We start from the raw sequence: 72,089 nt of genomic DNA on the forward strand, positions 1-72,089 counted from the left end.
TATATATATATAAAGCATAGATAGATCATATATATGATCTATCTATGTTCTGTTTCTCTGGAGAACGCTGGTTAACACAGCACTATTGCATATTAGAAATGGAAAGCAGAGTGGACTTAGCAATAGCTCCCAAGAACAGCGCGATGATGTACCATTTTTTATATTTGAATTTTTGTTTTTCTCAGAAGAGTGTAAGCTGTCCCTCCCTTTAGGACGGTGTGCAGACATGATTGCAAACAAACACAGTGCTAACCCACGAAGGGTTGGAGGTTTTACTGTCTCAACAGTGTACATGGAATGAGTGCTCAGGGAGTTGTTATTATGTTCTGATCTGGGGATTAAGTCCTCCCTAGGCATGCAGTGAGGAAGCAGAGAAGAATTAAACCACACCTTTGAGGATGAATTTGGGCTCTTTTAAACACTTCAGCCAGTTCTATGCTCTTCTTTGTAATCGTAACAATAAGAAATGCATTTGAGAAAAGTCCTTAACCTTCATGATTCCTTCTTCTCAGGGGAACTTATCAGCAAGATTGCGTAAAGCTAGAGAAGAAAACAGGGGCTTGATTAAAATCCACGAGGATCAAATTGTGTTTGTTAACATGATAACAGATATTGGTTTGGCTTTTTGCGTATGATGAAATCAAATGCATTTAATTATGTGTGCTTTTATTTATTTATAAGAGCACTGTATGTAAAGATGCAGAATGAGACCAAATAATCTCTCTTAATGCTTATTTACATAACCTGTGGAAAAATTCTCTCTGGTGTCCCTGAATTTACACTATGCCCACACTGCTATCTTTGAAGCTGTAATGAAATCTGGCATATAGATTGAAGCTATGCGTATGCAGAACAACTTGCATAGCATTTGAGGTCTAAGAAGAGAATGGCCATGGAATACTTAAAACACAGAATCGAAGGCCTATTTACAATGGCTTTTAATTATGTTAATCAGAAAGAGATTATTTAAGTTCATCTTTTATTTCATAGAATATTCTGCCATTGATCTAAAATCAAAATATTCTTTCTCTTGGTATGACATCAAAATATATTCAACTACGGGGTATGTTCCAATGATTAAGGGGAATTTTTTAAATAGTTGCTAATTAGAATAAATGCCAAAAGAACTTTCTTTTAAGTATGGGAGAAAACTTTTAGAGGTGATGGATATACTTATGGCTACATTGTGATAATAGTTTCACAACTGTATGCTTATCTCCAAACTCATGAAATTCTGTTCGTTTCATAGGTACAGCATTTTGTATTTCAGTCATACCTCAATAGGGCAGTATAAAAAAAAAAGAACTTTCTTGTATAACATAAAATAGCTTCTCTTTTGTTTGATTATAAAAATAGTAAAGGTTCATTGCAAAGAACTTGGAAAACACAGTAATTGATATAGAAAAATACAAAAAAACCTATTAACATACTACTCACAGGTGATTTTCAGCATTGTGATGCATCATCTGTACTCCTTTAATATGCATACATATATTTTTCCGTGTTAGAGAATCATGTGTATATTGCATCAAAACTGAAAAAATCTTATCTAAATAATTTTATTTCCTAATTAACTAGCTTTTAATAAAATTATGTTTAGGATAAAATTCTAAATGATAAAAAGTAAAAGTCCCTCATCACTCCAACTTCAACCTCTATTTTCTTGAGGTAATGTTGGTGACTGTGTTTTTTTTTTTTTTTGTATGTTTGTTCCAAATTGATCAAGAGATGTTACAATTGTATCATCCCACAGAAATCTTCTTTGAAATGCTTTATTTATTTATTTTGAAAGAGAAAGAGTGTGAATGGGGGAGGGGCAGAGTCAGAGGAGAGAGAATCTCAAGCAGGCCTCATGCTCAGCACAGAGTCCAGTGGGAGGCTCGATCCCACAATCCTGAGATCATGACCTGAGCAGAAATCAAGAGTTGTATGCTCAGCCAACTGAGCCATCCAGGTGCCCCATCATGGAGTATCTTAAAAATCAGAAATGAGCAAGCTTTATAACACATAATCGAATACAATGAAGTTCCCCCTTCTTGTAAGGCATCCTGGTATGTAACTTTTATTTTAAATCGGTTACAACAATCCACTTTTCCAAGTTTGTATTCTAAGTCTGTTTTTATATCCTGACGACTTTCCACCTACCATGTTGAATCAATCACCTCGAAAGCCATTTTCTTCCACACAGCCTTGCTCCAGTATAGCCCTACTGTCCTCCCACCTCTGAAGAGCTGATGAACCTTCCTCCAGAGACCAAGGCCACTTTGCCTTAGGCCCTCACAAGCTCTTCTCCTCCTCACAGCCTCTTCTCCTCTCTCTCTCTCTGTGTAGTGATTCCCTGCTTCTCTCTGTTCATCTTGCTGGGCTTTAAAAATTTCCTCTATGCTTAAGCTGGTCATTGATAACATGGAGTTCCTTAATATTCTAAGTAATGGAAAATTTTCATCTTCTCAGATTCCTGTTGTCAATTCCCTGCTCCCATCTTAAATATCCAACATTAGAAGGGAGACAACTAGTTACTCCATCCTAATATCATTGCTTTGATTGAAATAACTGTCAGGTGCTTCCAAAAAAATAACATTCCTTATATATGCTGTAATTTTATGGCTGGGGATTCCCTTGTGCATTCAGCTTCCTAATAAGGACACTCATTTCTCTTAACATTAAATCTCAGTGCAAGTTGATTCAAAGAAATTTTTGGCTGATTAAAAAATATATATCATTTAATTTAACTCCCTGCTACCTGTGCATCTATGATGTGCTTGATCATGAACATTTTCCATGGGTATGTATCTTCAACTAGTGATGTGTCTGTTTTGAGAAGTTTTGTTCCTCTCTCTTAAAGTGTTTTGTATTCTGCCAGAAGGATTCTTAGTAAATGCTTGTGATAATAAGCTGAAATCTGAAATGGAATGCAACTATGTATAGAGACAGATGTATTATCAACTTCCTTTGGTAGCTGGGAATGGGACTTTATATCACCTGCCCACTATCATATATAATTATTCTGGGAATGCCTAAAATTCCTGAAATTTATTTTACCATCTTTGTTATATCCTCATTTTTTGCCCCTTACCTCATTTTGTGATACATAGCATATGTGTTATAGATACATTATGCAGTTTCATAGTTTTTTAAAAATTCTCAATTATTCCAGTCAAGTATTTCAACTGATAAAAAAAAGGTTTAAGCCAGAGACCTAATGGTCTGTGGTCATAAGTGGTATACAAAAATAAAAGCCTAATTCTATAACTTAAATATCCCCAAATAAAGAGAAAACAAAACAAAACAAAACCCTCCAGGAGTAGTAAGATTTGTACAAATTTAACCATGACCCAAAGTGACTTTAAAAACTGTATGCCATACTACAAAAGACTTATAATCATTACTAATTCAATTAGTGTATTGTTAAAAATAATAGATTCAATTAATATATTTAAAAACTAATAAAATTGAAAAATTACTCAAAATCATCCACAGGCCAAAAAACTTCATATGAATCATAGTAGAAGCAAGATCAATCATATTTTCTTGTTCTGGAGGAGGACAACATAAATGTTCACACTGGACCATGTTATTTTTTAGAATTTCCACAAGTTAGAGCCCAAATTAGGCCTGGATTGACTTCATAAATAGAAATGGAAACAACCCATGGGTTTCCCTTGATTTTTTGTTTTGTTTTGTTTTGTTTTGTGTTTTGTTTGGTTGGTATTTTTGAGAGAGAGAGTGAGAGAAAGAGAGAGAGAGTGAGAGAGAGGGAGGGAGGGAGAGGGAGAGCGAGAGAGGAAGAGAGGATCCTAGGCAGGCTCCATGCCCAGAAAAGAACCTGACGAGGGCCTCCATCACTTGACGGTAAGATTGTGACTGCAAGATCATGACCCTGACATCATGACCCTAGCCAAAACCAAGTGTCTGACACTTAACCAGTTAAGGTTAAGGGGCATGTCCCCTGATGTCTTTAGTGATATAAACATTTAGGTGGCTGTGCACTTTGAAAATGTTGCTCTAATGGGAGATCTATCCCCTTCCAAATCTACTGGCATCTTGACCTATCTTGGCCTCAACCAAGTCTAATTTTTTTCTACTCCCTCTTTTCTTCTCTACCTATCACAAGAAGCCATGCCCAGAGGAAACGTGTACTTGGACCAGCACAAAATTCTGAGCTAGTGGAATTTGTTTTGTCCCTGTTTCCTCTTGTTAACATCCTCCTTCTTAATCCTTCCTGCTCAAGCTGCCATGAACAGTGAAAACTTGCTCTGATGGAGGTCTGCCTTATATATTGCCTCTGCATAAAAGAATGGAAGCAATTTAAACTATCACCTATTCCAGAGGCATTTGTACTGAGTAACTGGAGTAACTTCAGGATTTGCAAATTATTTCGTATTCATAGACTTTGAGAAATTCTCACAGTCCCTTGAGACAGGTCTTCATAACCTCATTACACAAATGAGTTCAAGCATTTACAGTTCAGTGCACTGTCCGCAGTCACAGGGCTAATAGGTACAGAGCCTGGGTTTGAGTAAATCTTTTGCTAAAATTAATGGTTGGAATGTGGGTGTCTTTAAAAAGGACTTAAAACTTTGCCTAAATAGAACAATCCTGATTTGAGAGAACTTCAGGCAGATCAGATTTGGTGAAAAGGGAAAGGCAAACCTTTTGGGAATCTATCTGACTTAGGTCCATTGTATTTAATTGAATGTTATAAATGTATCTTTATAAATATATACATGTAATTATCTGATACTAAGGTAATGAACTCCATTTGATGGATAGGAGGGATTCTGTGGAATGTCTGCTGGAAAGGACTCTTCAAGTCTGAGTTTTTAGCTAGCAAGTCATATTGTATGTCTTAATGTGCAAATAAGCTCTCTCCTAACTTTGTTTTCCTCTCCATTTCTTAGTGCTACTTTCTGTCTCCATATCTACCCTGATTTTATTTGCATAAATCCTCATGCCTAGCATTTCAAGGAAATGATGGATGGATCCCTAGCTTGATCATTTTACTCTTCTGTAGCCCAAAAGCTGCTATAGAAATAAATCAGAGCAAACTGACTTTTCAGCATATGGGATAATAAGTGAATGTCCGTGTCCCTCCAAAATGCATATGCCAAGCCCTAATTCTTAATGTGATGGTTTTTGCAAGTCTTTGGGAGGTAGTGGGTTTAGATGGTCATGAGGCTGGGGCATTCATGATGGGATTAGTGTTCTCAGAAGAGAAGCCAGAACTTGCTCACACACACACACACACACACACACACACACACACACACTGTCTCTTCTCTTTTTCTCTCTACCATGTGAGGACACAGAAGGTGGCTCTCTGCAGGTCAGGAAGAGTCCTCCCCAGGAATCATATTTTCTAGCACTTTGATGTTAGACTTCCACCCTCTAGAACTATGAGAAATGAGGGTCTGTTGTTTAAGCCACCCAGTCTATGGTATCCTGTTACAGCAGCACAAACCTCTAACACAGTATAGTTTGCAGTTTGGTCTGTGTGATGTCCCACCTTTTCATAAATTACTCTATAAAATGTATATGCATATTCTGTGTCTACATCCTTACGGTGTTCAGTTCATCTTGGCTAAGTTTGCAGTGGCACTTTGGGCACTGTAGTACTTATTTCATGTACTAATATAGTGTTTATTAGATTATTCCAGTAATAACATTACTACGGAATTATTGAAGCATTCGTATGCCTTCCAATGCATACTGACTGTATCAAATACTCTGTATACATCATTTTATTTAAATGCCTTTGATAATCCTTTGAGATCGATACTGTTAATATCTTGATTTTATATATGATAAAACAGATTTGGAAGGGTAAGTTTCTTACCTGAAATTTCATGTGGTAGATGCAGGGTTTGAACCCTTACAAGTTGACTCCACTGTGCAGTTTGTTAGAATTCACGGCTTACTTAGGGATAACCAGTGGTGTGAAACATAGCAACTTGCACATAGTAAATAACCTCAAGAATTAACTTATTACCATGAGAAATCCTAGCGTCCAGCCTGAAGTATGCAGTATTTCTTGAAGCCTGTGCAACTTTTTTTTTAAAAAATTTTTTTTTAACGTTTATTTATTTTTGAGACAGGACAGACAGAGCATGAACGGGGGAGGGTCAGAGAGAGGGAGACACAGAATCTGAAACAAAGCCTGTGCCACTTTTACAGGATACCATAGACTTGGTGGCTAATACATTCAGTCTAAATACATTTGCACTGTATTTTATTTTATTTTTTTAATTTTTTTATTTTTTTTAACGTTTTATTTTTATTTTTGAGACAGAGAGAGACAGAGCATGAACGGGGGAGGGGCAGAGAGAGAGGGAGACACAGAATCGGAAGCAGGCTCCAGGCTCTGAGCCATCAGCCCAGAGCCCGACGCAGGGCTTGAACTCACGGACCATGAGATCGTGACCTGAGCCAAAGTCGGACGCTTAACCGACTGAGCCAACCAGGCACCCCTGCACTGTATTTTAATTATGTTTTCTACCAAGTTGTCACCAGCATGATTCTGACAGCTGAATAATTTATTTTGTGCCCTGAAATTGGGACGAAGCTTAGTGATACCCTCAGTGATAATTATAGGAATAGGGACATTTGTGGTAGCAAATCCAGAACCATCATGCAGGCCCACGAGCTGTGGTTTGACCTGCTTGCTTGCAGTTCTCACACTAGAAAAGGAAGTCCTACTTGCTCATGCATTTGGCAGAAAGCCCAATGAAACTGCTTTTGTTTTGGTGAGAGCAACTGATCTGTGGGGAATGCTTACATACAGAGGAGATAAATAGGACAATTTCCAAGGTCCAGGTAACTGTAGAAACCTGTAAGGGCTGCATTTTTGGAATAGGTATGCAGGACCTCAGGGTGCAGGAGCTATGTGGTAGATGCCTAGGGGAGGTGACTGAAGTTTAACCCATAGACTCCTGCAGGTTCTATATGGAGTCATTTAATAGTATTTTTTAAGATGGGGATAAAATAATAAATATATGACCCAAACTCTGTTTATCAATCTTCTATTTCTTTGTGTTGTCTCTAATGCTGCAAGATTAAAATAGAATAGTAAGAAAAATAATAACAGCTTCTATGAAATGAACCTCTGTAATGGATCAGGCACTGATTTAGGGCTTCAATGTTTTATCTGATGAGCCTTATAGAACCCCACAGATTTCAGGCTTGTTTTATATATGTAAGAAGAAACATGGGCTCAGAGAGGATAATTTCTACTCGCAGAGCTGTAAATCATGGAATTGAGATTTAAACCTGTATGTGTTTACTTAGAAACCAATACAAGAACGGAAACATTTGACAACAATTAGTAGCTAATATGTTGTATTCTCTATTCCCATATAGAGTTCAACCCCTATAGCCATAATAATTTTCTCAAAAGACCAGTTAACTTGTTTCCATTAGGTAAGTTTTCGTATTTGTTTTGGGTCGTAGGAGTAAACTAGGGGTTATTTTTACCACCTGTCATAATAAAGTATGCCAACTCACTACCTTTTTCGCCGTGATCCTGGTAGACCACACATCTCCCTTATTCAAGCTAGAACGATTACACTGTTCTCATTTGCAAGACAGAATTTATGTTTATTATCAATCAAAATGTCTATTAGATTGGAAGTATGTAGATGAATAATTTTAGAAATGTGTTGGGGTGCCTGGGTGGCTCAGTTGGTTAAGCGTCCGACTTCGGCTCAGGTCATGATCTCATGGTTTGTGAGTTTGAGCCCCCGTCAGGCTCTGTGCTGACAGCTCAGAGCCTGGAGCCTGCTTCGGATTCTGTGTCTCCTTCTCTCTCTGCCCCTCCCCAACTTGTGCTCTGTCTCTTTATGTCTCTCAAAAAATAAATAAATTAAAAAAAAAAAAAAAGAAATGTGTTTATATTCCATATGTTCCTTTAGGCTAAGGTTCTGTGTTTGGTGGTTGAGAGATAATTACATATTTTTAGAACATCTCAAAGATATAACAAATTTATCTTTATTTCTTGAACTCTTTAAGTCATATTTGATAAAAACTTTTATATTTCATGTTTAATATCCAGTTTCATTTATATACAATTTGACATTGCTTCAAAATCACATAAAGATATAAACGTTGAGATGAAACCACTGGTATTTATGAAAATTGCTTTGCTGGATTAGCCTTTTCAAAATCCCTCAACCTAGAGAGATAGAATTTCACTCTAAATAGGTTAGCTTCACTCAATTTATGAGTTCCAAATCCTCATTTTTGGCACAGTTCCTTTGGATAGGAACTCAATCCTGAGCTCTGTCCATAAGCCAGACAAATGAGCCTTCTGTTCGGAACATAACATATATCCAAAACAATGGTTCTTAAACATTTTCATCTTTTGGGTTGTGGTCCATTTTGTGGTTTTTACTAAAAATATTTCCATTAAACCTTGAGTAGCAGACATGAGAATGTCTTTCTATTCTTCTGTGGATGAAAGGCAGTTTTACCTTATGATGAAAGACACGGCAATGTTCTAATCAATTGAAGGGGAAGATAGAATGATATCTCCTGCTTTATTTGATGAATTCTGGAATCAAATTTTAGATTTTCCTTCATAGCACCAAGTTAAAGAAACTAGGGATGATGATATTAAATGAAGAATATTTAAGAGAAAGTGACTTACTTTCTTTTTTTTTTAATTGAGGTAAAATTGGTATATGACAATATATAAGTTTTAGATATACAACATTATAATTTAATATTCATATATACCACAAAGTGATCACCCCAATAAATCTAGTTACCATTTATCCCTATACAAATGAGCTCTTTTTTACCCTTTTTGCCCACCCATCAACCCCCTTCTCCTCAGGTAACCACCAATCTGTTCTCTGTATCTATGAGTTTGTTTTTGTTTTCTTTGTTTTTCGTTTGTTTGTTTTTCTTTTTTTTTTTTAGATTTTACATGTAAGTAAAATCATATAGTATTTGTCTATCTCTGTTTGACTTATTTCACTTAGCAGAATACACTTGAGCTCCATCTGTGTTGTTGCAAATAGAAAGATTTCCCTTTTTATGACCGAGTGACATTCCATGATATGTATACATATACATACCACACACATACATACATACCACTTCTTTATCCATTCATCCATTGTTGAACACTTAGGTGGTTTCCATATCTTGACTCTCGTAAGTAATGCTGCAATGAGCACAGGGATACACATACACATTTTTTTGAATTAGTGTTTTTTGTATTCTTTGGATACATACCCAGAAGTGAATTTCTGGATCTTATAGTAGTTTTGTTTTTAATTTTTTGGGGAGAATTTCCAAACAGTTTTCCATAATGGTTGCACTAAAATTTATATACCCACTAACAAAAGTTCCCTTTTATCTGTCTACACTCCAACACTTGTTATTTCTTTTTGTTAACAGCCATTCAAAAGAGTGTGAGGTGATAGCTCATTATGGTTTGATTTATATTTCGCTGATAGTAATGTTGAACATCTTTCCATGTGCCTATTGGCCATCTGTACGTCTTCTTTGTCTGTTTTCTTTATCTGTTTGTCTTCTTCATGCTTATTCAGTTCCTGTGCCCATTTTTAATTGGGTTGAATTATTGCTGTTGTTCAGCTGTATGAGTTCTTTATATATTTTAGATATTAACCTTTTATTGGATATATGGTTTGCAAACATCTTCTCCCATTCAGAAGATTGACTTTTCACTTTGTTGGTCTCCTTTGCTGTGAAGAACTTCTTAGGTTGTAAACTATCAGACACTGATAAAAGAAATAGAAGAAGATACAAATAAATGGAAAGATAATCTGTGCTCATGGATTAGAAGAATCAACATTGTTAAAACTGTCCAAACTACCCAAAGAAATCTACAATTTAATGCATTCTCTATCAAAATCCCAATGACATTTTTAACAGAACTAGAATAAAGAATTAAAACGTTTTTATGGAACCATAGAAGACACCAACTAGCCAAAATAATATTGAGAGGTATCATGCTTCCAAATTTTAAACTAAACCACAAAGGTATAATAATGAAAACAGTACTTATTGGCATAAAAACAGACCCACATATCAATTAAATACAATAGAGGGCCCAAAATTAAACTCATGTTTATATGGTAAATTAATTTTTGACAAAGGGGCCAAGGATGTAGAATGGGAAAAGGACAATCTCTTCAATGAATGGTATTTAAAAAATGGACAGCTACATGCAAAAAAATGAAACTGGACTACTTTCTTACACCATATACAAAAATTAATTTAAAATGGATGAGAGACCTGAAACCATAAAACTCCCAGAAGAAAACATAGCTGGTAAGCTCTTTGACATTTACCTTAGCAATAATGTTTTAAGTCTGATTCCAAAGGCAAAGGAAACAAAAATAAATAAATAAAACGGACATATACTACTTTATAATAATCCATTTTTGCTACTTTTTCTTGAGAATCAGTATCTGAGGGAGTAGCAATAACTAGTTACTTGTGATGAAAACCCTTGGCTAGACCTGCCCATAAGGAGGCATCAATCTCTATAAGGAGATTACCCAGTGTTGGCATGGCAAACATTTCAAGTCTTGGAGCCTGATTGCTTTATCAGTTATTTCTGGATATTGATATGCCCAGGGTATAACAGAAAGTAGTACTGTAATCATCTTATCTTGTGGGTATTTCCCTCTATCCAGACTGCCAAGATCGGCAGCTTTGGATTTGTTCCTGTAGGAACAGAAAGGAAGTAATGGGGCTCATGACCACTCACTTACATCTTTGCTCTGTATAAATTCTTCGCACTTGTTATTAGCTACTTTTGGAGTAAATAAGTACGTAAGTAAAAGCAACACTGAACTGAGTCCAAGTCATCATTCTTGCCCATCACCAAAACATGAGCTAACAAATATCTTGAAGCCAAATTAATTTGATTTTTAGTAAAAAAGTAAATTCCTAAATATGATGCCACAAAAAGAAATAAACAGGTATTCCTTAGGTAAGAAACAAAATGTTTGCTCCCCAAATCTGAAACTCAGATATTCTAAATTACACACCACTTCCATTTTTCCAATTTTATGATGTATGTAGTGTGGGCAAGTATAGGAAAAAGATTTTAAAGCATGGATTTTACATGAAAAACATTACATGAATGTAAGCAATAAATATAAAAGCTGTGGGCAAACACAATTCAAATTTAGGAGGATTTTTTTTTTTTACCCATAGAAAATTACTTGAGAAGTATACATGTAGCTTTTAAAAGGTGGAAAGTGTGTGGAAAAACATTTTTAACAATAACAAAATCTTTGTTATTATGAAGCTTTGAGGTTGCCAAGGCACTGAAAAAAAAGAGTTTCCAAAAATGTCTTGGTTATTCTTTAGTCCCAACTGCTATCCAATGTACAGTTTAACTATAAAAACATTATCCACTAAAGCAGGCTTTTCTAATGCCTTATTAAGAATATATTTTTTGGGACACCTGGGTGGCTCAGTCGGGTAAGTGTCTGACTCTTGATTTCAGCTCAGGTCATGATCTCATGGTTTGTGAGTTCGAGTCCCATGTCAGGCTCTGCACTGGCAGAGCTGAGCCTGCTTGGGATTCTCTCTCTCTGTCTCTCTCTCTGACCCTCCCTTCCTCTCTCTATCTCTTAAAATAAATATATAAACTATAATAAAATTATAAACAAGAATGTATTTTTCATTTGCTTGTGGTTTCAATATCATGTTTGTATTATCGTATTATTCCAGACCCTCATGGTTGCAGGAGATAGTGATGCAATTCAAATTGTCCTAAGTCAAAAGGTATATGTATTTGGCTTTTTGTTTTTAATTTTTTTAACGTTTATTTATTTTTGAGACAGAGAGAGACAGAGCATGAACAGGGGAGGGGCAGAAAGAGAAGGAGACACAGAATCTGAAACAGGCTGCAGGCTCTGAGCTGTCAGCACAGAGCCCGACGCGGGGCTCAAACTCACGGACCATGAGATCATGACCTGAGCCAAAGTCAGACGCTTAACTGACTGAGCCACCCAGGCGCCCCTCAAAAGGTATATGTATTTGAAGCCAAATAAGTATTTGAAGAGTCAATAGCTCCAACTGTTCAAAACATTCATGTTTTTGGACTCCATGTCAGAAAAGGGTGAGAGATATGTTTTTTACTGGCTAATATTTGTGTTGTAGAATGGATTTAGAGTCAAGCAGACACTAGTTCAAATCCTAATTCTATTACTTTCTAGCTTTGTGATGGTGGGGCATGCCTAAACTACTCTGAGCTTCTGTTTTTCTCATGTGTGATATTGGTTAGCAGGAAAATTCTGTGAGAGGAGAGAAGAAGCACTACCACAATTTCTTTTGGGGACCTCATAAACCTCTGGAAAGGGTCGGATCAGATGGAAGAGTGTGTGTGGGCAACTAGTCACGCACTGTACTGGGTAAGACACTGAGTTGATCCAGAACATCTTGCTCTGTGGGTTGGGATCTCTTCAGATAACATGGTGACATAGATAGAGCTGGAGAGAAAAATGTAGAAATGGGAGATAAGGACATAAATAGGAATAATTCTATTCCCATGTGCTAAATGAAGAGTAGCATCGCTTCTACTCAATGACATCACCATGAGTTGTGCTCTCTCTTAATCAATAAATATTTCAGTGGTAAAATAGTCCTACATCACAAGTGCCATGAATATATACTAATGTAAATATTAGGGAACTTTTTAGATTTCAGTTGAGTTTTGTTTTATTCTGATACATATTTTCAAGTTTTGTGAATTACTGAAAGACAGTATTGAGTTAAAAAGAAGACACATGAATTATACAGTAAACATGGGCCACAGATTCAGATCTGTATCAAGGAAATAAGACATGTAGAGATTATTTAGAAACTCTTAAAGTTGAAGCAGAAATATGTACAAGGGCCAGGTCTACAGGAAATAAAGGAACAAAGAGCATTCTTGAGTATGATCACATACCAAGGAAATTTCTTAGCCTAACTTCTCAGTACATGATCTTACTCAGGGTCACTCAAGAAGAAAATTGCATATATAAATGGCATTTTTCCTCTCTAGTGAAAATCTGAAAGCAATTTACCTCTCACAGTATGCAAAGGCAATAATTGAGTATATTTTCAAAGAAAAGGTTATGTTGCTTCAGGGAAGTATAGCTCCTGAGACATAGCCAAAAAATTTTTTTTAAATAATTTAAAGCTGTTTTGTTCCCTAATAGTCCAGTGGATCAAAATCTATTATTAAACTGATTTTCATATTAAATCTTTAACCTAAAATTTTTCTCTTTTGCAAACTCAGGTCAAGATTAATTAATAAAATAATAATCAACAAAACTGTGGGTTAATGGTGACACATTAAAGTTCTTCAAATTCTTAGGAAATAATGGACCCATGACTTGTTTTGGGTTTTGTCATTTATGTCATTTATTTGTCTTTGGTCTTCTTGAATCAACTCATTGTAATGACTCAGCAGTATGTACATGAAAGGGAAGAATAGAATATTTTTCAGAGATGCTACTTACATATTTCAGTCATCTGTTGCTCTGTAAAAAAAAAAAGGTATCACCAAACTTAGTGACTGAAAACAATAACAACCATATTTTTCTGTTAGTTTTGTTTGAAGTCTCTACTGCAGCTGCAGTAAGATAGCAACTAAGCCTAGAATGGCTAAATGGCTCACTCACATGTCTAATGAATGCAGGGCCATCTGGCTGGCTAGGAGCTTTTTCTCCACATGGTCTTTCCCCATGACAAAATTGGGCCTCTTTGCATGATAGTCAGGTGTGTCACAATCTAGCCCATACTCCAGAGGAGGTGATGTCAATTCTGTATCTCGATGGGAAGAATGTAAACAATTTGTGGTCATCACGCCTAGCTTTAAATGTTATTAGTGGCAATGATGACTCTTCCCTCTGTTTTTCTCTTCCTACCCCCCTCCTCCTTTCTCCTTATTCTCAAGCCTTGTCATTTGTAGTCTGTCTCCAAAGAATGCAGAGATTTCATAGAGAGTTGCCTCTTTCCTTGTACTGTGCCAGAACTTTGGCATTTCTGGAAGGCCTCCTAGAGGCCAGGAACATGATTTCAACCCTGGGCTGCGTATCAACAAATAAGGGTCAGTTCATTGATGATGGTCAAGCCTGTGAGATTGCTTGAAAGCTCAGAGCAAGATTCCTTTTGGGCCAGGATCCAGCTTGAGTCCTGCATTTGTCACTAGATGGCTGAGCCCTGCCAAGTCCAAGATGAAAATACCCAATAAACAGACACACTACTGCTGACTCTGCTTACCAGGACAAGGCAACTCTGTTTTTCCCTTTCCACACCCACAGCATAGCACATCCCTGGATAATGACAGGTTTTACCTTTGTTAAGTAAATCACATTGGTGTTACAGCACTTCCATAAACTCCTTGACCTTGCCAAATTTGCAAAAAACAAAGCATTATGAGTATTTCGCCATGAAGTTTAAACCAGTTGCTTAGGGTGTTTTCTTAAATGACCATATGTATAGATATACCGTAATCTTAACTATTGCATAATAAATAATGTGAATCTTTATCAAAGAGCAGCATTGATTTCTTTTTCTTTGAGGTAGACATGTGATAATGCTTTCTTCTTCTTCTCCTTTTTTTTTTTTTTTTTCTGAGAAGCAAGGCAAATAAAGGAATTATGGAAATCTCAGGTCCAATCAGTCTTCCTAGATATAAAGGCCACATTTTTTATAAAACTTTTGACATCAGTCACTACCAACCCAATAATGAGTTTCTGAATTTTGGAGTGGCCTTAATAACAAAATGCATATCGAACTTTTCAGTCATTGTTGTAACAGGTTTTAGCCCGAATAGCATAAATGAAACCATTTTCAGTAAAAAGTAGTCAGTAAAAATTCTTGTGAGGGTTATGAGGATCATTCCATATTCAGTTGGTTAAGTGAATGAACATGGCTTGAAAGTTTTACTGATTATTCAAAGGGGAAGAGGCATATGAAATGGGAGAAATGGATTCCTTTCCTGGCAATGGAGACAGTCAGGTCTGACAAAAACAGCTTGGACAAAATCATATCCAAATCCGTGTCCAATGGTGAACTTAAGGGCAGAGTTTTGGTTGCATAATGTTATTGAATGTTCTATGATACTGGAATGATAAGTGCCAAAATGAGTAGTAAGTTTTGATGAGAGTCCCTAAACAAAAGGTGAGTAGATGGTAAAGAGGATAGATAAGTATCTTATTAGAAAAAAACAAAAAAACAAAAAAACAAAAAACACCGCCCAGGGGCCTCTGAATAGCTCAGTTAGTTAAGCATATGACTGCTGATTTCAGCTCAGGTCACAGTCCCAGGGATCATGGGATCAAGCCCCATATTGGGCTCCATGTAGAGTAGGAGCCTGCTTAAGAGTCTCTCTCTCTCTCTCTCTCTCTCTCTTATCCTCTCTGTCTCCATCTCCCTCTCCTTCTCCTCCACCCATCTGCTCCTATCCCCTGTTCACTCTCTCTATATATAAAAATATAAAAATAGGGGTACCTGGGTGGCTTAGTCGGTTAAGCATCTGACTTTGGCTCAGGTCATCATCTCGTGGTTCATGAGTTCGAGCCCTGCATTGGGCTCTGTGGAGCATAGAAACTGCTTGGGATCCTCTGTCTCCCTCTCTCTCAGCCCCTTCCCTGCTCTCTCTCTCTCTCTCTCAAATAAATAAACATTAAAAATAAAATAAAATAAAATAAAATAATAACTCCCATTCTTTCTTTATCTCATCAGAATGTCTTTGTGACTTCACAATGGAAAGATATTGTATTTAGGGATAGACAACAGGGCTTCATGCAGAAGTAGAAATCAGAAATTCAATAGAAGATAAAACTATTTTCTAAAGAAGACCCTTATAGGCCTTCTTTGATTTTAGTCCTCTTAATGATGCTGGTATCTTCTTTCTTTATTCTGCTTGGTGTCTTAGTATTCTCTCTCACTTGTAATTATGTACATGTATTTATGCTGATCCTTAGTCCTTTCTCTGACTGTGTACTGAGCACTTGAAGAGCACCAAAATCGTCTTGTGTTCCCATTGTCATTTTTTCTGGCCTAACCCAGTGTTCTGGGTTCTTTGTGAGTTAGTACAAACTCTTGATTGATAAGGGCATATTGCCATATTCTAAATTAATACTAAGAGTGTGAATGTGTTCACTAGTCCATGATGACCATTGAGAGAAGATAATTACTTACATCTTTTGTGCCGCAATTTGCATATGTAATGGTTGAGCAGGAAACAGATCTGCCTTGTCCAGGTTTCATTGGAACTAACTATAGGCAGCCTACATAATGTTGTAGGCCTCGGTATTGTCACCAATCAGAACAGGGATAATAATAGTATATATCTCATTATATGGTTAAAAGAATTAACTGAAATAATATATGCAAAGTATTTAAAGTGTCTGGATATAGTTGGACTCAGTAAGTATTAGCTGTGTTCATTATCCTCATTATCATCATCATTGTACTGTGCTTATCCTTTTTATGTGCTCCAGTCTTTGAAATTTACAATACCTAGTGATGTTGACCCATTTAAAAAAAACAAAAAACAACAACAACTTCTGCTAGAATGATCCTGGGTCAAGTAAATGTGTAGTTAAAAGTATCTCTTTATTCTCAACATCAATCATCATCAGGGAAATACAAATCAAACCACAATGAGATACCACCTTACACCTGTCAGAATGGCTAACAGTAACAATTCAGGCAACAACAGTTGTTGGTGAGGATGCGGAAGAGGATCTCTTTTGCACTGGTGGTGGGAGTGCAAGCTGGTACAGCCACTCTGGAAAACAGTATGGAGGTTCCTCGAAAAATTAAAAGTAGAACTACCCTATGACCCAGCAATTGCACTACTGGGCAAGGGATACAGGTGTGCTGTTTCGAAGGGACACAGGCACTTCCAAGTTTATAGCAGGACTATCAAAAATAGCCAAAGTATGGAAAGAGCCCAAATTTCCCTCAAAGGATGAATGGATAAAGAAGAAGTGGTATGTATATATATATATATATATATGTATATATATATATATATATATACACACACACACACACATACAATGGAGTATTACTCAGCAATCAAAAAGAAAGAAATCTTACCATTTGCAACTATGTGGATGGAACTGGAGGGTGTTATGCTAAGTGAAATTAGTCAGTCAGAGAAAGACAAAAATCATATGACTTCACTGATATGAGGACTTTAAGAGACAAAACACATGAACATAAGGGAAGGGAAACAAAAATAATATAAAAACAGGGAGGGGGATAAAACAGAAGAGACTCATAAATATGGAGAACAAACTGAGGGTTACTAGAGAGGTTGTGGGAGGGGAGATGGGCTAAATGGGTAAGGGACATTAAGGAATCTACTCCTGAAATCATTGTTTCACTATGCTAATTTGGATGTAAATTTTAAAAAATAAAAAAATAAAATAAAAAGTATCTATTTTGAAAAATTCTGTCATTTTATACTCATTGCTATGAAGGCTTTTATGAAACTTAAAATCATATGATTTAACATATCACCATTTTAAGACACCAACTTTTACAAATTCCAATTTATAAATAACTGTTTTAGTCTCTCCATTGCACTTTGTCACAGTACCTGCTTAGAATTTTATCTTACTGGGTGACATTTCTATGGCCCATTGTCCTTTTTAGGATCGTTATTAACCATGCATGCCTAATCCTCAGGGCCATTTGGTGGTGACATGTTATAAATAACATTATTACCATAATTAAAAGGTTGGATCAGAGTGGCTTGGGAGGGAAATGTCCTCACCTTTGGCTTGCAATCAAGTGTGGGTCACCGGGGTCATTAACACTATTTACTGTAAGCGATCAAATGCTCTTCTTTGGATAAGGTGATAATTTTCACAATAGACATGCCTGATACTTGACTGTTGTGTTTTGATCTTATTCCAGGTAAATTGTAAAATCAAAAATATTCACTGACAGCTTACTGGGCCTTTTTATTTTGCTTTTATGCATATTCTTCAAACTTTATAAGAATCTATCAAAACTATATAGATCTCAAAATCTAACCTTGTCAATATATAAAATAAAATGTTTATGTGTTAGAGAAACAACAAAATCTGATCATAATGAAATATATTGTTTAATTGCTTGGCAACACATTATCTTGTACATTAAGTGAGTAATATGGTGACCATTAATCTGAATTTGTTTCCAGCATCTCTGTCTCCTGCCTCAGTAGCAGCTAAGTTGCCACTGTGAAGGATAGAATAATCAGGGCCAGAATATTCTGGGGTTTGGGTATGTATACTAATCTCTGTAATTTTACAAAATCCTCCAGGGAAGTCTGCTACTCTACTATTTCCTTCCTTGCTACCTTTGGCAACTACAGAGGAGCTCTGTCGCTGTCTTTCTCCTATTTACTCCCCTTCTTTGTTAGTCGTGTATCATTTCCATAGTATTAGAAGTCATCACATGGAAAAAAATAGGAAGATTAAAATACAAAGTGCTCTTTCAGTCTTATAAAACCTATTTTTTTTAAATTTCATTTGCTTTGGGGCACCTGGGTAGCTCAGTCAGTTGAGTGTCTGACTTTGGCTCAGGCCACGATCTCGCGGTTGGTGAGTTCAAGCCCCACATCGGCTTACTGCTGTCAGCCTGTCAGTACAGAGCCCACCTTGAATCCTCTGTTGAATGCCCTCTTTCTGCCCCTCCTTGCTTGCACTCTCCCAAAAATAAATACTAAAACAAAATAAATATTAAAATAAAATTTCATTTGCTTTACTTTTTCTTTTCTTTTTTTCCCTATTGATTCCAAGTTAAAATGGGTAGAATTCTATAATGAGCACTAGCTTGCATACGAGAATGAGTAAAGATTGTTTTTGCATTATTCAAGTAAAATATTTAAAATGGCCAAGGTAGAGTAATATTTGCAGAATGACCTCACTGGCTGGTTTTAGTATCTTTAAATAAGGGTGTTAGAGATTTAATTTGGTCATGTGGGGAAATACTCTGAAGATAAATAATATAGCATGTATTTGTTCAGTCAATTTTAGGTGAGATAGTATATCTTTATACTCATAACAATTGTCCTGCACTGACATTTTATGTAATGTAATACTGTACTTGTGGATATTATATATAAGATAAAAATTTAACCATTAATAATGAAACATCTATGACACTAATTTATTAAGTTGACTTCTTCACTTAGATCATCAACATTTATTGGAGTGTACACAATTGTTATTTAATAATTTTAATGCAGAAATGTAAGGATTTTAAGTTCATTATTCATAGTTCTTTATGAATGTAATTGAAATTTTTCGCATAATTCTTCCCTTCTCAGGTCTGGATATGAATAAAAGGAACAAGAAAAGATATGATCAAGATATATGAAAATAATTTGGGAAGACTATTAAAGGAATGTGTCATAATGTGTCATTGGTAAAAAAAAATTAACTTTTATATCAAATTTTAATTTAATTGCTTGACTATTTAGCAACTATATTAGTTAAAATATGCCTTTGCTGTAAAATCAAATAAGAAAACTATAGTTAAAAATAGGACAAATTATTTTACTATCATATTTAAATTTGGATTTTATTTGCCCTTAAGACAATTTATTTCACGTCCAGGAAATACTCTTTTTTTTGGCTCTGTCACTTTAAGATCAACCCCCCAAAAGATTTTCTTGGTAAATACCAACTTTTACAATGTGGGATCTAGACTAGCATGCAATGAATTTATATAGTGCAAGATGACCCTACAAAAACATATTTCCAACTCACTCTATATTTCAATTTGTGCAGACTATTTGATGACACATTAGCAAATTGTAATAAATTTCACTCATGAGAATTTGGCCCAATGTCAATCTAACTTTGAAAAAGAAAATCAAAGCTGCCCAATCAAATGAATTCTGCCTTGATATACTTGTCTTTAAAAATTGAAATTTGATATCTTAATGCTTACTGTATTTATTGCTCTTCATTGCATCTTAACGTGAACAGGTTGTATTTTACTGAGGAAAAACTCATAGTATCTATACCGGCTTAATCTTTAAAAACGTGAAAAGATTTGGTGTTTCTGCATGGTCCCACAGTACATTGTTGTTTTTGTGTCTCATACATTCTTTTGGTCGGGCAAAGAACAGGGCCATGAAAGAAGGAGCAGGGAAGGCATTCTGGTATGTCTTTTGCTGACTCCTCAATAGTTGGGGTTTGTAAAAGATCACAGATCAGAAAGAATTTTAAACTCCAGTGCATTTGAGCTTACAACTTCTGCTTGAGCAACGTGACAAGAGTTTGAGATGCCCTTCCAAATGTGCCCAGCTTAAGTTACAAAAAAAAACTGTTAATAGCCTTGACCTCTTAAACTATTACATGAAGAAAAGGCTCTACTTACTTAAGGGCTGCCCTATTGTAATCTCTATCTTTGAAGTGAGTCACGTATTTATTTCCTCTCAGGAAAGTTTAAACCAAAATATGTTTAGTCAGTAGGATTACTTTTTACTTGAAGAACCCCAGACATCTGAGATTTGGGCAGTATGATTGAAAGATACCAAATTAATGCATTAATTTGAAAAATGTGTGCAAAGTGATGATCTAGATTACTACTAACCCACAGAGTCTTCATGTACTCTCCTGTGTTTATGCAAATAGGCATTCTGTTTGTAAACTGAAAGGAAGTGAATAAAAATAAAAAGTGAATAAAAATAATATGGTTTTTGGCATAACCACATGAGACAATGACCGGCACAGTCATAAAAACAAGAGATCTCTACTGGTGGTTTAAACTGGCCAATGGACATCCACGATACTATTTAACTGATGAAAATTTTATTTATTATGCTTACATTGAGATTTAAGAATATTTGAAATATATTAAGATTCAGCAGTAATTGAAATGAGGACTTGCCAGGATCATTCACTGTGATACCAGGGATGTGTAATATTTTAGAAGGTCCTAGAATGTGAACTATTCTTTAGTAAAAAGAACTTAGTCTTAAATCATGCCTCTGATCATCTTGTGGGCCCTTTTCATTAAATTATAATAACAATGATCATGAAACACTTATTAATTTTTACCCCATTAAGGAGTTTTGATGAGCCTATAAGATTTAGCCATGGCTGTTATTAATTAGGGGAAAGTTAAACACTGACAGAATCATCTCTAAGGCTGTTCCCCAGCATAGGTATTCCTCTAGATCCATAACAATGCATATTGGATGGTTGACAGATTAGAAATCAGAGACAAATGGGAATGTATACTTGTCCTTCCTTCTTCTACTGTATTTATTGGTGTCCATTTTTAAATCTGTGAAATCAGAATGTGCCTTGTGTGGTCTTCCACAGTTTCATTGCAGTGCTTTTGTCTTTGTTGATACATATTTCAACTAATGGAATGATAGGTATGATGAAATATGGAGGCTCCTGTTTTCTGATTTTATTTATCAAACCCATAGGATGTACAAAAGACTAAAGATTTAATATTTCATTATTCTTCTATCAGTGAGGATCTTTGACTTCCTATCAGCCTCTGAGTGTAGCTAAGTTATCCTTATAAACTTCTCCATTTTCAGGTTCTGGGCTGGCAACATTTGGGTGTGACTGTGTGTGTTAGAGTCAACCATCCAACCAAACAATTAACCTGTGGATGAGTGTGCTTGTAGTTTACTTACTTTCACTACTGTATTCTCTGGTATAAATGTACCATACTTAATCCTTTCTTTTCTTAGTTTAGTTGTGATATTATAAGTAGTCTTGTATTATCTTCTGGCACACATGTGTAAGGATTTCTCTAGAAGTCGAATTTCTGAGACACAGTGTATTCCATGTTTCTCTTAAGACAGCGCCAAATTATTTTCCAAGTAGTTAGCCAATGTATACTCCCACCAACAGTCTGTAAGAACCCATATGGTCCACATCTGACTGATATTCAACATTATCAGATTTTAAAATTTTGCCATATAGGGGGTATAAAATTAAGTATCTTTTTTTAAACTTTGCATTTATCTCATATCTATTTTTTTAATTTTTTAAAAATATTTTTAGTTATTTTTGAGAGAGAGACAGAGAGTGAGTGGGGGAGGGGTAGAGAGAGAGGGAGACACAGAATCCAAAGCAGGATCCAGGCTCTGAGCTGTCAGTACAGAGCCCGTCGCGGGGCTCAAACACGCAAACTGTGAGATCATGACCTGAGCTGAAGTTGGACACTTAACCAACTGAGCCATCCAGGTGCCCCTATCTCATACCTAATGAAAGGAGTACATTTTAAGATAAATATATTGACCTTTTCTGTTTTCTCTTCTGAGTTTTTCTGGTTTTTCTGCCAGATCATTTCAATCTTTTCTCATTATTTATGTAATTCAGATGTTCTCCACATCTCAAGATCCTTGACCTAATTAAATTTACAATCACTTTTTTGTAATTGCCTTTTTATTTTCCAAGTAGGGTAATATTCACAGGTTCTGAGGATTAAGACATGGACTTATCTTTTTGAGGCCCACCATTCAGCCCACTAAAGTAGGTTTGGCATACTTCTTGTACTCCAGCATTACTTTCAAGCCATATGTTCCTTTATTTCTGTGAAAAACTCCTGCTAATTTGATACTGAAGCCATCTTGTTATGCTATCTATGCCCTTCATTTTGCTCTAATTTGCAATTTTTGTTGTCTTCCAAATTTTCATCTTCATGGATAACTCAATCAGTATTCAACTTCTCAATGTTGTCCTGACATCCCTACTGTCCTTACCTCCTCTCCAGTTAAGTCATCTCACACCATGGCTGTCCTGGGGACTTGTTATGACTCAAGTTTTTACCTGTTTACTTTTACTTGTCATTTTAAAATTCAACATATCAAGGATGTCCTTGTGGATCTCCTACTCATTTCCCTTGCTCCACATGTGTTCTTCAACTCCACTGAGACTTGGAGCCTCCTGATCCTCTTTTTTGCCATCTTCCTAAGTCACCTCCTCTCTTTACTAGAATGTTTTCTGGCTCGCAACAAGTGCTCGGTGATTTCTATCTGGTAGCGGTAGCAGGAGTATCAGTGCCCAGATTCATATTCTGTCTACTCAACCACTTGCTCACCAATATTTTTAATTCTCTTGTCCCATTGCCCTTTCATTCTCTTATCTGACCAGCTCCACACCTGAATCAATTACAACAGAACTGACACAGTCCTTAACTCTGGACCTTCAGGATGGTTGCAGAGATAGACAGAAAGTGATAATGAAGAATGTTGTTCGTATTCTGAAAGCAAAGGTACCAGAAGCTAGTCTGGGGGAGAGTAAGTATCCCTGAAGACGTGATGTGGAAACTAAAATGTAAACAGTGCTAACAACTGGCTAAGTAAAGAGTGAAGCGAAGAGAGTTCTGACAGTTGGAGAAACATGCACAAAGGCCAGATTATCAGGTTATTCTGGTTTCAGTCTAGGCACTACTTTCTCTGTGATTCCTTCCCTGATTTCCTATGTGTAAGTCAGGCATTTCTTCTTTGTGCTTCCTCAGGAATCTTCAGTTCCTTTTTCTTAGCATGTATCACAATATATTGTGTTTGCCCATTTTCTTGAGTTTCTTCCCCACTGGGCTCTGGAAAGAGTTTGGTGTTTGAATTGTTCCCCATAATATCCTTGTGGCTACGGAGTATATGACATATAATAGAGGCTTAAGGAAATTTGTCAATTAATTCAATAAATCACTGGGTGAAAAGGCTCCAAAGGGCAACAACTTAGTGCATTTAGTTGTTACATCAGTGAAGAAAAAAGATTGGATGAAGGCATCTCGACACATTACTTCTGAAAGTTGAGTTAGCACAGACTGTTTTCAGCATCGTGCTTTCATGTTGGCATTTATAACTTTGGCTTTAGTTATCTTCATTTATAATGCCATTTAGGGAAACACTGCACCTGTCATATTATTCTCTTTTTGTAATAATTAAGGGTCACTGGTGTGGAATGAACACTAGACTGAGAATTTTCAAGTTCTTAGGTAAGAACTTTTATGTGAGTTCAACCACTAATTCAGTAGACATCTTGTATGAGTTACTGTAGGTCTTTAGTAGTTCAACTCAAAAATGAGAAGTATGAATTAAATCAACTGATCTCAAGTTGTATCCCTCAGAAAAGTCCCTAAAACCCTTCAAAGATCACTCAGTGGGTACTTAGGTGGGGATCCATATTTCAAATTCCATTTTAACTAGAATCTCCACTGTGATCTCCTTAAATATTAGGTTTTTTTGGAGTATTTTCTGTGGACACATGGTTCCTTTGTTTATTTCTTTTTTAAGCAGTGAACTAGATGACCTCCAAGGGCCCCTACAATACTATTATTCCACTGTTCTGTTCTGATTCATTGTTAAAACTTCCATAAATTCACATAATAATTTCCTTAGAAATTCAGCTTATGATGTTTCCAAAATAAGTTAGACTTGAAAAAAATTGTCAGGGAAGATCATTTTAAATAATGTCATAAATGCCTCAATTTGCAGTTTATCTTAAAAATGAGAATAAAAATGTTTAACTTATTTTGTAACATATCATGAATATTCATGATATTAGATGTTAATATTAGATTAGATTAGATGTTATTAGATCAGATGTTATCTGAAATTAGATGTTATCCTCAGACTAGAGCACCAAAAAGCACAAGAAGTAGCTTCTTATTCTGAAACTAATTTACTGAAGGCTAATTAAACAAAAATCCTTTCAACCAGTACTGTTTGAATATCTAGTATGTACTAGCCAGATACTTTCAGGTTTTGAGAATAAAACAACCAAAATTACAATCAAGATTATAGTTTCGTGGGGAAGACAGACACATGGACCATTAATTACAAAGTAATTAGGTATAGGCAGGGATAGAAATACAGTATACTGCACATAATTTAAAAATGGTAGTAAAGCATGGTGATTAAAAGCATAGCGTTTGTATTCAAATTATACTTCCATTATTTTGTAATATTATGCCTTCTAGTTTTATGACTTACTTGAATTATGGCTTCTTTTTTAGTTTTGTTTGTTTGTTTGTTTGAAATGAGGATAGGAAGGGTGTCTTTTTCTTAGGAATTTTTTGTACCAATTAAGTATTACAGTGTTAAATAACTGGTACAATGTCTACATTACCTACTACTTACATGAGAACTGTTGTATTATACCACTTGGTGATTTTTTTCAGTTTTTATTTTGTGCATAGTAAGTGGTGAAGACAGTTTGTTCCTGTATGCCTTGCAAGAAGAGGCCCTGACTGCTTTTGCTTCAGATGATCTTTTCAAAGGTGTTATAAAACAAACAGCCTTGGAAGATAGAGGTGGTATGTACCTCTAGAGAAAAGCTCCCTCTAGAGCAATATAGTCTATTAAAGTGAAGGCACTGTCTTCCTCTGGGGCAAAAGCTAGGCAGGTTTATTGCCCATTATAAAAGATTTGGATTTTCTCACACTTGGGCTTCCTCTTCTGTAGCACAAGGTGAGCACATGTCGGTATCACCTGACCCTATTTGTGTCACTGTGTGGTAGGTGGGGCTTGAGGAGCTGGTCCACCTGCTGACCTTCTATGAGTGATGAAGTCTTTTGTCTCTGAACCAGGAATCCTGTATCTTCTTACAGCATCCAGGGTATGGTGTCAAGCTGATTTGTTAGCTTGCAAGAAGGGTAAAATCTCAGACATTTAACAGTTCTTGACAGTAGAGAAACTCTGAGGTGGACGTCTTGCCCCATTACAAGGACCATAGCTTTTCCTTCCTTTCTCAACAGTTTATTATGAAAAAGTTTAAGCATATGTCTAGGGGAACATCTATCTACCTACCATCTAGATTATACCAACATTTTACTGTGTTGTAAAACTTTTTTTTTCTGAAAATAAAGAATAACATTTGTATTTTTCTGTGATGATCATAACTGACACCTGTACTTTACAAAACTTTGGACCTCATAATTAGAGGTCAGAACACTGAGGCTCAGAAAGGTTGAGGAACTTGCCTGAAGTCCTACTAGTAAATTTTCCCAGCTTCTCAGTTACCTGCTTCCACATTTCTGGCTTTTAGTAAAAGGGTACATGTTCATTTCATAAGGTCAAGCAAGAATGACATTGACCCTATCTTTCTGCATTGGAGTAAGGAGTGTTTTAACCTGGAATGGGGCTGAGTATAGAATCTGGCTTATTGTCCTGCTTAATCTGTCTTGTCTCTCACTGGAAATATAAACACCCAATTCAGGAACATCTTTGCTACTTTGAGGTGTCCCTATGTCAGCTTTAACTGACACCACCAGATTTATCTGTACCAGAACACTGCACTATGCTGGGAGACCTCAGCTTCTCCATGATGTTCATGAGTATCTGTAAGGCATGTTTGCCCTGCCCTCACCACCAGGATGGGGATGTGAGGGTAATCCAGAAGCTCTGAGGTGTGAGGGTGGAGAAGTGTTCCTGTATTGGGAAGGTCTCTTGTGGTCTGAAATGAAACTAGAGGGTAATAATTCAGCTAGTTGGGAATTAAGCAGCATTTATGATTTGGCCTCAGCCCCATGCAAAATTTGTTCATACTGTTTTATAGAAATACATCCATTTGTAAGGAAACTTCTTTTTGATAACATAGGAAGTTGTAAGTTGGAGATAAATAGATATGTACACCCCTTAGGTTTTGGCACTAACATCTGTAACTTTAAAAAACAGCATTCTTCCTGCATGCAAGTGTATCACAACCCACCAGCCAGGAACATGCCTTGTTGAGTTACTTGCGTAATGTGTTCATTTTGAATCCCAGAATCGTGTTCACAGTTGTCAGTGGGTTTACTCAATGAGATTCTTCTCTTAGGGTCCGTAAAAACAACAATACGTCTGACTGATAATGTAAAACTGGCACTTTGTACGACAGGTAGCTGGTTCTTTGGAGGTACTAAAAACATTCGGTGACTAAATGAGTGAATGATCCCATACAACAGGAACAGTTACATATACCATATTCCATCAGTTTTTAAGATGCAATGTTTTCACATTCTTTTTTTTTTTTAAATTTTTTAAAATGTTTATTTATTTTTGAGACAGAGAGAGACAGAGCATGAACAGGGGAGGGGCAGAGAGAGAGGGAGACACAGAATCTGAAACAGGCTTCAGGCTCTGAGCTGTCGGCACAGAGCCCGACGCGGGGCTCGAACTCACGGACCATGAGATCATGACCTGAGCCGAAGTCGGACGCTCAACCGACTGAGCCACCCAGGCGCCCCAATGTTTTCACATTCTAATTAATATCTCTGAAAATAAGATGAGTCTTAAATTTATATTGTTGGCAGCATTTTTTCTTTCATATAAAATTAATGATACACTTTACAGTCTCAGTGAAATGTACTTTACATTTCTTCTTTACCTGTTTATTGTGTATTCCAGCTGGATAGGCCTGTCCCTTCATTACAGTAAGAGGTACTGTATTCATTTCTCATAATTCACAATTTAAAATAGAACATTTTCATTAGCTTTTCTTTTAATAGTTTTAAACATGTGTTTATATCTGCTGCCACTCATTTACATAGTGAGTGGGGCGTAAAAATGTTCTCTCTTCTCTGATAAGCACTCTGCAAAATCATCAGCTGCAATTGCCTGCTGACATGAGAATGACAAGTTAGTCTCTTTTAGCATAGAGTAAGGTGTGGGCATCCATGAACCATCCTGGATTTAGCAGACTGAGCTTTACCTCAAGATTTCTCTGTTACTCAGTGGTCACTTCCTATGTTAAGGGTTCCATTGTCTCTACTGTATCTAGACTTTAGCTCCTTAGCTTTTAACACGAAATTCTGCGTGGGCTCCCTTATCTGTCTTTATGCTCATTATTTAAGTGTTGCCGTTAGAGTGGGTGCTAGAATGCTGTCTGAATTGTCATGGCAACCAGAAACTCATTTTTCTAATCTTGTCATTGGTTATCAATAGTTACTTTATAAATCTATTATATAAAAAGGCTCCACATGCCAGATCTAATCAATCTTGTATGGATGACTTTTTTTCCCCTCAAATATTTTACGATTAATTAGACATCAGATTCCCAACTGTTTTCTTCACTGGTTAGTGTGCCAATAACCTAAAGACAATGACTGTTTAGTGAGGTTGGGGACAATAATATGTCAATTCAAAATTCAGAGTCCCTGGCCATATGTCTAATTTATTTTCTCCTTTTTACTTTTCTGTGATAATTAAACATAATTACAGAGAATTTATAAAAGTAGAGTACTCATATCCTGGATTCAGTACTTTCATGAATCAGCCTGAGGAGATGCACTAGCTCTTTCTTTGTAGATTGAAATGGGTCCTTTTAACTTTGTTCGTAATTTTATAGCATCCACTCCCAGTGGTATTAACAATACCTTAAAAGAGGTACCAAATACTGTTTCTTCTCTGTCAATTCCTGGAATACAGAGAAGCAAAGAAGATGGAAGACTAGAACTAAATACAGTAATGTCTAAGTTGGAAGTAGAAACATGTGTTTTCATAAAGGATTTAATTCATAGTGGTTCAAACCACTATGCTTGGGTTTGAATTATTGCCTTTGCTTTTGATGATGGTGGATTTATATAAATGCAGAATGATTATCGATTGCTTTGATTTGATTTATGATAGCCTTATTGGATACCAAAATTGATGACAGGCATAGTCATCTGGGATTTCCATTGTATCTCAGTGGGCCCTTAGCATGTAGGGAACAAGATTAGGATGTTTGCTCTAGTAGCTCAATGAATGGGACTGTACAGAGATATTTCATGTCACATGTTATGTGCCGTGGAATGTGCATTTTATAAATAGTTTATGAGCTGTGGCGCCTGGGTGTTTCAGTTGGTTGGACATCTGACTTTGGCTCAGGTCATGATCTCACAGTTTGTGAGTTTGAGCCCTACATCAGGCTCTGGGCTGACAGCTCTGAGCTTGGAGCCTGCTTCAGATTCTGTGTCTCTGTCTCTCTCTGCCCGTCCTTTGCTCATGTTCTGTCTCTCTCTCTCTCACAAAAATAAATAAATGTTAAAAAAAAAAAAAGCCAGTGTATGAGTCATCAATTTATTGAGCAATATCTTAGCTGATTTTTTTTTTTTTATGGAGAACATAACATCTTCTGTAGCTTGTTATTATTCCTTATGTTAGATGCTTTTCTTCTCTCTGGATAATTCAGGCATAAATAAATAGATAAATAAATAAATAAACAATAAATAAATAAATAAATAAATAAATAAATAAATAAATAAATAAGGTTTAAAAATACCTGAATTGTTTGCTAGGCTTGAATTCCCTAAGCTTGGTATGCACATCAAAGACACTTTGTCAGTAAGAATGTTAAAGACTCTCTCTCTCTCTCTCTCTCTCTCTCTCTCTCAGGCCTCCTGATGCAGAAGCTTTCAGATGTAGTACCCTAGATGTGTCTTTTTAAATAGATTTCACGTATCTCTGGCCCTCCATAGCCCTACTACTCTGCTACTGATGTATTTGGTGTATACCTGATAATTTGTGTCTCTTGATTTAAGAATTTTGAGAGATTCATATGCATGGAATCCTTCTAAATTTCTGCCTTGCAAGTCAGCTTTTGATTGTATGCATGCTTATCCATTCTTTTATATTTGCGTTGCACTTTACATCTTGCAAAGTGCCTTCATTTTATTCTCTCTACTACCTGATGAGATAGGGCATGGTGATCTACATGGATTGACAGGTTGGTTCACTGCTGATGAGTCCCTGTTGAGAGGACACGTGGTGCCTCCAAGTTGGTCCACACAAGCATAGAACTCTGAACCTGCACCAGGCCAGATTTGCCCAGAGGGGACATTTTATTTTTTTATGATTATTTTTTATTTACTTAAAACTTTTTAAGTGTTTTTTTTTAATTGAGAGAGAGAGACAGAGAGAGAGAGAGAGAGAGAGAGAGAGAGAATGAGTGGGGGAGGGTCAGAGGAAGAGGGAAAGAGAGAATCCCAAGCAGGCTCTGTGTTGTCAGCACAGAGCCCGATATGGGGCTCAAACCCACGAACCGTGAGATCATGACCTGAGCTGAAATTGAGAGTCAGATGGTAAGCTGACTGAACCACCCAGTGCCCCCAGAGTAGACACTTTATAATCCTCACCAAGGTGTGCTGTGACTGGCAGCAACACTGAGGTAAGCAAACTAGGGATTATTATCCCCTTTTATGACATGCACAACTTGAGAAGTTCAGAGATAATCACTAGCTTTTTCAGAGTTTCACAGGTAATGAGTGGCTGGGTTCAACAAAGTGACTTGGTTTAATCCAGTGCTTTTTCTGTCATACTAGAAATGGTTCTTGCATGTTCTTTTAGATGCCCACATAATTCCACTGACATATTTTAGCACATATTCTTGTTGTTCACTGAAACTGGTTCTTGGCCATAAAACCACGTAAAAAGATTTTTCTCTGTCTCATTAATCAGGAGAAATTCAATGAACTTTGTGACTTGCATTAGAAAACAATCATACAAACAAATCAGCAGTATAATAACTTTTGAAATTCCGGACTACACTTCACGTCCAAATTAACAAATGAGAACATCATTAAAGTTTCTGGGTGTTTTCATAAAGACAATGATGTGTATAAGATCATTCTTAATGATATGATTGTCTTGTGATATCCTGGAAGCAGTGCTTGGCTGGAGGTAAGGAAACTCAACTTTGGTCCTGATATTCCTCCTGACTTCATCAAACAAAAGAATTTATTTACTTGCAATATGAACGAATCCTTAAATAAGAGTATTGTTTAATGGAAACCATTATCCAAATATATAAATATCCTAATAGTTATCCAACAAGAAAACAAGAATCTGTGTTCTTTCAGATGCCAGTTTTGTGTGGCTTGTTCCTGAATTTTTATGTGAATCAGTTGTTACTGGAAAACAAAACAAAGCCCCTATCTATAACATAGGCCCTTGTTACTAAAGTATGGTGCCAAAACTAGTGATCTCAGCATCATTTGAGAGCTTGTTGGATATAAGGATTCTCAGGTCCACCCAAACCTTATGAATCAGAATCTGGATTTTACAAAGAGCCCTGAGCGGTTTCTGTGCACATCAAAGTTTGAGAAGCCCTAGTCTGGAATGGTATATGTTCCAGCACTGACATAAAATTATATCAGGACACAGGTATAAGCGGCTGTTTACCAGATGTGCTCAGAGAGGTCATCAGTATGTCAGTATACCAAGAATGTCCTTGGAAAATGCCACTGTTCATCAATGGGAGAACTCTGTGACAGTAGGTGGTATTTACTGTTAAGAAACATCCCTCGTAGGGTGCCCGAGTAGCTCAGCCACTTAAATGAGTTCGGCTCAGGTCATGATCTTGTGGTTCATAAGTTCCAGCCCCTCATGGGGCCCTGTGCTGACAGCTCAGAGCCTGGAGCCTGCTTTGGATTTTGTGTCTCCCTCTCTCTCTGACCCTCCCCCACTCACACTCTGTCTGTTAAAAATAAATAAATATATTTTTTTGGTTTTTTAAAAAGAAAAAACATCCCTATTCATGTTTCTTCTATCTGGTACACACCTTGGAGAACACCATTTCCAAGCTCCATTTTAAGGTTCTGAGGTGATGAGGGCCCATGTCGTCCATTCTGAAGCACAAATCTTGGATCTGTTTGAATAGCATACAAGCTCATTAGCGTTATCTGGGTGATGGAGGCTGTTCTGTGAAAACTTGTGTCTTTCAGATTTTTGATGTTTTTTGCTTTCCTGGTTTACAGTGGGGAGGGTTTTGAAACTTCGGTTAAGTTTCTCCTGTGCCTTCTTGTCCTGTTTGGACATCCTGATGCTCATCTGAGCTTCCCCTCCAGTTGTGAAAATTGTTTCTCTTCTGGCCATTCCTGAAGGTGGACTGTACTCTCCATGCTCAAGGTGGCTGCATGTCTGCTTTCGGTAGGGCTGCTGCTCCCTGTGGCTGAACCCAGCTTCTGATCCTTCTCTTCCTGGCTTGCTCTGCCTCAAGCCAGTCCACAAATCTTCAGCGTCCCTTGCCCTGCATGGAAATCTAGGCGATGAGCATGAGAGTGTGAATGCGCCGCACAGCAGGTAAGGCTGCGAGCACATTAGTCATGGGGAGCTGAATTTGGTTTTAATTTTAGCTGTCAGAACAGCTGATTCTGCTAAATAAAAGTGTGAGCAACACACAGTCTAATTTGGTTAATAGAAAAAACTGAATCTCACAATCAAATCAGATTGGATATTTTATGATCCAGTCAGTTGTGGAAATGAAGTAATGTGACTTAAGCTCCTAGCAGGATGCTTGGTCTACAGCAGGTATAGTAAGTGCTAGGTCTCTTTCTTCTGGCAATTAACTCAAATAAAATTGAACAGGGCTGCTCTGATGTGGGGGGTAAACCTGGCTTTGGTGTCCATAGTCTCTCTGTGTTCTTGGGCGATATATTAAGCATCATAAGAAAAATCTGAAGCCATTAAACTCTACCGGACAACCCAACCATTACAGTTAGCAACACGTCATCAAGAAAAGTCATTATTTTTTTGATAATGATTTTCCTGTAATTGATAAAAAGTCTTTGCAAAACCCAGGGTCTCTCTAGAAGTGTGATGCCAGCTTGCGAATGAACAGTATGCGTTCTGTTCAACTTGGTTCAAATCATTGAGCATCTGGTTTATGTAGATAATAGAGAGCATTTGTCCAGACACCTGGCATGTGCAAATTGCTTCTCATTTTTATACTTGCAAATGAGGAATCCAAGACCCCTGCAAGGTTATGAATAAATAACAGGGCTAAAGGCTTGCAGACCAAAGTTATCATTAAAATAAACAAGCTTTTGCTCAAGATTTAACAAGACAGCCACTCTCTAAACTGCATTCCCAGTTCTTCATTGTCATCTCTATGGCTTATGTTCACCAGTCATTTCTCTTTTTTTTGAGAAAAGGGATTGTCCTCATTTCCTCATTGTGATGGCCTCTGACAGATGGTGCACTAAGGAAATACAGTTTAATATAGTGAGCTTGGTTGGTACTAGAATGAGGTTAGAGGCCTTTGACTTTCTATCCTTGGCAAAGTCTCATAAAAGAGTTGGCCCTGGACAAAATTGTAAGTGCATCCTTCCATTCTGTGAGGTTCCTCTTTCTGAATCCTGAATTTTCCCTTTGGGGGATTACCTCTCTCAAGTGTTCTTTTTCTTCTTCTCCCTTTTGAAAATGTGTTTTCAGGAGAAATGCAGAAAAAAACTCATACTAATGAGCAGACAGTTGTTACAGCCATAATATATTCTTTTTTGCTGAGAATATTGATATTTTTAACTGGAGACAAGAAACCACATGTCAAAGAAAAAAAAGAATCTGTTAATTGCAGAATGTTAGGCATTAGTGAGCAGGTGGAGAAAATATTTCAATGGGGGAAGGAGATCTTAAGTTCCATTTACTCCACACAGGCTCCACACTTGCTTTGCCTACACATAAGAATGACTGCTTTTTCAGGCTTATAAAGTCAGGACTGAGGTGAAATGGTGGAGGAAATGAGTGGATATATGTGAGGATAAGTAGAAGAAAAGAAAAAGGAGAAATATTTGTGTAATGCTGTGGGGTTCAAGTTACCTTATTAGTTAAGAAATTAAGGCTTTAGTCTAAGAGATGGAAAACAAGGATGCTTACAATCCCTACCTAATATCATAGACGCTATCCTCAAAATCTGGTGTGCTTGCAATGTAAAGACATTCTTTTGAAGACGGATAAGTCCTTATGTAAAAGCTTCCAATAATTATTCATTTATTAAAAATATTTTCAAAAAATATTTTCAGTTGTTTTAATTTGGAGTTGCTTAAAGTAATGCCCTTTTGCAGAGACAATAAATCGTCAGTAGTAAAATTTAATCAGATAGAGCATGGCAGCCAGCTTCTAAGATGGCCCCAGTAACTTGCCTCCTGGTGTTCACATACTTGTGTAGGTCTTTTTATGCATTGAATATTGTTGATCTGTGTAAGATAGATCAAGGAGGATATTCTGGAAATGACACTGTGTCGCTTTTGAAAATCCACAGAAGCTTCTGTTTTGTACCCTCTGTATCACTTGCTCTGGAGGAAGTCAGATGCCATGTGATAAGAACACACAATCAGCCTCAATGGAAAGCCCATGAGCAGAGGAAGAAGTAAGGTCTCCTGCTATCAACCAGCTCCAACTTGCCAACCAAATGAATGACTCCTAATGGAAACAGATTCTTTAATCTCAGTCATGCCCTCAGAGGACAACCCAGACAACATCCTGATTACATCCATATCAGAGAGCCTTAACCACAACCACCTACATAAACTCCTTCCAAATTCTAGACTCATAAAAGCTATGAAAGATGATAAATGTTTATTGTTATTTAAGCCAGTGATTTTGAAGGTAATTTGTTACACATCAATAGATAACTAGTGCATATGTATACGGCACGGATCTAGGCTTGGAAGTTTGGATGTTAAAGTTAAAGAATCAAGTCAATAAATGTGACTCAGTGACCTACTATGGTCAAGCATGATTGTATTGTAGACACTACAGTTATAATAAAAAAACATGTCCCCAATTCTAAGATAATTTAGGGTATGGTTGGGTAAACCATACCCTAAATGGTTGGATAAACCAACATTTAGGATATGGTTGGATAAAGTTTATCCATATCACCAAAGAGAAGAGCACAGGAAAAGATGTGCTTGTGTTCTACAGATATTATGATGTGTAGAAAGGAGGCCAGAGTTGAGTATATCAGACAGATAATTAATGACTTGTGGAGGAGGCAGCACCAGAGGTGTCCCAAAAAAGAATCAGGACCATGTGAATGGATTTGATAGAGGTTTTTCTGGTGGGAAGAATGTAACCTTAAGGTATGGTGATGGAAATGAGCAAACTCATTATAGAAGGTGTAGTGTGAATGTGTGTGTGTGTGTGTGTGTGCACGCATGTGTGCGTATAGACAGGTCTTAAAGGATAGTTTCTGATTTATTTGATCTTGGAATATAACCTGAGAAGTAGAAAAATATTAAAAACTCTTAAACATTAGCAATAATCTTGGAATCAGATTTTAAGAAACCTCATTTGACTTTAGACTATAGGATGCATTAGGAGGACGTGAAGATCACTGACAGGTTCCCATGGTGATACTGTTTTGCTGTGCTTGGGCTGACCACTCCTGAGTTAGTAAGGTAATGACAGATCTAAGGACTATTTTATTAGTATCCAGCTTTCCTATTAAATTGCAAATATTCTCCACAAGGAGAGGGACCATGTCTGCTAGAATCTTTGTCATGTCTCCAGTACATTTTATTGCACACATCTAAGTGAAAAATGAGACACCAAGTATTTCTGTTCTTGTTCTCTGCTGTATATGTTCTCTCACTGCCTAGAATACACCCATACTCTCCATTTCTCTTCCTGAACAGCTTTTTACTGCACCCCTCATATTCTGTCTATCCAGAAAAGAGTTAATGTAGCCAACCTGAGACTGTTGTCTTCAGAAGATCTGCTCGCATGGCTGGCCCTCAGCTGGGGTGAAGAATATGAATTTCTGGAGAGTTCCCACCATTCCCTATCTGGTAAGAGTGGTTGGTAATACCTATGCTACTTGTACATATAGTGTTCATCCAGGATACCTGCTTACTTCTGGGAGTCTGGAAATTTGGTATGGGCTAAGAAGAGAGTGCCTGTGTGGCCAGACCCCAGCAAAACTTTAGGCATTCATTCTCTAATGAGTTTCCTGGTAGACAACATTTCACACATGTTATCACAATTCAATGCTGGAGGAATTAAGCACATTCTGTGTGACTCTATGGGGAAAGGACTCTTGGAAGCTAGTTCCTGGTTTCCTCTGGCCTTCTCTTCATGTGCCTTTTCCCTTTGCTGATTTTTTTTGTATCCTTTTCATATAATGAATTGTAGCTGCAAATACAACTATTTGCCAAGTCCTATGAGTCTGAGCAAATCATAGAACCTGGGGGTGGTCTGGAGGACCCCTGACCCGCCATCTGTTGGCAAATTCTGTCAGCATTTCCTTCAAAATACATATTGAATATGGCCATTTCTCAGGTCCTCCTCTGCTTCCACCATTGTCAGAAACATCATCTGTCTCTTAGCTGATTCTCCTAACTGGTCTCCCTTTTTCTGCTCCTCCTTTTTTCTGCAGCAGAGTAGAGTGAACTGATTGAAATACAAATACAACCTGTTTGTCACTCCTCTGCTCAAACCATCCAATAACCAAAAATCCCATGCAAGGAGAAAGAAAAGTACTCACATGACCTAAACAGCCTGGCTTCCTATGGCCTCCTAGCCTGCATATCCTCCTTTCCCAGCCTCATTCACTTCCCTCCAGCCAGCAGGTTTGCCTCACAAGCATGTTCCCCACTTAGAGCCTTCATACCCACAATCATTAGGTCCTGTGATGTTCTGCCCAGGTAGATCTGTGTGGTTTAATTCTTAACTTCCTTTAGACTTTTTATTACATGTAACCTTCTGTACAAGGTCCTCGCTGGTTACCCTACCTAAAATGTCAATCCCCTCTCTTGTCCTCATCTCTCTTTACTTTTCCTCGTTAACACTTATCTATGTGTTGCCTATTTACCTTGTTTATTGTCTGCGTATCTGGAATGTAACTTTCAAGCAAACAGGGATTTTTGTCTGTTGTGTTCACTGATGTGTCTCCAGTGCCTACAACCATTCCTGACATCCTGAAATACAGAAGGAACTGAATAAACACTTGTTGAACAAATGCATAAGTTAATGAATGAATAATATACAACCCAGCCCCAAATCTCACTTTCTCTATACAGCTCTTCCTAATTCCCTAGTACTTTTTGTGAATACTTTTTTTTTTTTTTTGTAATTTATCTCATTCTCCTTGGTTGCTACTTCTGATTGACAATTATTGCCTAATCCTCTTTATGGTCTCTGCACCTAGAACAGTGCCTGACATATTGTAATTGTTAAAACAACAGTAACAATAACAATTCTTAAAGGAATGAATGCATGAATAAGTTTTTCTTGTGATGTGAAATTGCTTTCCAAATGAATATTCCATATTACACTGCCATAGCAGTACACGAGTAAAGCACTTTCATTAGGGTAAGTCAGAATTTGGGTTTGTTGAGCTAACTCGATCATACTAAATGGTTATATCGTATTTTTGTTTGTTTCTTTGATTACTACTGCTTAACAATTTTTGGTTCTTTTTATTAAACCTGTAAATCTATTCTGCTTGACCTAATTTGTAGTTTATTGTAGAAATAATGAAAAAAATAACGTTTCCAAAGAATATGGAAATGAATTTATTTTTTTCCATCGACGGGCTTGGCGAGTGTGTGAGTCACAGTCCCAGATGCCTCCAGGGCCAGTCAGGCAGCAGAAATGAGTGAACCTGGAAGTGAATGTCCTGTCGGTGAAGACAGGACGTGCATTGTCTACCACTCACTGCAGCTGGTGCTCAATACCGGCTAATTTGTGCCATGTGGGGAAGTGGGTTCATTGTTGCCAAAGTTTCTTTTCCAAAATTTACCCCGTAATTTCTTAGGCCTCCGGGTGAAAACCTGGAGGTGAAAATACAGAAGAACATCGGTGGTAAAAATAATCACCTAAAAGATAATGAAATGGTAAAATGCTATGAAGTAAGTTATCAACAACATATGGTAACAGGAGAAGCCGTGATACAGATTCGACACCCTTGAGAGTGTTGAACACAGTATGAAACATAGATGTGTTTCATAGTCAGGCCTCTGCGAAACACTGGAATGGCTTATGATGATTAAGAATTAATTTATCTTTCCTTTTGTTCCCCCTCTATCAGATTTCCAAATTGTAATGATTACATATAGTTGGTTAAAAGCCACTCTTAGGTTTAGTTTGGAACATGGTGATTCATTTATGACAGCTATCAGACTCCTGATGGATATGGAAGGCGAGCTTCTGGCCAACAGAAGGCACATGTTGTGCACATTTCATCAACCACACAAGATAGCAGAATGCCTCATTTTCATTGCCAGCTGCCCCATCCAAACATTGTCCTGGAGTTCTGTGCCATAGAACCAGAGTATTCTTAGGATCTCTATTCTTGAAGAAATCACTTTGTTTTTAAAGATTTACTTGCCAGAAAAGGGGAGTGACATGAACATGACATGAACAGTACAGGACGGCCCACCGCTTGGACAGGTCCCTTGGTGGTGGTTCTAGCTGGCGTCCAAGGGACGAGCAGCACCTGCTCCAAGGACTTCAAGTTCTCTTCTCAAAAAGATGATTGAGGAGTCACTGAATGCATGTTGAGACTCTTCCCAAACTCTGTAGGTGGCATTTCCAAAGCTAAACTCTTGGCAATCACCTTGTGTTAATCTTTAGAAAAACGTTTTTTCCTTCTTAAAATAGGAGATTTCCTGTAGCTGCCAGGGGATCTCGTGACACAAGAACAGCCTGCTCATGCCTTTTTCTGAAAATATCTAAAGTGCTTATGACAACTTAAAATTCCAGACCAGGCAGTGCTGGTTGAGTTCAAGGCTCTCAACCAGGTGCAGGGGCAAGGATGTAGAAAAGGGAAGAGTTAGGTTTGTTCTGCCTAACAGGAGTTTGCACTGATGCCTGGTAGTGGCTTATTCAGTTTTGCTTAGGACAAGATTATTATGTTTGTATATTAAGAAAATTACCCAAACCCATTTTCATAATATCAAGTAATGACTGTACTTTATCATAGCACTGTTGCTGTGTCGTGTAAACATTATTGCCTTATCCATCACCCCAGTAGCATTGTTTTCATATCCTACCTCTCTTTCATTTCCTTTCTCAAAGAAGGCAGCAAGTAAAATAAGCTCCCTTTAACCTCCTATGGGCAAAACTTTACAATAATTGACTTTACTCCTCTTTAAATATTTTCAAAATTTAGATTTAGTTCCCTGATGTTTGAATGAGGTCTTACCTTGTATATGCCCTTGTCAAAGATGTAAAGCTATTTAGGAAGTGATTACAGCTCCTTCTCAAATCAAAATAAAAAACAAATAAGTGAGCACAATAATAATATGCTGAGAACTGGTTATTAATTTGTAAGAATATCTGAGATTCAGAGGCTGCTATGTATCAGATATGGGCTTGGTAGTTTGAAAACATTCATTGTTTCTATAAATCTACCTTGAAAAAGAAAATACTAAGAGACAGAACTATTTCTATCAGCCTTGCTATGTGAAACTGCATATTTTCTTTTTGTGAAGAGCAGAAGAGATTAAGATACATCTACATAGGTAGATTACGCAGTAGCACTGAGACTTTTTGTTATTGCAGAAGAAACAAGTTCAGCACACCAATTCACTATCATAGTGATTGTCGTGTTCAGCTTTAGTTGCTCTTCATAATGACATTGATTTTTTTTAATCTCACAGGATCACAGGCCTCCACATGAGTTCTGTGTCGTTTCAAACAGATGTCTTGGGGATGCTGGCATCGAGAAAGTGAATCAAATGTTTCAATGACTCTTTCCTTTGAGTTGCCTTGAGAGTATCTGGTACTGTTTTAAAACGTGAAATCATTGTTTCACTATATGCTGACTAATTTGGATGTAAATTTAAAAAAATTAAAAATAAAAATAAAAAAAAATTTTCAGTGGTAACAGGTTTTCAGATTTTGAGGCCTGGTTTTGAAAAAATGAAGTAAAGAGGAAAAAAAAAGGGGAAAAAAGCTATCCAGAGCTAAGTCTAGAGAATACAATAATAACTCCTTTACTTTAATTGAGATGTGAATATAAAATAACATCCATAATTTTCCCTTCCTGCCCCTTCCCTCCCTCCCTCCCTTCCTTCCTCCTTCTCTTCTTTCTTGGCTAAAAAAATGCTTCTGTGAAGGAAATTTCAAAAATGTTTTTAGCGTGTAGAATGTCTGAAATCAGTAAATACCCTTCCTTGTGACACCTTTGAACACACAGCTAGTTCTAAGTTCTAGTGTGTTTGTAACAAAAATTTAAAAAAACAAAAAAAAAAGCCAAAAAACCCCCCTCCTTATCATGTAGTTAACCCTGGTGAAAATATCTCTGTTTATCCATTACTATATACAAACTATCTGAAAACTTAGTAATGAAAACAGAAATCATCCTATGATGTACACAGTCCCATAGGTCAGGAAATCAGTCAAGGCATGGCAGGGCTGGTTCCTCTCCACCCCATGACGGTGGGGGCCTCTCTCAGGTAGCTCAGTGGGCACTGTGTCTGCCACTGCAGTTCTGGCTGTGGTCTGAATTCCTCGGTTCTTTTCCATATTGGAGATGGCTTTTTTCACTCACATGTCTAGAACCTGGCCTAGGATAACTGGAATGTCTGGCACTGGCTGTTCTTTTCTCCCCATGTGGCCTCTCAAAATGTCTAGCTCCAACTTCCTCACGATGTGACAGTCTCGGCAGCAGTGGCTGGCTTTCCTGATAGGGAGCATTCCAGGAAGCTAGAAGTGAAGTTGCCTCTCTCATAGGCCTGGGCCCAGGAACTGATGCAGCATCTCTGCTGCCAAATTCTTTGGGTAAAAGCCATGCCAGAGAGCCAGCCCAGATTCAAGGGCCAGAATCACAAGCTTCAGAATTGAAGAATGTCCTAGAATTTGGGCGTTATCTTTAATCCACCACAATACCTAAGGCTGGCTATCCAAGTAGATAGGACATAGATTCTTTGGATTCTTCTCTTTTTTTTTTTTTTTTTTTTTTTTTTTATTTTATTTGATGGACAGAGAGAGACAGAGCATGAACTGGGGAGGGGCAGAGAGAGAGGGAGACACAGAATCGGAAACAGGCTCCAGGCTCCGAGCCATCAGCCCAGAGCCTGACGCGGGGCTCGAACTCACGGACCGCGAGATCGTGACCTGGCTGAAGTCGGACGCTTAACCGACTGCGCCACCCAGGCGCCCCCGGATTCTTCTCTTTTAAAAACATGAGAAATGCTCAAGGTGTTCTGTTAAATGTCAAGTGTAGATTTGTCTCAGAATACTGTGTATTGATGATGAGAATCTAGATACATTTATTTTAATACATTTATTTTCATATATAATTCTTAATTTTTATATTTACATGGCAGACTCATTCTAGAAAGTAATCTATCTGCAAATTTTGAATACTCTATTTGGAAAAAAAATCAGCAGATAGATGAATACAGTTTACCTGTGCTATGTTATAAATCATGTATTCTTCTCTACCTTGTTCATGTTCATTTCCTTTCCTGAGAAATTCTTATACCCATGCTTGCTTTGCTTCCTGAAATTTCTATCCAACAAAATCCATGTCTTTGGTTAAGACTTTTGTCATTCTCAAGTCATTATTTTCTTATTTCTTCTCACCGTAACTGTGTTTGGACCTGTGTTATGATTCTTCTCATACTTTGCCTTGGATTAAAGCTATTTATTTACTCATTATGTTTTCACCCCTGAAAAATTCTTAAGAGGTGGGACTATTTCTCTTTTATTTTTTCATCTGATGCTCTGCTTTGGTGTGATGTCTTGCCCAGAGTAATTGCTTGAGAAGAATTGCTCAAAATAAATTATTGAAAGACTAAGGCACAAGGGTTTCTGTTGATTGTGCTGCTTTTATATAAAGATCAATTCTTTGAAAAGATGTGGTAAATTGAGCACTTAACCTGGCCAGAACAATGTCAAGTGCTTTACATACAATATCCATTCAGTGGTTATTAATACAATGCTCCAGCACTTGCCTAAGCACTATGCTAGGCAAACAACTAAATTCAGCTTCTTCACTTGAAGAACACTCATTCTGGTGGAGGAATTGGAGCTTATAGAAGAAAGCAGTAGATGATCATTTAGTAGAATTGTGATAAGTGCTATTCCAGAGAAGCACAGTATGCTTGCAGAAGTTAGAATAGGGAGATCTAACCAGGTCGGGTGGTGGTGGTTAAGGAAGGCTGCCATGTGAAGGTGACTTTTGAGTGAATTTTTAAGGATGATGGTAATTAACAGAAAGGGTAAGAGGGGCAGCATTACAGGAATTGAGGGGGAAAGAATCCTTGGCCTTTTAGATGATGGAATTAAATGATGTTTGTGCTGAAATCTGAAGAATACATATTAGTTGACCAGGTATCTAGTGGAGGAAGATAATATCAGGCAGAAGAAACAGTTTATGTAATGGGCCTGCATTGTGAAAGAGCACAGGACATTGGAAGAACCAAAAGAGAGTCAATGGGGTGAAGGAGCTACTGGTTGAGATGACTGGGACATTTGATGCGGGCCCCTTATGGGCCACTCAAAAAGATTATTTACCCCAAGAAAAGGGGGATCCAGTGAAATAATTTAAGTGGCCTGTAGAGATTTGTGATTTCAAAAGAACATTTATTTTAACCTTCACTATAACAATTTACCCCCACTTTCAAAATGAGGAACTTGACCAGAGTCACAAACAAATTGAGTGACCAAGTGGCAAAGCTCTCAGATCCCAGATTCACTGTTTTTAGATCAAAGAATATTTGCAAGTACCATTCCTATTTAAGTGTAGGTATGGTCTAGCTCCTGTTTTGGACATGTGACCTACCTTTCAGGTCCATTAGAAATAAACTGTATCTTCTGTATGTTCATAGTGGCATCCCCACCACTCTCCATTCACTTTAGACACAGGGTCATCGTTAGAGAGACACACATTGATGGCCATTTCCAGGAAGCACTGGGCTCTAGAAAGAAAGCTGCACCTACATAGTTAGGGCTGCATTTTCTGGGTAGACGTGTGCTATGTTCTCTGTCCACACAGAGCCAAAGCAGGCTAGGATTCTCTCTGCATTGTCATTGTGGAGTAACACACTACATATAAGCACATGCCGGGAACTGCAGAAGGAAGCCTGGCTCAGGAGCTGAAATACCCAGACTGAAGTGCTGTTTTGGCTTCCTCCCAAATCCTAGACTAAAATTTCTAGTTCTCTGATGCTCTTAATTTCCCGGAGCTTAAGTTTTCTCACCTGTGAGAAGAGTGTGGCGACCCTTACTCCAAGGTGATGTGAGGAAGGCTAATGAGACATTGTAAAGTGAGTGCAATCTACTAGACACCCTATAAATGATAACTGTTATTGCTGTTACTATTAGATTTTGTGTCTTCTGGTTACCAGTGCAGGAATAATTGCTGTTTGAACATCGCCTTCATTTTTTTCCTCTTGGCTACAACTCTATGTGCAGTAGACAGAATAATGCCCCCCAAAGATGAACATGTCCTAATTGTTGGAACTTGTGGACCTGTAAATTACATAGCATGGGCTTTGCACATGTAATTAAATTAAGAATTGTGAGCTGGAAAGATTTTTCTAGATTATCTGGGTGAGCTCATTATGGTCACAAGGGTCCCGATAAAATGGAGGCAGGTAGGTTAGAGTTTAAGAGAAAGATTGGTAGATGCTATGCTCTGACTTTGAAGTTGGAAGAGGGGACCATGAATCAAGGAGTTCAGTGGGTTCTAGAAGTTGGAAAATACAAGGGAATAAATTCTCCCCCTCAGGCTTCCAAAAGGAACCCATCCCTGCAGCACCTTGATTTTAGCCTAATGAAATCTATTTTGAAATTCTGACCTTCAAAATAGAAGTTTGTTGTTTTAAGCTATTAAGTTTGTGGTAATTTGTTACAGTGGAAATAAGATACTAACACATGATGGAAGAAATAGTTTCAGCTAGTAAAATTTTTATGTTCAAGATTTGTGCACAGAAGGGCATCTTATTTATGTGTATGGGCCTTAAACAATTATCTGTTCATATTGATTGATGGTGCTTTTACCGATGAGAAAAAAAACATGCACTGAACATAAATTCATCCCAGTAATCACTTTATTTCTCCTTTTCCTTACCATGATATTGTTTTCCCTTGTTTGTTTTAAGAGTAGTCAAAAAATAATAAACTAGAAAGTTTTTGAGAAAAGGGTTTTCCAAGATGTTTCTATGTCCAGCATGATGAGACTCCCTCTATGAAAATTATAACAAGAAAGCACAAAGCTCTTCAAAGTTCATGCAGAATGAGAGCTTGGCCTCTTAGGCAGAAGGATACATCTGTCCTCACCATGACTTTCTGCCGGAACAATTATTTGCCTGTCCTTGGAAGGTGATTTTCAGGTAAGAATTTCCAGTATAACCTATTTCATTTAATATGGTATTTTAGAACTTTTGGGTGATTCTGCATTATTCTTGGTACTGAATGGTTGGGTAATAAGATAGACCATTTTAAAATGATTCTCTTCTTTCCCTCCATCCCTTCTTATTTTATAGACATGTAACCATCTGATATTTCACTTAAAACCATTTACTCAGTAGCTAATAGCAGAGCATTTTAGCTTGGCTGGACATAAATTTTCCAGTGAAAACTTATGCCTGTTTGTGTATGCTTTTGCTTGTCAGAAAGTAAAATCTAAAACGTTTAACAAACACCCTTACTTCTGTTGAATAAACATAGAGATAAAGACTATATTATGAAATTCAATATAAAAAGAGTAAAATTCTAACTTAATATTAGGAACTATATTTTCTTAAAGTTCATTAACTTTCTGTATCTAATCGTTAGGGCCTTAGAGTCTTTAAGAGTATAATAACACTGTGGAAACAAGATGCCAAAGTTATTAATGTCCTTTAATTATTGAGTATTTCTCTTAAAACTTTCTTAAAATAAAATTGTCTGGTAATAAATCCTAGCTTTATAGATAGGCTATCAATACTGCTCTATTTAATAAAGTAATTCTTTTTTATTTTGGAGATAGTGCATGCTAGCAGAGGAGGGGGGTACAGGGGGAGAGAGAGAGAGAGAGAGAGAGAGAATCTTAAACAAGCTCTGTGCTCAGCATGGAGCCTGATGCAGGGCTCAATCCCATGACTCTAGGATCATGACCTGAGCCAAAATCAAGAGTGGGATGCTCAACGTACCTCAACCTATGCTCAATCAATGAAGAAACATATTTGCTTAGAATGGTAACTTTGGTCTACCTATGAGCAAAATAGCTACTTTAGTTGAAGCTTGTTATGACATCGGGTCTACTACAATAGAATTTAAATTGCTCTAAAATCAGATATTCTCTGCTCAGCACTAGGGCTAGGACTGTGACAGACTAACTTCGTATTTGAGCTCTTTAGTAATTTTTTCTTTCTTCCCATTTAAACATGCCTGAAGTATGCCATTAACTTCCATTATTTAACACAGAGCATTACTTCCCTAGGAAGGGAGGGAGCAAGTCACTTCCACATCAGTGTTGCTGGGTGTTACATGTGGATTGGAAAATTTGTGATTCTGATCCAGGGCTCCCCACCTCTCCACTCAACTCTCAATATAAAAAGTGACTTTGTAGAATATCTCTTACTGTATAGCCGACTTTAAAGCGAATAGCCTTTCAGTGATGCAAAGGATGATACCAAATGTCATAATCCCAGGAAACTGGAGTTACTCTCTCTAGAAAGAAATATCCAGAAATATCACAGAGAGGTGTGATCAAAGAGGAACTGTATTAGACATTGTCAGCACTCTGCCCATCTCCTCCCACCTTTACCTGTTCCATGCACTCTGACCAAATTCCAAATGCATTTCTATGCCTAGAAGCTTTGAGCCCATTTTAGCAATCACTTTGCTGACTACAGGCTAGCTCCTTAACACATCCATCACTTCACATAACTACTAATTTTTCTTTTTGTATTGGAAAATTTAAGATGTACTTTTTTTTAGCAATTCTCAAGTATGTAATACAATATTGCTAACTATGGTCATCATGCTGTATATAAGATCCATAGAACTTATTCATCCTATTACTGGAAGTTTATCCCTTTGGACTATTATCTCCCCATTTCTCTCACCCCAGCCCCTGGCAACCACCACTCGACTCTGTTTCTATAGGTTCAGCTATTTTTAGATTCCACATATAGGTGAGATGATATGTATTTGCTTTCTCTGCCTAACTTGTTTCTTTTAGCATAGTGCCCTCAAATTCCATTCATGTTGTTGTAAATGATGGTACCAGTTTACATTCCAATCAGTAGTGCATGAGAATTCCCTTTTCTCCACATCCTTGCCAGCACTTGTCATTTTTTTTTAAATGTTAACATTTATTTATTTATTGAGAGACAGAGAGCCACAGCATGAGTGGGGGAGGGTTAGAGAGAGAGGGAATCGCAGATTCCAAAGCAGGCTCCAGGCTCTGAACTGTCAGCGCAGAGTCCGACACGGGGCTCAAATTCATGAACCGTGCAATCGTGACCCCAGCTGAACTCAAATGCTTAACCAACTGAGTCACCCAGGTGCCCTGGTATCTCTTGTCTTTTTGATAATAGCCATTCTTACTTGTGTGAAGTGATAGTTTGTTGTGGTTTTGATCTGCATTTCTCTGGTGCTTAATGATATTGAACAGCTTTTCATGTACCTGTTGTCCATTTATATGTCTTAGGAAAAATTTCTATTCAGGTTGCCCTTTTTAAAATTAGATTATTAGTGTATTAGTGTTGCCCAGAAGCTTTTTAGTTTGATATAGTCCCACTTGTTTGCTTTTGTTTTTGTTGCTTGTGCTTTTGGTGTTGTATCTAAAAAGTTATTGTCAAGACCAAGGTCAAGGAAAACTTTTCGTATGTTTTCTTATAGGAGTTTTACAGTTTTAGGCTTTAAATTTATGTTTTTAATCCATTTTGAGTTAGTTCTTGTGAGTGGTGTAAGAGAGGGGCACAATTTCATTTGTTTGCATGTAAATATCCAATTTTCCCAGTATCGTTTATTTTAGACTATTCTTTCCTCATTGAGTAGTCTTGGCTCCCTCGTCAACATTAGTTGACTATATATACATGGATTTATACAGATCTATTCAATTTTGTTCCATTGGTTTATATGTATGTTTTTATGCCAATACCATACTGTATTGGTTACTATAGCTTTGAATTATAGTTTGAAATAAGAAAATGTGATGCCTCCAGCTTTGTTTTACTTTTTCAAAATTGCTTTGGCTAATTGGGGTCTTTTGTAGTTCCATACAAATTTTAGGATTTTTTTTATATTTCTGTGAAAAAAATGGAGATTTTCATTAGGGATGGTATTAAATATACTGATGGCTTTGGATATTATGGACAATTCAACAATATTAATTCTTCTGATCCATGAACATAGGATATCATTTCATTTATTTCTGTCTTCTTCAATTTCTTTCATCAGAATTTTATAGTTTTCAGTGTACAGATCTTTCACTTCCTTGCTTAAATGTAGCCATCCCATGTTTCAGATTGGGAAACACAAGCTCAAACATAATTATCAAGAGACTCAGGCAAGGACAAGGAAATACGAAGCCCAGATATAGAAATTCATTATTTGCCTCTTCTTATAGTTTCTTCTCAGAAGTAACTGTTTATATTTCTGGTGAAACTGCCAATGTGTTCCTGGGCATTTTAATGAGATTAACCTTAATTCTGGGTTTTATTTATTTTATTTTTTTTTTCATTACAAAAATTATCATATAAGTAAGATGATACACTCATGGTCATGGAAATTCCTTTTGAGAGGTACTGATTAAGGAGGAGGCTTGTTTTCTATCAATTATTTTGTTATACTCTTCTTCCATCAAGTAGGACCATAAAGTATGAACCAGAGAAAATATTTTCTTGATAAAAGATTTTAGCATGGGAGAGGTAGAGTTGGTTCTGAATTATCAAAGTAATGACCTTGGAAATCAAGTGCTTCTGGCTGTAATAGCTCTGTTAATAATTCAACCGTTTTCTTTCTGTGGCATTTTAAAGAAGGCCCTTCAGATGGATGGTCATGTTTACAAACTATTCGCTCTGTCTTAGTGTTCTGCAAATATGATTGCCATTTGACTACAAATAAGATTATACTTATTGTTTGGGTGTAGGCTCTTTAAACTTGTCATCAGACGTTTCAATATCTGTCTTTCAGCTTCCTGGTGATTTCCATTTCTATTATTTTTTTTTTCTCAGTCCTACTGAAAAAGAGCAATGTCCAAGGCAAACATGTTGGCTAGAGTTGGTATTGGATTTGGCCTTGATAGATGGTCTAGGAATTGATTATCCTAGAAACATGTTTGATTCAACACTGCTGGTTGAAATGTAGCACATTTAATCTAGATTGAGATCTGCACCAAGTTCTGTAGGATTGCTCAGAGTGGTGATATTTGAGTTGAAGCTCCAGTGACTGGAGTATTATACCAATGAGATGAATAGTTTAGTCAAATTTGCAAACTCAGGTGTAAAGTGTTTTGCATTTCTGTAATTCCGGAGAACTGCAGACATGCTTAAAACAAAGGAAATAGAAACTCTAGCTATTTCTTAAAGATAATATTTTTAATTCTCCTTAATTTCCCATCATGTACATTTAAAAGTTCCTAGAGCACTGTAAATTAATACCAACCTATCAGCTCTTGAAATCTTGCTGAGGTCAAATGAAAAAACTGCCATAAACATTAAAGATACAATTAACGATGCTATACTGTGACATTTTCTTAGGAAACCAGGGGATATATTACTATGTCAGAGGAGTTACAACAATGAATGATTAAGAAGGACAGCTATGCATTTTAAGTTCTGGTAAAATTGTTTGCTTCACTTAACTTGGACTAGATTAATTGATTTAAGGTACTTGGTTGAATTTTTTTAATGTACAAGAATAAACCCTAACAATAAATCATTTAAAAAAAAGGTCTCATCTGAAACAGGAATAAAAGCAACAAAACATTTAAACGGCTTGGAAAATGGGAATAGCAGAAAGTAGACATTCATGACTAACTGACTTAAAATTTATTTTCTTCTATTGTGAGTTACACATTAAACATTGTTTACAATTGTTTGAATTATGTTTAATTATATTAGTCTTTCTCCTGGAATTCAGAGAACACCTGTAGCCTTTGAGTCGGTCTGTCTCTAGGGCAGCACAATCCTCCTATTGGAAAAGGGAGGGTGGAACTAATTAGAGCCCTTGCAAAAAGTGGGTAAGCAGGACAAATAAGGATGGATGATAGATATGGGGTGAGATAAGTGGCCACCACACTAGTGTTATCCACTAGGATCTGTTAAGTATTGCTGGCTAGTAAACAGAACAAGAGGAAAAGGACCATTATCTCTAAGATTACTCCACTGCCTAAATCATGATAATGCTTTTGTAGACCCCTCTGGCTCAACTTCTGAAGCCCCTTCAATAGTGTCTACCTTGAAGAATTTATGAGACAGGACTGTTTTAAATAGAGCTTTAAATACAGCTTTTGGCTAACTTAGATTCTTTGAGCCTTCGTTTTTCTTATCCATAAAATAATTATCATTTTCCTACCCACTTCCAGGAAAGTTGTAAAAACCAAAGAATATATATTATAAGGCTTTGAAAATTGTCAGATAGGAGTACCTGGGTGGCTCAGTCAGCTGAGGTTCTGACTTCAGCTAGGGTCATGATCTCACAGTTCATAGATTTAAGATGTACATCTAGCTCTGTGCTGTTAGTGCAGAGCCCACTTGAGATCCTCTGTCTCCCTCTCTCTCTGCCCCTCCCATGCACATATGCTCTCTGTCTCTCTCTCTCTCTCTGTCTCTCTCTCTCTAAAAAATAAATAAACATTGGGGCACCTGGGTAGCTCAGTTGGTTAAGTGTCTGACTTTGGCTCAGATCATGATCTCACAGTTCATGAGTTCAAGCCCTACCTTGGGCTCTGTGCTGACATTTCAGAGCCTGGAGCCTGCTTCAGATTCTGTGCCTCCCTCTCTCTCTGCCCTCCCCCAGTCACACTCTGTCTCTCTCTCTCAAAAATAAATAGACATTGGAGCGCCTGGGTGGCTTGGTCGGTTGAGCGTCTGACTTTGGCTCAGATCATGATCTCACAGTTCATGAGTTCAAGCCCCGCGTCGGGCTCTGTGCTGACAGCTCAGAGCCTGGAGCCTGTTTCGGATTCTGTGTCTCCCTCTCTCTCTGCTCCTCCCCTGTTCATGCTCTGTCTCTCTCTGTCTCAAAAATGAATAAACGTTAAAAAAAATTTAAAAAAATAGACATTAATAAACAAACAAACATTAAAAAAAAGAAAATTGTCAAGTAGTATCTAACTATAAGATGGCAATATGATAAAACATACCTGTTGTCTGCCAGGCATATTTTTAGGTGTTTCACATATATTATTTTATTTAATCCTTAAAACAACTTGATGAAGTAGATAATAGTATTATCATCTCTTTTACAGGTAATAATTAAAAAACAGAGAGACTGAAGTTTCCCAAGGTCACAGTAAGTGGTAGAGCCCAGGGTTAATCCTGGACATTCTAGCTTGAGAAGCCATGAATCCCTACATTCCACTGCCCCTTTTCCCTGATATATACCCCATGATGATGATGACAATGACAGCAAGGATGAAAATAGTGAAGCTGACTTTTGATGATAATTATCTAATTTAGAAAATGGTCTTTTGGGCCAAAATATACCTGAATATTTGATAAGCTGACCACAGGTGCTGCTCTCTTATAAATTCTTAATCTTTGTAGTGAAAAGAGCTAACCTGGGAAGATACCCTCAAATATATTCCATCCTCCTGTTTTATTTATTTAGTTTTATTTATTTATTTTGAGAGACAGTGAGCATGGGAGGGGCAAAGAGAGAGTGAGAGAGAGAGAGAGAGAGAGAGAGAGAGAGAGAGAGAGAGAATCCCAAGCAGGCTCCCAGCCCAGACCCTGATGCATGGCTCAAACTCATGAACTGTGAGATCATGACCTGATTCAAAATAAAGAGTTGGATGCTTAACCAACTGAGCCCCCAGGTGCCCCTCCACCACCATCTCCTATTTTATAATTCCAATTTACATTGTATGCATTATGGAGTAAAACATTTAGAAGGACCTTACAAGTCAAGAAGTTTTCAAATTTCAGCAAATGGATGCACTGCAAACTGGTCCTACTTCACTGCCCATTGTCTTGGGTCTTTGGAAAAGGGATGGGTCAAGCTTTTCTAGTGCTCCAAATTTCACTGTCACATACCTATTACTTTTTGTCCCCTGTAAAAAATTTTAATATTCTTGTAAGAGGTCTAGTTTAAGAAGTTTTAAACTTTTAATAAGTTAGTACAAGTGGAATATATCTGTCAGAAGTTTTTGCAAATCACAGTAAAGCAGTGAAGTGTCTTCTGTTATAAAATATACATAAGTCTTAAATGGAGAACAAAGTGTAGAAGTCTGGTATTAAATCATTGTCCAAAGAGAGTAAGCCATGTGTAGATAGGAGGCAACCCAAGGGCATGGGAAGTCAGGTCAAGGATAAAGTATTACCTAGAAGTATGGGAGATTATGAAGGAAGGTGTGTGGAATAGATATCATCAAAGCAGGCTTCACAATTTGGGAGCTTCACAAAAATTAGTATCTTTTAATATTCATGGATAAAGACAGGCTATATTTGGATGCTTGTACTAGCAAAATGTATAACACATGAGAGATATCATCAAAAGAAGTGAGAGTCGTTTGCCTTTTCGCTGTGCCATTGGAGAAAGAGAATGTTGTATTTCAGGATGCATTTCTTTATTAAGCTCTTTTATTTGTAAAAACAGAGATCAACTCAAGTTCCTTAAGAAAAAAAGAGTGTTATTTTAAGAATACACCAGATCTAGAACTTGAATTGGAAAGGGTTGGAAACTAAAGCCATTCTAGTATTGCTAACTCTCCCCAACAGCACCTATGTTTCTCTTGTCTGTCTGCCTTGTCACTGCTTCCTCAGGCCACAGTGACTGGTGGCTCTACTCTCTACAGGCCCTTCCAGCTTTAGCTTCTCTGCTACCTCATTCTTAAAGTACTTCCTTAGGTATATTAGAAAGACAAGGAAGTTGATGGACCATGTTTCCATACCAATTTTCTTTGTAAGTTGTTGGCCAATTTATGGATTAAATGTTCTTGGGTTGGGTAGATGGGAAAAGAAAAGTGCAAAATACATATATCTAAGGGCTTTCTCCTGCAGGGAATGAGAATAGTTCATGACCTCTCCTAGAAAAAAGTGGCCAAATTTGCCAAATAATGTTTCCTGACATCAGTCAAACTTTGTGTTTAAATTATAGATAAAATATATACCTATATAACTAAATCTAGAAGTATAACCTCAAAACTTTAAATTTGTTTTAATGTTTATTTTTGAGACAGAGGGAGACAGAGCAGAAGCGGGGCAGAGAGAAAAAGGGTGACAATGAATTTTAAGCAGGCTCCAGGCTCTGAGCTGTCAGTCCAGAGCCCCATGTGGGGCTCAAACTCACGGTCCAAGAGATCCTGACCTGAGCTGAAGTTGGATGCTTAACCAGCTGAGCCACCTAGGTACCCCTAACCTCAAAACATTAAATGAAAGTATTTAAATATACAATTAGGGGCTGAAACTGCAAGAGGAAAAATAATTAAAGACACAGATCTCACATTTCAAGTGAATGATTGATTGTCTTTGTAGATGGAAACAAACAACCAAAACCCAAAACACTAGATTACCTCCTCCAGCATCTTGGAATTAGCTGGTGTTATGGACTCAGTTGTGTCCCTCCAAAATTCTTATGTTGAAGACCTAACCCCCAATGTGATTATATTTAGAGGGAGAGAATTTAAGGTGGTAATTAAGGTTAAATGAGGTCATAAGGCTGAGGCCCTATCCCCTAGGACTGGTGTTCTTAATTAGAAGAGGAAGAGCCACCATGAGTACACATGCAAAGAGAAAAGGACATGTGAGGGTAAGAAGATGGTCATCTGCAAGCCAAGGAGAGAGCCCTCATGAGAAACCAACCCCTTTGGCACCTTGATCCTGGAATTCCAGACTCCTGAAGAGAAAATAAATTTCTGTTGTTGAAGTCACTCAGTCAGTGATATTGTTCAGACTAAGTTGACTTCTTGTGGGTCTGATGTTTTTTATATCTTGCCTGATGGAACTATAGACTTACCAGATAAGACAGGTCCTGTAACATGTACACAGTTAAGTGATCTTGTGGGGCTACTTCTTCTTAGCATTTCATATTTGGCTTATTACAGAAGATGGCATTAATATGCAGAAACTTGACTACCAAGTATACCTATCATTATGTATACTATAGGTAATAGCAATACAGTCTTTGCTTATTAACCAGTCTCTGTTTCTCGCTGGACCAATAGAAAAAAATTCCACACTAAAGCAAACAATGAACTTGGTTTCCCTTCACATGTAGAAAAACAAGCGAAGTTATTTCTTTGTTTTTGAAGATAGATTACTGCTAACATATTCTCACAACAAACTGCTTAAATCAAATACCTGAGTCTTCTTACTAAGTGTTCCTGTACTCACACTTCCAGCCTCCCTCAATCTGGGATAAGAGAAGTTCGTACTAATGGTCATATTTCATAGTCTGGCTTAGTTCCTTCCAGGTATTTTCTGGAAGCCCAGTTTTACTTACCTCAAAATTCCCTTCATCAATTATTGCTAATATTTTAAGGTGTGATATTAAATGTTAATATTTTAAAATTTTAAAAAAGGACCCTTGTTTCTGAGAGATACATATTGAAATATTTACAGATGAAATTATAAGGTATTTGAGATTTGCTTTAAAACCCAGCGTGGGTTGAAGAATGGGAGCTATAGATATAACAAGTTTGGTTATGAGTAGAGAAATTTTGAAGCTTCATGATTGGCATAAGAAAGCTCATTGTATATTTTTTTCAGATCTTTTATAAATTTGAAAATTTTCATAACAAGTTAAATAATTTTCTTCTTTCCAGAGCAAGAGATCTCAGGAGTGTGATAAGTTTGTTCAGAAAGGTTATTGCTAACTCATCAAGGCCATCATTGTACTTTGTATTTCCAAGTTTTGACCTAATCAGTCCTTGTCCCAATATTACTTGTTTCTGTCACACTAAGGCAAGGATCTTCAGTTTTTCTCCAGCAGTCACTTGATTGTGGTTATGATCTATTACCAATGACAAGTCACAACATCTTCCCTTCTACCCTTAGGTTCACTTGCTAATTCTCCTAACCATCCCTATTTACTGTCTTTCCTTCTCCACCTCCAGTAAGTATTGGAGAAAGCTTGTGGTCCTTGATTTCTCCATAACTACAGTGTACATCTACTCCCTCTGGCATTCTCTCCTGGAGATCAAGGGTTGTTGACCTTTGTTCCGCAACTCCTGAAAGAGAAATTCTTCTCTTTCATTCAGTGTATGAATCCTAATTCAAACAAAGCTCCTATTGGCCTCATGTCAAGCAGCCATCATAATTCATTTAGAGTTACCTACGTTCTTAGTGTCTGTACACACACACACACACACACACAGAGGGAGAGAGAGAGGGAAAGAGAGAGGGAGAGATAGTAAGAGAGTGAATGTAATAGAATGCTTCTTTAATTTTTTTTAATGTTTATTATTTTTGAGAGTGAGAGAGAGAGACAGAGAGCAAGCAGGGAAGGGGCAGAGAGAGTGATACAAAGAATCAGAAGCAGTCTCCAGGCTCTGTGCTGTCAGCACAGAGCCCAATGCGGGGCTCGAACTCACAGACTGCGAGATCATGACCTGAGGTTAAGTCGATCACTTAACCGACTGAGCCACACAGGCACCCCTAGAATGCTTCTTACACCTTACTGACTATGATTCTTGGTCAATCCAATATACGTGATCCAAGGACTTGGCGGTGTACATGGACACACTGACATTCTGAGTAACTACTGATCATACCTTCACAAAAATAGACTCCTACCCATGTTAGTTCTGGATTACTTTTGGAGTGGTTCTGGTATCAGTCTTGTAAACACAGCCCAAATGGCTTGGGGTACTGGAATTTAAGAATGACTGTCTTTTTTTTCTGTAAGAACATGGTGTTCTTTGGTGACACAGGAAGCTCTGGGGATGGGAGCCGGCAGCTTCCCCTGAGAAACCATATGTTCTACATCAACATGGAGGCTGGTATGACAAGAGTAGGTGGAGCACATTGTCATCCCAAACTGGCACTCATAATCCCAAGAACAGGCTGTGGCCTTAATGACAGATAGAATTATGCTGCCAAACTTCCCTTTTTTGAACTTATTCCTGTGTCCTTTGAAAATGTCTACCTTGGTAAGGTTTGTTCGAGAGATAGATAATTTCTTACTACAAATAGATTCTAGAAATGGAATTCAAAGTTTCACTATGTGCATTAAAACAGATTAAAATTACTGAATATCCTTCCCAGGAGAAACAGTCTGATTCTGACTCATTTCTAGTTATTTTTCTTTGACTATTCATCCTTGAGAAAGGGGACCATTTAAGACCATTAATGACTAATGGAACTTTAATCATCCTGTGCTACACAGATTATCTGGTGATAAAGTAGCTTCTTAGGGGGTGGTGTTAAGAAGTGGGAGAAGCATGGTAAAGAACATTTTCCTATGAAAGAGCAATATTTCTTTCAAAGATAAATGCAGTTGGAAAAAGATGTCAGGAAAAATATGGCCTGGCTTTATATGATAAACTCCCTGATAGATGGTTTCCTTCCTGAAAGTAAAGATCTCTGGTAAGGCTAGCCCACGCCTTCCCATGGTAATCTTAGTTAGTGCTTCAGAACATTTATAGGCAGATAGTTCTTCCTCAAAACTAACCTCCCTTTCTTCCTTGTTTCCTCTTTTTCAGGCCTGGAGGAAATGGAACTCTCTAGTTACTCTGCTTCGTTCAAATCAATGAAGACAGTCCTTTTGCATCCAAGTTAAATAACTATAGTTCCTTCAATATTTACCTAAAGGACTTGTCTTCTAACACTTATGTTGTTTTTACTTGTTTTTTCTTGGACACCCTTAATCAGTTTTCACATGTACTTTTAACTTGTAAATTGTAAGACCCCAGGGAGTCAAAACACATAGTGCTCTGGGTCCTGAATAATGACTACATGAGTGAATAATTTCTCCTTCCTGTTTTATTATTTTTAAGTAACACATTGAAAATCATAGTTATCATATGGTATATCATAATGCCTGATTTTCTGCTACAATTTTGAAAAACTGGTAACAAGAGTCCCATAAACTTTCTGATATGCTTGCATATTTATTCTTTAAAATCTGAGTTGCCTCCTATTTTAGTTTGTAATTCAAATGATGATCATTTTCTTTTTAAGAATACAATCTATGTTTTCTGCCTTTTTGCTAAAAATTGACTTCATGCTCATAAACATTTGTATTAAAGCTGGAAATAGAATTTAGGAATTATATATCACCCTGTCCCTTAAAAATCAATTCAGACTGTGAACACTGTTTGCTACATCAATATGGAGGGTTAGATGTAATACCTAAAATTCTCCACTTTACAGAAAAAATGAGCCGTTAAGTTTTTAATTGTGATATGTGTTGTTTTAGGAAAAAAGATTTGCTGGAGGAATATTCAAGTGATGGTATAATCAAAGAAATATATCCCAAGCCAAACCTAAGTTCATATAGTTGTATATTCTATATTTTTTTATAATGTACCCACAATAGTACTGTCAAGCGTCACCCCAAATTCTTGTCTCATAGACTTCTTCAAATTTGTTTTAAAAATTCCTCACTATTAGCCTTTTTATTTGTGTTCATTTCTTTTGTTTGGTACTTAAATGTTTGTATTTTGTCCAAGACAGTCTTTATTAAAAATTGCTCCTGGAAACTAAAGGTTCCTTTTGGCTTTACATTAACTTTTAATTAGTATTTCTCATTTTCCTTTTGATCTTTTCTCTCCACCTTGTTTTGAATGAGAGATCAGAGTAGGGAGAAAATTAGCTTTTTTTTTTTTTTTTTTTTAAAGACAAGATGTTAGCTCTGACACTTGTTCACAGCATGCACTAAGAGCTGTGAAGTTGCCTCAGTCTTTCATTCCAGGAAGACAAATAGGAACCAGAGGTGTGATTATGTATGTACCAGAATTCTCTGTTACTGAGCTTTGGGAAATATCAGTGAATTGAGAATTGTGAACTAGTAATATGTGTTTATATGGAATTTGTCTTTCTGATACCACAGTCTAGTGTCCTGAGTACCTTTTTACAGACCCATTTAGTGTCCTGGGACCAACAGTATGGGAAGTCAGCTACAGAAATGCTGACTACAGAAATTCACCACGTGCAGCAACTTAGAGTACACATTAGTATGGTACTCTACTCATCATAAGCCCATTCACATGGATTATATCTTCTGATCTTCATAACATTCCTCTGAGGCAGGTAGGAGATCCCCAGTTAAAGAGATCAGAAAGGAAAGGGACTTTTCCAAGTTCACTGAATAGTAAGTAGCTGAACAGTGATTCGGACACTGGCCAGCATCCTTCCTATCAGAATTGAACCTCTTAAAATAGGCTTGTTAGCTTACAGCTTGTTATTCTTGGATAGAATTCTCTTAATAAAAATTGTCTGAGACATTATTCATTAATTCTAATAATAGCATGAGTTTGGGGACAAGTAGTGATGCCTCCTTTATATATTAGATCACCAAGAGGGCAAAATGACTTGTCCAAAGGCCAAGGAGAGGTCCAGAAATATATATCAGAATAGGTTCACTTTAGTGGAGTACACTGTTCATGTGGGGCTGAACTCCAGTAAGGAAACTGGTTTATGAAGACCCATCAAGTTCAAGGGTCTTCACTATTAGATATTTACACGTCATCGGAGCCCAAGAAATACATGGAATAAACTTGGATTGGTTTTTTGCATTGATATCAAAATTAATTGATGTTTATAACCTGAATATATGGAAGTGGACTCTGTGTCAATCCCAGTATACCCCTTTGAAGTATAGAGTCATTGAATAACAACTAACAAAGAGTTCAGGGCTGTCCACAAGAGGCTAGGCAGTGAACCAGCTGAACTCTGTAGTTGTTAATATCTTCAAGTATATTGCTGAGAAGACAATTCCTAATATTACATAGTTTCCGTGGGAGTCAGGGACAACACTGCCCTGGATGTCCCCAGATGTTGGCTAAAACCATTGGTACAAAGCAATCTCTGTTAACTTGGATATTAATTGTCTTCCAGAGACATGAACCATATGAAGATATAAGAATAAGGTAAAAGTGTTTGTGAAAATCCAGATTATACAGTAAATATTTTTGTATTTTTTTAAAATGAGTAAATATTGGGGTGCCTGGGTGGCTCAGTCGGTTGAGCGTCTGACTTCGGCACAGGTCATGATCTCACGGATCGTGAGTTCAAGCCCCACGTTGGGCTCTGTGCTGACAGCTCAGAGCCTGGAGCCTGCTTCAGATTCTGTGTCTCCCTCTCTCTCTACCCCTCCCCCACTCATGTTCTGTCTCTCTTTCAAAAATAAATAAACATTTAAAAAAATAAAAAAAATAAAATGAATAAATATTTTGGAATTTAATAACTTTTAAATGGTTTTTAGTAGAATTTTGGCCCATTAGAGCAATAGCCTTGTAAATTTAAATTAAAATCCATAAATGAGCTACTAAGACTTGTGATCTTAAGAGGAAGTCTCTCTCTTTAAGTTGGTTAGATTTGTAAGAATAATTTAATATTAGAGAGGATTTTGTTTATTTCAGAGAACACTTGAAAAAGAAATGAAATATAAAATGCAGTTTTAAATTTTTGAGCTAAGTGTTTAGTGGGAATCCTTTCAAAGTGACTTTTGAAAATTTTCTAAACACAGAATAATAATATTTGGCTAAACTTAAAAGCAGAAGAAATAACTAGTTTTTTTCATCTAAAACTTTAATAAGTTAAATATTTATATTTTAAACAAAAGTAAACCTCTGAATGTTCTTTTCTCACCAAAAAAAAAAAACATCACTCTCAAGGGTACCATAAAAATTTCATTAACACAACATTGTACTTTATGAAATCTATTTATTTTAGTGTTCTTTCCTTAATTTTTCTCCAAATATTTCCATTTTGTTTACCCTAGCTCCCTAAGAAAATTCTGGAGAAGGCTCTGGTGTCCTCTAAGTATGGAATTTTCACCATATGGAAAAGGAATAGTAAAGTCCATCACCAAAATGATGGATTCCTTGAAAACATCCTTGCGAGTCAAGGTAATCTGGTTCAGTGCAAATCGCACCAAGGGATGAGTAAAGAATGAGTGACTTACTTACCCAGCTCACTGAACCAAACCACTAGAGGCCATTCTCTTTCATACATTCCACACAGATGTACACATATTTCTCAAAAGGGTGGCCACCCAAACTGAGGTTTCAGAATTTCATCTAATTTCAGTTTTGCTTGTATATCCAGAATTTTGTTGGTAAAAACAAAAACATATGAGTGACCAATAATCATGAAAGAAAGATGTTTCTGCAGATTTTTTTTTTAATTTTCAAAGTCCTTGTTCCATTTTAATTCTGCGAACAAAACAAAACACCAACTTCATGGAAGGGTGACATGTTTTATATCCTTTTGGCAATAATTTCACTTTCTATCTGGGAAAATTTTCAAGCAGTGAACTTGTATTGAGTATCAGTTATATGAATAAGGAATTTGAAAAGAGCTTTTCCTTTCTGGAACAGAAAAGGGGATCTCTAGCAAACTTCTGCGTGTGTATGTGTGTGTGTGATGTGGGTACACATGTATGCATATGTGTGTGCAAATGTGTTGTTTTGAGGGATGAGGGAGATCAGCCTTATGATCTTTCATATTGAAGGTAGGCTTTACTAGGCTGTGTCCTCTTCCCTTAATTATCCTGTAGTCTTCAAGGAGGTTTCTTGAGATAAAAATAGGTGCTCATGCTCAACTTTCCTCTTGACACATGAAACTAAACATTTGTTTTAAAAATCCTAGCCCCTCCATGATTGTACTCAACTGCAAGAAGTAGAAGAACATCAGAAATGTGGCCTCTTCCACATCTCCTGCACAGGCATTGGATTGGCCAGACCAAAAGTGGAGATCGTGACTCCTGGTATACTATGCTATTTTTCCTGGTGGGTATTGTCTTATGTGTTTTTCACACTTAGAGATAGCAACCTCTCCCTCTGAAGGGTGGTACCCTCTTCAGGTGCTACCTATACAGTCCACATGGTGTTTTGTGCTTATTTTTCCTTCCAAATGCAAAAGCAAAAGAAGAGGGGTAAATAACAATGGAACATATAGAAATTAAGGACAATACCTTTTTAGTAGAACCTTTTTAGGTTCTCTGAACTGAGTGTGAATTATACCATTTCTGCCACCTAAATCCCTGGGAAACCTGCAAAATGAAGAGATAGAACATGCTGACAATGGAGGCCAAGGTTTTCACCACAGAAGGGTCTCATGTGTCAGGGCTTACCCTGTTTACTGTGACCATTCTCTTGTCCTCTGATTTCCTTCCTAGTTTTGTCTTCCATACTCTGCCTACCTTATGATCATAAAGCTGCTAGTTACTGTGCAAGTAAGGGAGGTGTTGAGGTTAATGATGAGAAAGAAAGATGTGGTTATACTTATAACTGAAGGAATGAAATATGTATACGCACTTCATTTTTACACCAGCAAGATACAAGTACATCCCTGTATTTTATGTCTTACTGCATGACAAATATAAGTTTGAATGTATTTCTCCTCCTTTCATTTCTACAAGACATTTGTCTCACTTCTTGGCATTGATGGATCTTTTGGGAGGAAATGTTCTTTCTTCCTAGTCTCCAATTTAATCCACTGGTCTTTGCTCAGAGGATCTGTGAGAGTCCCTGTGGTGGAAAGTGCAATGCCAGAAGCTTGAGGCCACTCCCTGCATTTCAGAATTATCCCTCCATAAATGGACACATAATGGTGAAACACCACCCTCACGCATTAAGTGGACTTTAGAAGGGTGATTTTACAATGCGTGTCCCTGTTTGTCTAACTTATTAATGAATCCACTCCTTAAAACTTCAAATTATGGAAATCCAGGGAGAATTATATAATAATAGAGTGGTCTTAATATGAATTATGCCAGTTTTAATACTTTCTACTTTGTCTACAGTAAAAGCCTTGACAGTTTCAATTAAGGGAAACTGCTTGACCAATAATCAGATTACCAGGCATGAAAAATGTAGAAGGTGTTATAAGAAAACATTTCATTATAATGGATTTTGATAGTCATTGTTTGGGGCTGTTCACAAAGTCTTCCCATTACTATTTTTTAAAAAATGTAACTGTACTTTGCTTATTCCTGACTACCCACCCCTAGTAATCAACTTCTTAGTCCCCATCACAGACATAGGAAGTGACCCAGGCCTGAACCATTTCATTGCTCTGTACTTGGATTGGTCCAGCAAGAGGCATGGTATTCAAACCCAGCAATCAGAGAGACTTGCTATTAAGTTCCTTATTTCTGATAGTAGGAATATTTTTGCCTCTTTAATTATACACAAGAAAGGTATGAGGTTGGAGCTTCTTGGAGTCAAGGTCTCTATCATATTGAGAAGGCCTGCCTTAAGTAAGAAAGAATGAAGCTAAACAGATATAACATCAACCTTCTATTTTGCTCAGAAAAGCTAAGTCTTTCAAGTACGGCACTCACTTGCTTAAACAGGCAATAAATGAAACTCTTTCTTTCAAATATTGAGTGGAGACCTCTTTCTTTGATGGAAAGAATAAGAATACTGCTGGAAAAGTATTAGGATGTGCAAGCTAACAAAAATCTTATAATCCTGGCTCATAGATGTTACTTGACTTTTGTGGTTATGGGTCTTTTGTTTTGTCTTAAGTACTCTCTTCTCCCTTTGGCTTATTTTAACCTACAAATGCTTTTGTTGAGGAGGTAACTCCTTAATTCTTAAACTTACATGTAACTCAGTAAATCAAATAATTTACATCCTCAACGAAAGGAGCATGTTGAGGTTGAGGTAGACAATGTATTGTGGTAGACAAACCATGGGCTTGGAAAGTGTACAGTCATCCCATCTATAAATTATATGGCGCCGAAACCATCCCCTGATGTTTCTAAACCTCACCTGTATAAAGCAGTAGTAAAATCTGCCTCAGAAAGTTACTATGAGGGTCAGTAACAAGGAAAGAATGTGAAGTCTAAGACACCTGAATGGTGATCCTAATTTACTTGATTGATCCTCACTTACTAGATGGAATAGTCTTGGGGAAGCTATTTCCCTCCATGACACTTGAGCTCCTGATGAGTAAAGTGCATATTAACCCTCACTTCATGGATTTGTTGTACGTTCATAATGAGGTAATATGGAAAAAATGCCTAGTGCTGGGCCTGCTCTATAGTAGGTATGCAACCAATACTATTCTAGTTTTGTTAAGATCTATAAATAATTGGGCACTGTGACTCAAACACATTAGATGTCCAATGAATATTCACGTGCACATCCTCCTCCCGTTCTTAATCTCTGAGTGTTGGGAAGGAGCAGGCATTGAATAGAGTCAAAGAGCTAGTGCTGTGTTGAAGCTGGCCTGTATCAGCCTGTGAGGACCCACTGTTAACTTTTCAAGAATGTCGTGAGCCAGTTTCATTACATAAACACCCCGTTACTAAGAATTAAATTATATAAACCTACAATTAAATTAGTTACATTAAAAACAAAAGGAATAACTGCTAAAAACTCATTCCCTTCCAATTATTTTATGATATTTTATGTTATTTGTGTTTTTGAGGTTATTTACATCGGTGTCTGTATGGGGGAAATATAATGGTGTGTTACTGCAAAGCTATTCTAATTCCATAGTCAGTAACATCATGTCAGTGGTTTGAATTCAGCCACGTTGGCAGTGTTTACACCTTGGAAATCATCACATGCTATATCAGATGACTTCCCACCTGTTCCCCACCAAGAGAGCCAGTAGTTAAATATGCACTAGCACATCACTGGAAAGAACATCCACTGAGTACCAAAGGATGAGACTTCTCTGCTGATGGAACTTCTAAGTCTGCATCAGGCTGCTTTTGATTCTGAAATGACAGTGTTATTCGGTAGAAAGTTTCCAACCTTTGAAAAAGTGGTATTTTAAATATGAGGAATAGAGGTTATACCTGGTTCTGATAAAGTGGGTTTGCGTGGGCTGCACAATTTGAGCACCAGTTCCTATGTGTCATTGAGGAATGAGATCACAGTAGCAAGGAAAAAGCCATCAGAGGATGTCTCAGTCATCTTTTGCTTTATTCTGACAAGCAAAAAAGGTAGATGAAAAAAAACTTTACCCTTTAAAATAAGCTAAATTTTCTAAATAAAGACTTGGATAATTAGAGCTGAAAATAGTTGTAATTTTAAAATGAGAGGAACAATAGGACTCTGTTTTTGTCTTGCAGTTGCTGCATTAAAAAAATCCTCCCCAGTGAAAGAGAAGATAAAGAAGAAAAGAGGAAAAGAGAAGAGGGACAAAGAGAATCACTTTCAGGTCAGTAATAGTTAAGAGCAAAGGCATTCAAGTCCCTGTTAAGTCATATGTTAGGACTTGTAGATTATTGACAAAAAGAGTCATGGATTGTCCTTAGTTAAATATATTCTTAGTGCTAGTTACATAATTCAAGGTGTCCACCAGAATTGTAGTAAGACACATATAATGTTATAAGAACAGGCATTTTCTACATAATGAACTATTATTCTTCTAGCTTAAAAAGTTAGACCCAAATATTAAAAAAAATAAAAAAAATAAAACAAAAAACCCACAAAGGCACATACAGTCTATGTTCCACACTGATCAAATAAAGTCATTTCTTTTTCACCTTCCTGAACTGAAATGTATGTTACAAGCCCATCATAGTATGAAGCAGACTCTCCTTCATGTTGACATGTTAGATGATGGACATAGCAAGTGGTACCTAATGAAAAGCAGCCACCTTTCCAGATTATTGATTTCTGAGGCCTGGGGACATGGTGAAAATGGACACATTCTATGTGCCACATTATCTTACTGGCTATTTCAAAAGCACACCTGTGCTGTCCATATAGTCTTGCTTACATCTCTAATAGAACTGTCATTCTATATAGTGAGAGAAGTGTTTTCAGGGTGATGCTAGCTTTCATGGAAATTTCCAATGAAATTTCAATGAGTGGTATAAACAGTTCAGATTGTCATTCTGAGAAAAAGTCAAATGCCAATTAAACATTTACTGCCTCCCGATTCTCTTCAAAAATGTTAATCAGCTACACACCAAAGATATTTCCATACTCATGGCAGACATAAAATTTATAGTTTTATTATGTTGTGTTGTTGATAGCCTGACAGTCTTTATTACTATAGCCATGCTGGTATAGAAGTTTGCTAAGCTTCATAATTAAATACAGTTTTAGGTTCAATATTGAAGGATATTGAAGCAATCTCAAGATAACATTTATTTTCATGAAAACCTGTTATATGCTTTCCAACTGTTTTCATTTATGCTGTAGTCTTGTACTCAACATTATTACCTTCTGTTTTGACATACATACTTGTTCATGAATCTCTTTGTAACTCTATCAGGGGGACACCCTGTCTCTAAAGATTAAGTATATTCTATTTGGTTGTTCAGAGATTTCCACTGTCATGATCACCTCTGGTTCTGAGTTCTTGCGTCTTCTGAATTAATACCATTGATAGAGTATCTCGCTCTAGCAGCATAGTTTTTTTCCTAAAACATACACACACACACACACACACACACACACACACACACACACATACACACACACAGATGTACAAATAAGTGGGGGTAGCAGACTGGACTGAAAGTTTGGGAGAGGAGGGTAGGGCCTGATGTTGAGACTCATAAACTGAAATCACTTAAAACTGAATCTTAGATATCCCTAGAATCAAAAATCCTGTAACATACTATGTTGAGTATCCTCTTTCTCTTATCTTTCCTGTCCTTTTCCTTCTCTTCTTTGCTCTTTTCACTACCAATTCTGATTTTTTTCTAATACAGCAGCATTTAGGTCTCCCTCTTGATATCTGGCCTTCTACTGACCTGCCTTTTGCCCCAAACACCTTATGAAAGTGTCCCTTTCTGAAAAACACCCTATTACCTCTTTAAGAGAACTTGTGGCTCTAGCTGTTCTCATAATGACTTTTAACCCTACCATATAAGCATAAATCAATCATACAAAGTCAATAAATAGCTTAAAATGAATTGTGTGAACAGTTCTATAAATTAGCCCTACTTCTATGTGTACATCAACACTTGTTCTTTTGTGTCAAAATAGCCATATGCAGTACATTTGTTCATAAAAAATGCTTACGAATGTCCATAGATGTTTAGTTCCATGGAATATTGCTGGGCCATATGGTGCCTTCACCACTCTCTCCTACCACCTTCCTTTCCTTCTTGTGAATATCTGGAATGGAGGAAAAATCAGAACTAGAGTTACTTTGAGACGTGTATTTAACAAAACCACTGTAAATGCAATCATTGCGCAGAGCACGGGCTTCAAAGTTAAACATATCTGCAATTGAATTTTCACTCAGCCATTGACTTAGCTATCTTACCATGATGACTCCAAAATTGGTGTTAAAGTACCAAACTCAAAAGATTGTATGAAAAATTAATAACAAAAATGAAAGTAAAATTATTAGCACTTTACCTGGCATACAGTGTTTAATAAATATCAGCTATTTTATTTTTATTTTCCCAATTTTATTAAACTTAATTTATTTGTACTTTATTAAAATATCAAGAATGATAGGGGTACCTGGGTGGCTCACTCTGTTAAACATCTGACCCTTGATTTCGGCTCAGGTCATGATCTTGAAATTTGTGAGATCGAGCCCCACGTGGTGTTCTGCCCTGATAGTGCCGAGCCTGCTTGGGATTCTCTCTTTCTCCCTCTCTATCTCTCTGCCCTCCCCCAGTTACGCCATCTGTCTCTCTCTCTCTCTCTCTCAAAATAAAGAAATAAATAAACATTTAAAAAGACAAGACGTATCAAGCATGATATGGATCAGCCACCTAGAGGCAGAGAGAATTCCTCTGAGCCCTCTCCCCGTGAAAACACTTGGGTCTATCTGCAGCATTCATGCTTTAGTTCTCATATGAGCCTGGAGATTTGGGAGATTTGGGGTGACTTTGCTCCTTTGCATTATATATCAGCCTTCTATACACTGTTCTATACACTTTCTATACGCTGGATCTCAGAAGTATCCAGGAATTTCTTTTATCTACCACCTTAGGTAAATCATGGTTCTCCTTTGGGGAGATGCCTTCATCGTAAACCTGCACTGATCCACCTTTCATAGTTACTTCAGGTGTGCGATGATGGGGTTGTAGTTCTCTTCACTTCCTAGTACCTGCTCTCTAGTTGCTAAATCACAGATAATAAATATTCTTATTTTCAATGTTAATTTATTTATTTTGAGAGAAAGAGAGAGAGAAAAAAGAGAGAGAGAGAGAGAATGAGCAGTGGAGGGGCAGAAAGAAGGGAGAGAGAGAATGCCAAGCAGGCTCCATGCTGTCAGTGCAGAGCCCAACACGGAGCTCAGTTTCACAACCGCAAGATCATGACCTGGGCCAATATCAAGTCAGACACTTAACAGGCTGAGGCGCCCAGGTGCCCCAGTAATAAATATTATTTTTAGTACTCCCTGCCGAATTCTTATTGGCCCCATGTTTTGTCCAGAGTCCAGTAATGAACTCTCACACATAATGAGGCTGAAAGTCCACTAGCCCCAGAAATTCACTTGCTTTTCTCACCTATGGAGCACCTGGTATAGTGGGATCTCCACATACATGTGATGTGAAAAAGAGAGTAAAATTTATGATTTTCTGATACCTACCATTCTGGGGTTCTCTCCCTCCTTGAGGGGACATCTTTTCACCTCCCCCATTTCATCCTCCCTGACTTCATGCTCCCATGCAAGCTGGGAAGCTCAGTTTGCTTCTTTATCTTCAATTCCCTCTGTGCCATTGCTAGATTTGAGTGATTAAAAGACTCACTCATAGAAAAGTAGAAATCACTGTATACATTGTAAACTTTACTACTCGAATCTGTCCTTTATTTATAATCTTAATAGCTATATTAAACAAACAGGTTTTGAAAACTAGTTATTGTCTAAACAATGGGAAATTAAGCTCTTAAGAATGATTTTTCTCAGGGTGCCTGAGTGGCTCAGTCAGTTGAGCATCCAACTTCGGCTCAAGTAATGATCTCATAGCCCATAGGTTCGAACCCCACATTGGGCTCTGTGCTGTCAGCTCAGAGCCTGGAGCCTGCTTCGGTTTCTGTGTCTCCCTCTTTCTCTGCTCTTCCCCCACTTGTGCTCTCTATCTTTCTCTCAATAATAAGTAAACATTCTTAAAAAATTTTTAAAAGAATGATTTTCCTCTCTTCTGAAGCCCTTTATTTACATCTCCAGGGCGGTGCTGATGACTTATTACAATAATCATTAATATGTGTTTACTGGTTTTATTCCCCACTTCTACATGACGTTCTCCTTAAGGACAGTAACCACATCTTCTAAATGATAAGTAGAATGACAATAATGTTGATGATAATAGCAGCTTCCAACTATTGAGCACCTACCATACAAATTCCAAAATAACTCTGGCAAGTAGCTATCTAAATGATCTTTTTATAGATGAGGAAACTGAAATGCAGATGAGTCAAGGATTCGTTCCAGTAAATTCAACATTGATGTTGAAATTCAGGTTCTTGGGGTGCCTGTGGGACTTGGTTCATTGGGTGTCCAACTCTTGATTTGACCTCAGGTCATGATCTCACAATCTGTGGGTGCAAGCCCTATATTGGGCTCTGCGCTGATGGCATGAAGCCTGCTTGGGATTCTCTTCCCCTCTCCCTGCCCCTTCCTTGCTTGTGTGCACTCTCTTTCTCAAAATAAATAAATAAAAATTAAAAAAAAGAAATTCATATTCTTTTTATTGTTTCCACATTGTCTCTTTTCCACCCATGGGACAGCAACCAGTATCTGATCAGAATTCAAGAATTCTACAGTCAAAAGGATATCAGGAATGGGGCACCTGGGTGGCTCAGTTGGTTAAGTATCTGACTCTTGGTTTTGGCTCAGGTCATGGTCTCACGGTTTGTGGGTTCAAGCTCTGTGTCAGGCTCCACACTGATGGCGCAGAGTCTGCTTGGGATTCTCTGTCTCCCTCTCTATCTCTGCCCTTCCCCTGCTGGTGTTCTCTCTCTCAAAAATAAATTAACCCTTAAAAAAAAGGATATAATGAAATCTGAGCATGGGGTAGGGAATTCTTCTTATTTAGAAACAAGGCAAAGAAGTGGGGTGGGAGAGCATACCTTTTAAAATAATATCAGTGCATTAAAAGGTTTGCCCAAGGATACATAATTCTAACAAATACTTTTTGCCTATTCCAATTTTTTTCTCTATTTTTAAAGTTTGTTTGTATTCTTTGTGTTTTTTAAATTTATTTCCAACATTTTTATGTCAACAGTAATTATATCAACATTAATTATATAGTGTGTCAGCTTGATATGATACTCAGGATCCAATTTAATTGAAAATATTGAATATTTATATATTCAGTACACATATACATACCTTTCTTGTTTTATGTTATTAGATATCATTAGTTTGCTTACATATATGCTTATATATTAAGATTTTACTCATATATATTAGGTATGCTTAGTGAATAAAGTTATTGAAGGAAAATAATGGTAAACACCTTCAACTGTGTAGCAAGGTAATGAGGTTTGTTTTTGCTTATTAAGGGAAAGAGAGAGAAAATTTGTTTTCACATTAAGTGTGAAGTCAACCCAGATGTGCAAGAGCATAGAGAAGGGCAAAAGTCTAGTGTGTAGATGTTGGAGAAGTAAAAATCTTGCCAACAAAGAGAGACCTCTCCAGAACCACTATGGAAAGATACCTGATTTATTATTAAGTTAATATAACAGAGTCCTTGCCTGTAGGAAGCCCTCAAGAGACTACAAAGTCACCATAAAATTTCACGCAATTTATATAGCAAAGCAGATAGTTCATTGGGAATTGAGGTAGGCATTTACTTAGTTAATTGTTCTCTTCTAAAAGAATAATATAACTTATCTCCTCAAGAGACAAAGGGTTATATTGTGAGAAACTCCTGAGCTAATTCTGAGGCTATGTGTTTATATTTCCAGGGGTTATGAGGCTCCAGACCTTAGAGAAATCTCTTTATTATGAAACTGAAGACTGGGCATATCTGGCCCCAGGAGAGATTCACTTACTTGCTAAAGGCCAGCTATATCTTCAAGGAGATCCTCCCCCGGGGGAAGAACAGATAAAAGGGGAAGTGGAGGTAATTGTCATTGTTGACCCTGTTTTTATCCATAGTTCATGAATCATCACTGGAACACACAATGATGCTGAACGTTCTCTCCAGCCTTAGGATTTTTGTTCAAGCAAGCTCAGTTTTGATGGGCTTTTTTGTATGATCATTTTTTAAAGAAGTATGTGAATCTTTTATTGTCAAATAATACTGATGAAAAAATACACTTGTTTTTCTCCTTGTTAAAAGGAGAAGTAAATGGGTTGGTAAAGCTGTTCTTTACCTACTTACTATATAATCTGCCCTTAGAGCAGAGTTGATTCTCAAGAGAAATATTTTTGCTTTGTGTTGGGCTTATATTCTTAATTATTGGAAGAAAAAAACCCATAAGTTTCTCACTTTTAAAAGAAGGTAGGATTGGGGTGCCTGGGTGGCTCAGTCGGTTGAACGTCTGACTTCAACTAAGGTCATGTTCTCATGATTTGTAGGTTCGAGCCCCGCTTCAGACTCTGTGCTGACAGCTCAGAGCCTGGAGCCCGCTTAAGATTCTGTCTCCCTTTCTCTCTGCCCCTCCCCTACTCACACTCTTGTCTGTCCCGAAAATAAACTTTAAAAAAAACTTTTTTTAAATGGAAGAAGCTAGGATTATCTATAATTGTGTTACTTTTTCTATGTGTATTTTAACATATTGTATTGTCATTTTATTTTCTTTTAAGTTTATTTATTTATTATGAGAGAGAGAAAGAGAGAGAGAGCATAAGAAAGAGAGAGGAGAGAGAGAATCCCAAGCAGGCTCCACACTGTTAATGCAGAACCCGACAGGGGGCTGGAACTCACGAACCATGAGATCATGACCAAAACTGAAATCAAAAGTCAGATGCTTAACCTACTAAGTCCCTCAGTCCCCCAACCCCCTGAACTGTATTGTCACTTTAACGGGTAATTAAACTACACTATTTATTGTTATCAGGCACCCATCCTTTTATCACAACCAAGTGACCAAATGTCCTCTCATAATCATTTTCATTTTGCCTTTTTTAAAAAATTTTTAAAAATGTTTTTATTTATTTTTGAGACACAGAGAGACAGAGAATGAGCAGGGGAGGGGCAGAGAGAGAGGGAGACACAGAATCCAAAGCAGGCTCCAGGCTCTGAGCCGTCAGCACAGAGCCTGATGTGGGGCTCGAACTCACCGACTGTGAGATCATGACCTGAGCTGAAGTAGGACACTTAACCGACTGAGCCATCCAGGCGCCCCCCCCCTTTTTTTTTTTAACATTTATTCATTTTTGAGAGAGAAAGAGAGAGTGTACAAACAAGGGAGGGGCAGAGAAAGGGAGACCCAGAATCCGAAGCAGGCTTCAGGCTCTGAGCTGTCAGTACAGATCCTGACTCAGAACTTGAACTCACAAGTCGTGAGATCATGACCTGAGCAGAAGTTGGACACTTAACTGACTAAGCCACCAGGCTCCCCTGATTTTGCCTTTCTAACGTCATACCCCAAATTCAGCAGAACAAGAATTAGTTACATAAAACTGAATGAACTGATGAAGGAAATTAAATGTGATTATTTTCAGGTATTATTGTTAATGTTTTAATATTCTATTTTCTGATTGGTAATAAGGAAGCACTTTGCCTTCTTATTGCTTATTCTCAATTTAATAGACTATGCTTTTGTAACTAAGTGAAGCATTTAAAAAATTGTATCTGATTCTCACCAATTCCTCAGAATTCTGAAGCAAATACTTTTACTGGGTCTTATTACTTTTTATGGCAATATATTTATTTGCATGTGTTCCGTAAGTATCTATTCCCCTAATTACCAGGATATAGACAAGTTGACTTTGCAAGTGCTTTGGTTCATGTGCCATATTAGAGAGAACACACATTTAATAGGCTATGAGAAGCCCACCACGAATGGGGCACAGATTGACTTTACATAAGAAGTCAATGCCTACAATGTCCTCTGAGGAATATGGGCTTGATAACTGGCTTACAGGGCTCCAGCTTCACAGTTAATGAAGACAGTCACTTCTTAAAAGGCCAAGGATCTTAGCTTACTTTAGTAACTTTAAGGAAAGAGAAATTCATATAAATTTATATGTGCAGCAGGTGAGGAAAATTTCTTGGGCTTGGTTTCCTGTCTTTGGGTAGAAGATTAAATAATTAGAAGTGTTTAAAAGTCAAATCTAAGATTCCTTATAAAAATTTCCAGGAAGAGGGGCCCCTGGGTGGCTCAGTTGGTTAAGCATCTGACTCTCGATTTCAGTTCACTTCATGATCTCACTGTTCATGAGATTAGGCCGTGTGTTGGGCTCTCCCCTGACAGTGTGCAGCCTGCTTGCAATTCTTTCTCTCCCTCTCTCTCTCTGCCCCTCTCCTCCACTCCTCTCTCTCAAAATAAATAGAAATTTTAAAAAATTTCCAGGAAGAAGTTAATTCTCTGAGCTCAATACTTGCTTGATACCCAATAGCTCTAGATTTGCTGAGCAGGCTCAAGGAGGCTCATGGAGGCTCATGGAGGCTCATGGGAGTAATTAATCTTCTTACTCTGCATCTATAAATTATCAAGCCAAAATATGAGACCAACCTTTTCTAGTGTAATCAGGAATACTCTTTGCCAATTATTTATAGCCAAAATGGGAGAATATTATAAAATATTATCCAAAACCTAGATATAATTCAAAATTCAGGGGAGGCCTATTCTTTTTACTAGAATCCTGTTTAACAAGCTTATCATTTGATTATTTAACTCTCTAGGAGAATATACTTGTGTTTAACTTGTTATTTACTATTTCATTTGCACCAGAAACATGTTCAATTTTATATTTATGTCCAATATGAAAGATCACCTAAACAGTTATGGTGTCTTCGCCCTATAGGACATTAAGTGTTTTTATTATTATTATTTAATTCAATCATCCCTTTCTTTTCTTTTCTTTTCTTTTCTTTTCTTTTCTTTTCTTTTCTTTCTTCTTCTCTTGTTTCTTTACTTCTTTTCTTTATTTCTCTTCCTTCTTCCCTTCTCTCTTTTCTTTCTTTCCTCCTTTCCTTTCCTTTCTTTCTTAATGCTTGTAATAATCCATTTGCTCAAGTGCTTTTGGAACTAGATTTGCCATCTCACTGGTTTCCTTATTACTGAATTAATCATTTTTCTACATGTGTAAATTTTATATTTGTATGAGAGTCATTTCTTTCA

General features: G+C 37.2%; 3 long non-coding RNA genes across 3 annotated transcripts in view; all 3 read left to right on the top strand.

Moving 5' to 3' along the window:
* Positions 1-11,976: 11,976 nt before the first annotated feature.
* On the top strand, positions 11,977-19,397 carry LOC122200581. The gene is made up of 4 exons (XR_006193862.1): positions 11,977-12,011; positions 12,272-12,395; positions 18,179-18,261; positions 19,310-19,397. It is a non-coding gene; the product is annotated as an uncharacterized LOC122200581 (long non-coding RNA).
* Positions 19,398-31,827: 12,430 nt separating this feature from the next.
* LOC122200574 lies at positions 31,828-39,466 on the top strand. The gene is made up of 5 exons (XR_006193861.1): positions 31,828-31,999; positions 33,957-34,064; positions 35,001-35,097; positions 35,335-35,487; positions 39,301-39,466. It is a non-coding gene; the product is annotated as an uncharacterized LOC122200574 (long non-coding RNA).
* A 23,579-nt stretch (positions 39,467-63,045) lies between these two features.
* LOC122200585 overlaps positions 63,046-72,089 on the top strand; it is a 15,947-nt gene continuing 6,903 nt past the window's right edge. The window contains exons 1-2 of the long non-coding RNA XR_006193863.1: positions 63,046-63,090; positions 68,763-68,920. This is a non-coding gene — a long non-coding RNA (uncharacterized LOC122200585). The remainder of the gene's footprint in view (positions 63,091-68,762; positions 68,921-72,089) is intronic.

Source organism: Panthera leo, chromosome A1 (assembly GCF_018350215.1).
Source record: "Panthera leo isolate Ple1 chromosome A1, P.leo_Ple1_pat1.1, whole genome shotgun sequence".
Classification (NCBI taxonomy): Eukaryota; Metazoa; Chordata; class Mammalia; order Carnivora; family Felidae; genus Panthera; species Panthera leo.